The 72,089-nt window shown below is 39.8% G+C and overlaps 1 protein-coding gene across 1 annotated transcript; it reads right to left on the bottom strand.

Annotated features, from left to right (window-relative positions):
- Positions 1 to 20,027: 20,027 nt before the first annotated feature.
- Positions 20,028 to 59,408, bottom strand: LOC103022881 (collagen and calcium-binding EGF domain-containing protein 1). The gene is made up of 11 exons (XM_022679825.2): positions 59,091 to 59,408; positions 55,236 to 55,316; positions 28,129 to 28,181; positions 26,805 to 26,939; positions 26,535 to 26,672; positions 25,341 to 25,492; positions 24,798 to 24,918; positions 23,487 to 23,626; positions 23,277 to 23,312; positions 22,298 to 22,333; positions 20,028 to 20,479 (listed from the first exon to the last, which is right to left on the bottom strand). The coding sequence occupies exons 1-11, from the start codon at positions 59,180 to 59,182 to the stop codon at positions 20,297 to 20,299; spliced, it is 1,167 nt and encodes a 388-aa protein (XP_022535546.2). The 5' UTR covers positions 59,183 to 59,408; the 3' UTR covers positions 20,028 to 20,296.
- Between the last annotated feature and the right edge of the window lie 12,681 nt (positions 59,409 to 72,089).

The raw sequence follows: 72,089 nt of genomic DNA, 5'->3' as shown, positions 1-72,089 counted from the left end.
ATTTCCTTTATTGTAGTTTAACATTTAATACATTAAAACAATTGAGACATATATGGAATTACATAGTAAACAGTAAAAAAGTGTTAGACCTCCACATTAATCCCCTGATCTAAACCTGATGAACTGAGATGTTGACTTGTGATGAGCTGGAGCTTCACAGCGTAAAGAAGGAAAATCAGCAGCTATTGTTCAGCACCTCCAGGAACTCCTTTCTTCAGGACGCTGAGAAAACTATTCCAGGTGACTCTCCCTCATGAAGACACTGAGATTAAAATACCAAGAGTGGGCAGATCTGTCCTCAAAGATAAATGTGATACTTAGAAGAGTCTAAAATATAAAATATATTCTGGTTTGTTTGACACTTTTTGTTTACAGAATATTTGTGCATGTGTTCTTGTTTAGCTTTAATATAGTCTTTAATATTAAAATGTACAATGTAAAAAATCATACAAAGAGAGAAAACTGATTGAATGGTACCCTATTATATTAAATAAGCTGATCCAGTGCCACTTGAGTCATACGTGAGTCATATGTTGTAGCTACACAGGTAAACTAAATGATAGTTATCCAATGTGTAGTGTCAGTGACAGTTGAGTATGTAACTACTACTAGAAGTATTAGGCCTACCGTAGGTGTGGTGTGTGTGTGTGTATGGTGTGTGTGTGAGAGAGAGAGAGAGAGAGAGAGAGAGAGAGAGAGGTGATGTGAGTTGTGGTTTCTTCTGCCTGAGGCCATGTAGCCCAGATTTAAGAATGAGTTAGCGTGTCAAGATAGCGTGTCTCGCTCTAGACCACGCCCGCACCTGTCAGGTGTTCCACGGCATGCCTGTGTTTCGTGCGGATGGCGGCTGGGGTGGGAGAGAGAGAGAAAAAGAGAGAGAGAGAAAGAGCACATATCTGGGTTGCATGTGTTCGCTGTGTTTGGTCCACACGCAGCTGCATACCTGACTGTGATAGACACCTGTGATTTAACTAATGCCTTCAGTGGCTTGAACGCCCTGGAGACAGCTAAATATTTACATGGTCACTCTTTCTTTCTTTCTCTCTCTCTCTCTCTCTCTCTCTCTCTCTCTTTCTGTCATGCTAGTTATGCTTAAAAACAAAAGAGTGCACTGCATTTCTGAGATGGTGTGAAATTTTCACTGTAATAACTGTGTTACAGCCTTCCATTAAATCCACACTTCACTGTTGTCATATAGGACTGCACCGAAACCTGCATATGTTGGTTTTATATATATATATATATATATATATATATATATATATATATATATATATATATATATATATATATATTATCAGCAATTATATAATAACACTGAATTTATTTAAGGTGTATACCCATGTCAATCTGCGAAGTTAATGTTTTAAAAGCAGAAAAAACGGCCCGCAACTATGATCGCTGGTTTGAATCCCGGTCATGCAGCTTGGCCTTGCTCTCTCTGGGTGGGTAGATGGTACTCTTTCCTCTCATCATTTCAAAGGGTGATGTCGATCAGCTCAAGGCTGCGTCTGTGAGCTGATGTATCAGAACCGAGTCGCTGCCTGATTTGTTTTATACTGAAATATGTACTTATGCATCAGCACCACAGGCATTAATTTTTAACATACGGTTTTAAACTTGCACTTGCACTAGCTCTAGCTCACCAACCAATCAGCTCAAAGCAGTAACACCTGCGTCTTTACTGACTAATCCCCTTTTGCTGCCGAAAAATAAAAGTTTACATGCACACTTTCTTTGCTTAAAAAAAAAAGCATTATTCTACTTTCTAAAATTAAAGGAATAGTATAAAGTAGTTAGTCACCATTTTTAATTAAAATTTCTTTAGACTTTAGCTTAATTCACCCCATTCATATATATACAAAGTAATTGGAGCACCATAAATCAATAGTCTGAATAAGTGAGTAAATACATTTGTCAATATAATGTAGCTTTTAATACAAGTACACTTTCCATTGTTAAGTATCTCGTAGTTGTCTGAGGCTTTTCTGTGGGTGTAGAGGAAACAGGCCAGGCTTAAAGAGAAATCACAATAGGGCCTCACTTACTGAGCACATTAGCATGTATGAAATTTCATAGCTTGTTCAAATGCCACGGGCACATCCGATAAGTGTGAATAAGGTTTAATGAGTCAGCTATTGACTAACAGTGTATGTGTGTGTGTGTGTTTGTGTGTGTGTGTGTGTGTGTGTGTGTGTTAATTGTTGTGTTACATGTTCTTTTTTGTGTCAGATTACACAATGAAAACTATCAGATTCTAGCAGATGTTGTTTGCACAATGTTAACAAAGCAATATCAGCTATAACATTAGTGTTAAACAAACCATAATATTCTTTAAGTGCTCTTATCTGGGGGCGCTGTTAACCTGCGGTTTCTGAGGCTGGTAATTCTGATGAACTTGTCCTGTGCAACAGAGGTAACTCTTGGTCTTCCTTTCCTGGTGCGGTCCTGATGAGAGCCAGTTTCATAATGTCATAATCATAATGTTTTTTTATGGTCTCTGTGAATGCACCTGAGGATACTTTTTACTACGTTCTTGATTTTCACATTAAAGTATTGTTTTAACTTTACATAGTTGAGTAGTTCTTAGAACATTAATAAAATAGAGCTATTACCTGTAAACCAACTCTACCTCTTCACAACTTTACAACTGATGCTCTCAAACACATTAAGAGACAATCTAAAATCTAGTCTGGATGGCTTTATAATTATTCTATAATGCAAAACATATCAGTCATTTTACATTTCTTTGTGTATTTTTCACAAATTTTTACAACCAATATTATTCACTGCTGGTTTACCCTATTCATTAGATTTGTGACACCATGTGGAGTAATGAAGCAGTAACTTTATTAAGTCAAATTGGGTGGTGAGTCTTAGGGAGCGCATATGTTTCAATACATATACAGATATTTGATGACACATATCGAAAATATATTACAATAGAAAAAGATACAGAATATTGCTATATCGATAAAGTAGTCCAAGACCAGTGGAAGGTTGATAAAGGCTTACGCCAAGCTCAGACTACACAACATTTTTGTCCCTCACGTTGTTCATTATGTCAGATTAAGCAGTTATTTTCGTTTTGTGACATTTGTGAGGAACTGGCAACACTACACGTTGGCAACACTACAAATCATCGTCCGCGTCCTCGCGTGAGTTCGTAGGTCATCGCGGGGGAGAAGCGTAGAATCTGACAATCACGGCTACAGAAGCCCTTTGCGTGATAATAGTGCTTTTGTGCTCAGAAAAACTAAAAAAGATGGACATTACATGCTTTTTGTACTCCAGAGAGAACTTAAGGTATGGTAAAGATGCAGCTACTTAGGTTTCAGTGCATGTGAACAGAATATCTGATGAATGAAGTAGATTATTAGATGATTATTAGATTATTCTTCTGTTTCTCTGGTCCAGGAGGTCCACAGGAGCACTGTGCCGCTTTCTTTTTCCTGTGTTTATATCCGTGCGCCACAGAACCCTCTGTCTTCCTATTGGTCAGCGTCAGTGAGCATGTTGTGGAGCATTTAAAAAGAGGCGATAAAATACAAAAAATTCTAACATGCTAGTCGCTCACATCAAATTACTGCTGTTTGACTGTGTCACACTACACGGACCTTCCACGGATGTCACTCGCGACACTAAAATTCGGATGTGACGCACACAATTTGTCGGTGCCAACAAAATCGGGCTAAAATCGTGTAGTCTGATCTGGACATAAGGCTCATTGTTGCGAACCATTGAGTTACCAAATCACAACTTACAGGACTTCTGTATCTGCTGCTAATGTGCCAGATACCACAGAAGACCTTCAGAGGTCTTGTGGAGTCCATATGCTGGATGTTCAGATCTGTTCTAGCAGCATGAGGAAGACTTCCTCAACTTTAGGCAGGTGGTGCTAATGTTATGGCTGATCAGTTTATGCATAAGTAAATGTATAAAATTACATGCCATACATAAGAAACCACATATTGACTATGGTCTAATATTAAGGCAAAGCTGGCTAGACAGGCCAGTCCAACACCAGTACTCATTCTTTTGGAGTAGGGCAAAATTAACTGCTCATATAATGCAGTAGTAAATGTTTATGAACAGATGAAGTGAAACATGAAATATCAAAGCAAATGTGAAAAACACTCCACAATTTTTTGTTCACACGTTTCTGTGGTCGGAACTTTAGTTGATTTGGGGATGTACAGTACATACATTCATTATTTTATCATTATAAGGAAGTTCACAATAGTTGTAGGATGCATTTAATGGTGCATTCTGGGTACTGTATTGAAATAATGATTTAAATTCTTTTAATGGGTCTGAGAACTGATGTGCTGCTGCACTGCAAATTATTAAATAACATTTAGTTGCATTAAAGAAGATTAAGTATTATCTTTGGCATCTAGTAATAAAACTAGATGGTTATCTAGATGACTCCAGTGTATAGCCAGTTCTACATGAATCATCTCACTGAATCTTAGTCTGTCCCAAAGTGGAAGTGCAGTGTACCACGTAGCGTCTAGCGAGGGTGAGCGTTTTGGTGGTATTTCCCGCTTCTCGCACTGATACTCTATATATAGGAGTTACATCACCACTGCTGCATGTTAAACTTGTAAGAAAGCGGCATGTGCCGCCAACCACCAGCAGAGGGCCTGGACACTGCGGTGGAAGAGCTGGTGGATCTGGGGCAAAAAACTCCAAGTCCCAGAATCCCCAGCAGTAATTAGTTCAGATCAGGCTCAGCTGTGAACACAGCTTAAAAACCCCAGCCAAACCTCAGTTCACCGTCACACCTTTGTAGAGGGGTGACCGGTAACAGTGGGTATTGAAGAAAAGAGATTAGAAAGAAAAGAACTCTTAAAAGAAGCCACAAAGAAAAGAAGAGATCCAAAAAGAAACAAAGGCTCACAAAAAAAAAGAGATTGTAAAAGAAGCCACAAAAAAAAAAAAAAAATCTTACAAGAAATAAAGGCTCACAAAAAAAAAAAAAAAAAGAGAGATCTCAAAAGAAACAAAGGCTCACAAAAAAGAGAGATCTTAAAAGAAGCCACAAAAAGAGAGAGAAAAGATCTCCAGTTTATTTTTGAACTTTTGGTTTTCAAGAAGTCTTTCCTAAGTTTCTTAAAGTTTGATTTCATTTCCTTTGTTTGAGCCATGCCATGTGGCAGCAGATCCTTTGTTTGATTTTCCCGCCCTTTTTCTTCACTGCCACATTTAAGGCCCTCATCCAAAGCCACTGCACACACCCTACGTAGTGCAGTGGTAGCACACCCGTCTGGAGTTCCAAAGGTTGGGAGTTCAAATCCCGGTTGAAGCACTTCATCACAGATACACCAAACCAACTGCACACACTATATATATCAAATATAATATTACCAATAAATAATAAATAAGCAAAAAAAAATAATTAAATTAACAAATAAAATAACTCTGCATTTGAGTCCACCTCCCCCCACTAAACCGTAATAGAAGGTGTGACCATTAAAATGGACCCAGCAGAGTTGGGATCTCTCAAAGAGGCTGTGCAGCACCAGGGGGCAGCCATTGGTCGCCATGAGCAGCTGCTGCTTGAGATCACACAGCAACTTGCCCTGTTGATTCAGAACCAGGCCAGTAACCCAGACGCTGCACAGCCTGCACAACCTACCCCGTCTCCTCCTATCCCCGAGGTGGCTGTAGCTGGACATGATGCCCAGGTGGCTACTCCAGAACGTTATTCAGGGGAATCAGATAAATGCAGAGGGTTCCTGCTACAGTGCAGTCTAGTGTTTGAGCAGCAACCCTCTCGGTTCCCCACTGAGCGCTCTAAAGTAGCCTTCATGGTGTCCTTGCTCACAGACAGGGCTCTGGCATGGGCCACAGCTCTATGGGAGCAAAACTCCCCCGAGTGTGCCACAGTCCAGGCTTTTACCAAGGCCTTACGCCAGACGTTCTACCAACCCTTGGGAGGAAAGGAAGCAGGGCCCAGGTTGCTAGACCTTACGCAGGGTGCACGCTCAGTGGCGGAATACACCATTGAGTTCCGCACCCTGGCAGCTGAAAGTGCGTGGGGTCAAGAAGCCTTGGCAGCTATCTTCCAGCGGGGCCTAAATAGTAGAATTAAAGACGAGCTGGCCACTCGAGATCTTCCCTCCACCTTAACCGAGCTGTATGATGTATGCATCCGCCTGGACAACCGCATGCGTCAGAGAGCTCGGGAAAGGGCTCGGAGTACTCGTGCCCCAGGTTTTGGGCACCACTGGTCGGGTGACTCCATCCAAGGTGTATCTCCGCAAGATGCACCCGAACCCATGCAGCTGGGAGGTGCCCGTTTACCTATTCAGACAGCAGGCGAAGGCTTTAAAACAGCTCCTCGCAGATTGGGAAACGGCAGGGTCTAACCCGGGCGGGGGAATCGGCCTTAGACCCTGTGGTATCCCCCATATCAGGACTGCATCTCTTTGTAAAATTAGCCTGGCCCCCTCAACAACATACCTCACTAACAGCCTTTATAGACTCTGGGGCTGCAGGAAGTTTCATTGACACCTCCCTTGCAGCTAGTTTGGGCCTCCCAGTCGAGCCTTTAGAGCGTCCGCTACCTGTCCTCGCTATAGACGGGAGGGTTGTAGGCTCCGGCCCTGTGACCCATCGCACCAAACCAATAATCCTTCAGGTGGGGGCCCACATGGAACAGGTGGAATTGTACCTGACTCAGGCTCCCCACCTGAAGCTGGTGCTTGGGTATCCCTGGTTAGAGCTTCACAACCCGCGTATAGACTGGTCAACCCACTCAGTCTATGCTTGGGGCCCATTTTGTCAGGGGAACTGTTTAAAGCTCAATAAAGCACTTCCTCGGGCAGTTCCACCAAAGGAGATGCCCATACCTCACCTAGACAGAGTTCCTAAGGAATATAGGGACCTCTGTGAGGTGTTCAGAAAAGAACAGTCCCAGGTCCTGCCCCCACACAGGCCATACGACTGTGCAATTGACCTTTTACCAGGCACAACTCCACCCAGGGGTCGATTGTTTGCACTCGCTCCTCCCGAGCGTGCTGCCATGGACACCTACATTCGTGAAGCCTTGGAGTCAGGCTTCATACGGCCTTCCTCATCACCAGCAGGGGCTGGATTCTTTTTTGTGGGGAAAAAAGATGGTGGACTTCGTCCCTGCATAGATTACAGAGGACTGAACGCCATTACTGTGAAGGACCGTTACCCCCTTCCCTTAATGCAGACAGCTTTTGAGGCACTGCAGCAGGCCTCAATTTTTACCAAATTGGACCTGCGCAGTGCCTACAACCTGGTTCGCATACGGCAGGGGGATGAATGGAAAACGGCCTTCATTACCCCAACAGGGCACTACGAGTACCGTGTAATGCCCTTTGGTCTCATGAACGCCCCCGCAGTGTTCCAACGCTTCATTAATGATGTACTGCGGGAGGCCTTGGACCAATATGCATATGTCTACCTTGACGACATATTGATTTACAGCCGGTCACTAGAGGAACACATAGGACATGTCCGACGGGTTCTCCAGTTGCTCTTGGAGAACCGTCTATTTATAAAACTCGAGAAGTCTGTGTTTCATTCAGAGACCGTATCGTTCTTGGGGTTCGTGGTATCCAAAGGCACCCTTCGCATGGATCCAGCCAAGATCAAGGCTGTCAAAGACTGGCCGCGCCCTTCCACTCTTAGGCAGGTCCAGTCTTTCCTGGGGTTCGCCAACTTTTTTCGGCGTTTCGTGCGTCAATTCAGCACGGTGGCAGCATCCCTTACTGCCTTAACCCGAAAAACCCCGGGGCCCTTTCGCTGGACAGTGGAGGCTCAGAAAGCCTTTGAAGAAATCAAGGCTAGGCTAACCTCACCACCAGTTTTACAACTGCCGGACCCCAATGAACCATTTATCGTTGAGGTCGACGCTTCAGATGTAGGTGTGGGAGCGGTACTCTCCCAACGCCAAGGGCCAACAAAGAAACTACACCCCTGTGCGTTTTACTCTCACAGGCTTACCCCAGCGGAGCGCAACTATTCTATTGGAGACAGGGAGCTCCTGGCAGTGAAGTTGGCCCTGGAAGAATGGAGGCACTGGCTCGAAGGGGCCAAACATCCATTTTTGGTGTGGACAGATCACAAAAACCTGGCCTATATACAGCAGGCCAAACGATTAAACCCACGTCAGGCCCGGTGGGCTCTATTCTTTGGTCGCTTCCATTTTGTTCTGTCCTATAGGCCAGGTTCCAAAAATACCAAGCCTGATGCCCTGTCTAGATGTTGGGTCCCTCCTGGACCTGAGCCAGCCCCTGAATCAGTTGTCCCTGCCTCCAAAATAGTTGCCCCCCTCCGCTGGGGTATTGAGGAGTCCATTGCACGAGCCCTCCAACAGGAGCCTGACCCAGGAGGTGGCCCCCCTGGTCGCCAGTATGTGCCATTGGCCGTCCGCCAGCAGCTCCTGCAATGGGGACATTCCTCCTCTTTTTCTGGCCATCCCGGGGCAGTCCGAACTACAGAGTTCCTCCGAAGGCGCTTCTGGTGGCCAGGGATGGACAAAGACACTCGTGCTTTCGTGGCTTCTTGTGAGGTATGCCAAAAGAACAAGGCACCCAGGTCCCGACCGCCCGGTCTCCTACACCCATTACCGATCCCATCCCGTCCATGGTCCCATGTATCACTGGACTTTGTGACAGGTCTTCCACCATCAAAGGGCAACACGGTTGTAATGGTGCTTGTGGACCGCTTTTCCAAGGCATGCAAGTTTGTGGCGCTGCCCAAACTCCCCTCTGCCAAGGAAACTGCAGATCTACTTCTACAACACGTGGTGAGATTACACGGCATGCCCCAGGATCTTGTGTCAGACCGGGGGCCCCAGTTCGCCAGCCGGTTTTGGAAGGCCTTTTGCAAGCTGATGGGAGCCACAGTGAGTCTCACTTCCGGTTTCCATCCGGAGTCGAATGGGCAAACCGAGCGGGTAAATCAAGACCTTGGCCAACTGCTGCGTTGCCTCACTGCAGGCAACCAGACTTCCTGGACCGACCAACTGCTCTGGGCAGAGTATGCCCACAACACCCTGTGGCATTCATCCTTGGGTATGTCACCCTTTGAATGCCAATTCGGGTTCTCCCCTCCGCTGTTTGTGGAACAGGAGAGGGAAGTGGGTGTATCCTCTGCTGAGCAGTATGTCCGTCGGTGTCGCAGGGCCTGGCAGAAGGCACGCGCCACCTTGCAGGCGACCTCAAAGGCCAGGAAACGGGTCGCAGATCGTAAAAGGAGCCGTGCCCCACAGTTTCGTGTGGGTCAACGTGTGTGGCTGTCCACCAGGGACCTTCCGCTGCGAGGAGTCTCGCATAAACTGGCACCCAAATTTGTGGGCCCCTTTAAGATCTTGCGGAGGGTAAATCCGGTCTCATATCTGTTGCAACTTCCGTCTACCATGAAAGTGCACCCGACATTCCACGTGTCCCACCTACGTCCATTTGTGTGTGGAGCCCCCTCACCTGGAACTCGACCCCCTCCCCCACGTCTTGTGGGCGGTTCTCCTGCGTTCACAGTTCGGCGTTTGCTGGACGTGCGTAAGGTCCGGGGCAGCACCCAGTATCTTGTTGACTGGGAGGGTTACGGGCCGGAGGAACGTTCGTGGGTCCCTCGGAACCGAATCCTTGACCCGGCTCTGATCCGGGATTTCCAGCGTGATCGTGCTGCTGGCTTGGGGTCGTCAGGTGCCGCCCCTAGAGGGGGGGGTACTGTAAGAAAGCGGCATGTGCCGCCAACCACCAGCAGAGGGCCTGGACACTGCGGTGGAAGAGCTGGTGGATCTGGGGCAAAAAACTCCAAGTCCCAGAATCCCCAGCAGTAATTAGTTCAGATCAGGCTCAGCTGTGAACACAGCTTAAAAACCCCAGCCAAACCTCAGTTCACCGTCACACCTTTGTAGAGGGGTGACCGGTAACAGTGGGTATTGAAGAAAAGAGATTAGAAAGAAAAGAACTCTTAAAAGAAGCCACAAAGAAAAGAAGAGATCCAAAAAGAAACAAAGGCTCACAAAAAAAAAAGAGATTGTAAAAGAAGCCACAAAAAAAAAAAAAAAAATCTTACAAGAAATAAAGGCTCACAAAAAAAAAAAAAAAAAGAGATCTCAAAAGAAACAAAGGCTCACAAAAAAGAGAGATCTTAAAAGAAGCCACAAAAAGAGAGAGAAAAGATCTCCAGTTTATTTTTGAACTTTTGGTTTTCAAGAAGTCTTTCCTAAGTTTCTTAAAGTTTGATTTCATTTCCTTTGTTTGAGCCATGCCATGTGGCAGCAGATCCTTTGTTTGATTTTCCCGCCCTTTTTCTTCACTGCCACATTTAAGGCCCTCATCCAAAGCCACTGCACACACCCTACGTAGTGCAGTGGTAGCACACCCGTCTGGAGTTCCAAAGGTTGGGAGTTCAAATCCCGGTTGAAGCACTTCATCACAGATACACCAAACCAACTGCACACACTATATATATCAAATATAATATTACCAATAAATAATAAATAAGCAAAAAAAAATAATTAAATTAACAAATAAAATAACTCTGCATTTGAGTCCACCTCCCCCCACTAAACCGTAATAAAACTGCACGTAAGATGCGGGCTACTCAGGACACGCTGACCTGACAATAACCCTGCAGTTATATATACACTGATCTAGGACCAGGGTTTAGGACTGAGATGGTCCTATGTATGGGCAGAATGTGATCTTAGATTACCATTCTTCTCTTGGATTCCTTCAGTATCAGAACAGATCAGGATTCCCTGCATTGCTTCACTTATGCTGGCATTCACCGAGACAGGACACAGACGAGACACAACTGGATATTACGTGATGCAACAATGCGTGGGCCAAGCTGCACGCTGCACTCTTCACCTAAAAATTAACAACAATATTCATTTCAATGTTATTTTTTTTTTATTGAGAACCAGCAAACAAACAAACAAAATAATCAATATTTTTGAGCATACTACAGAGTCAGAAGTTGATCATTGCAACTTTGGCAGAAATAAAAGCTTGAAGGCTCTTTGTATTGTACGTAAAATTAGCTAATCAGGCCTGAGAAACTAATTGAGAGTTACTAATTGAGTCCTTGCAACAAATAACATATACTGATCCTTTGAGAAAAACAAATCTGTTATTTTCTTCACTATTGTAAGTTGTTCATGATTGAAGAAATATAAATCTAAATTAAGCACATTTTAGTATTTTATGTAAAATTTATCCAAATTGATTTTAAAAAGAAAATAAAACTGATTTCTCTAGTGAATATACGGTTATTTAAAGAAATTGCTCTGATCCTTAAATTTTGGACTAAGACACAGTTCTTCACTGGTTCTTCTAAGCAACTGTCTAAAGACCTAAAGATGATGAAGATTTTCATCCACAAGCCAAGAAAATGCTAGAGTAGGGAACTAAGTTCAGGGGAGCTGTGGAGGTCAAGACAAAATCTGGAAGACTGCATAGAAGTGCATTGCAATATTACACAAATATTGTCTTCATAGAGAGTCATAAGAGTCATAAGAAAAAAACACTTACTGTCGTCTGTGACCCCACAAAACTATTCCACAGTCCTAAACTATTTCCACACTCAGGGTTACCAGATATAGAAAACAGCACACAAACAGTGTGCCAAATCCATGGACATGGGTAAGCTGGTTGATTTTCTGCAGAACAGGTCATCACTGAGCTTCAGTAAGGTTGCTGAACATAGCTGTGTAATTTACAACCACTACTAGGGTAGTTGAGACGGGCATTTTGGAAAAGACTGGATGGGGCAGAAAACAGATGACAGTTGAGTTTTGTACACAGATGCTGATGAAGACAAAATAACACTTTTTTTTATCCACAATCAGCAAACGTAAGCTTTTTAAATTTAATAATTTATTTTATTCTATTATTTGTAGTAAGTACATACAGGGGTTGGACAATGAAACTAAAACCACAATAATTTATTGCCCTGACAGACAGTTTTGGTGGAAACAGGAGAGTTGAGGTGCACATTGAATTCTGCCGTGATTTGGGCAGTCGTAGTTTTATGTTTTTTGGATACAATCTGGGTTAGCACTCGAACATCCCTTTCAGACAGCTTCCTCTTACAGCGTCCACAGTTAATCCTGTTGGATGTGGTTGGTTCATCTTGGTGGTATGCTGACATTACCCTGGATACTGTTTCTCTTGATGCATCACAAAGACTTGCTGTCTTGGTCACAGATGCGCCAGCAAGACGTGCACCAACAATTTGTCCTCTTTTGAACTCTGGTATGTCACCCATAATGTTGTGTGCATTGCAATATTTTGAGCAAAACTGTGCTCTTACCCTGCTAATTAAACCTTCACACTCTGCTCTTACTGGTGCAATGTGCAATTAATGAAGACTGGCCACCAGGCTGCTCCAATTTACATTGGTATACATAGGATCTCCGGTGGATTTTGCATTTCACAGAGACTCTAAGACTAGGTCAGTGACTGAACTGCACTTAGCAGGGCATTACACAAGCAAGAATATTCATGAGCAAGAGCCGAAATCCTATTGTTTCTCCCCTTCACTCCTCCACTGGACTAAAGCAACGTTATACCGGATCACTGGAGCACATTTTTCACAAAAACAGCTCACATGGTATTCATTCATACTAGAGACCATAAATAGACATTCTAAAATAAATGAAAAAACAATGTAATGACATCCTTAATGCCAGCCAGACATAGGCCAGAGGATGAGGTGGGGTGAAGATCATCCAATATCCTGACCTCAGTAATGCTCTTGTTACAGAACACAATCAAATCCCCAAGTAGAAACAGATACCAGCAAAAGCAGTATAAACCCTTGATTTTAAAGAATCAATGAATGAGCAGGTATCCTGTAACTTTTGTCCATATTGTGTAAGCTGGGTGCATGAGCTGATGAACTGATGTGACCTTGGTATCAGTATACACTGCGTGTGAGGCAGATGGAGTGTTTTGATTAGGGAACGCACGCGCTCGCGCAGGAATGACTGACACACTAACATAACCTCAAGGGACTCTCCCACTTTTCCTGTAACCATAAACACTCGGCTCACGATTCCTAATCACGATATGTTCCTCCTGAGAACAGGTCGGATGTGTGCGAGCGCGCTCCGTGTGCATGCATGCCTGTGCGCTGTGTTTGCGCATGCGTCTGAGTCGTGCATGTGCTGTATCTTAAACGATCTTTCATATCGTCGGGGATGGAATGTGTTTCGGAGTCGGGGAGGAGGCTCACAGGCTCTTGGCTGAAGGCCACTTCTGGTTCAGCTTCTGGCGAGCTTATAGGGAACCAGCCTATCTCCACCTGAGCACCTGCAAGAACTGCTAATGGCCTCCACCACTGCTGCCTGTAAATCACACAGAGCATCATATCCACAGAGAAAAAAAAAAAAAAAAAAAAACATCTGCAGCTGTAATGAAAAAATTGCAGGCCCAAATTCTGGCCCATAGAATCCTTAAAGACTATTTCAATGGTCATGTTCATAACATACAATTCATACAATATGCATTCAACAACATACATACACTAATGCAAAAACATTTAACTGCTGTAATAAAAATGACGGTAATAAATACATTGATCAAGTCTGTTCTGGTACATTTTACGAATAAAATATTTTAAAGACTTCAATAATTAGAGATTTATGAGGCTGATATCAGGAATCAAGATAAGAGAATCCACAATAAAGTTACACCTAAAGCACATCCATGATTAACTAACAGAATTAGTACATCCATTTTGCGTGTATCAAGTCCAGAATTGTGTACTTTTCCCGTCGTTATGATAGCAAAGACACAATGACACCCTAAATCGAGCTAAATCAAGGCTCATCTATAAGATTGTCTAAAATAGGGCCCTCAGAGCTGCTTAGAAAGTGTTATGAAATGCTAGTGGGCTGCAGAATTGCATAGTATAAAGAGCACATGTTCTGTGTTTATTGAATTTTCCAATGTTTTTGTGTAGTCATATTCAGTTTTACATCAACATTTTACAACCTATCTATATTTCTTTGAGTTAAACAAACTATTTATATCACTTTCCCTATATAACAATTCCCCTATAATACTGGAAACTGAAGGTGAGATTTCCGTTCCAGAAACATATTTTCAATCACTGATAAAATGTATTAAAAACCTCATTGCAAGTTGTAATCTCTGTATAAGATCCCCATGCACTGTAATAGATGCAGTCAGATCAGCAGCCATCTTTCCTTGGAGCACATTTGGTTGGTTAGGCTTTGTCTCAGCCATCTAGCAAACTAGATAATCAGATAATCAATATTTTTCACTTTATCAATTCACTTTATTCCCATGAAACCCAGATTTTTGCTTGGTCTGACTTTTTTGGACTTGATAGAACACAGTGAATCAACACCAGCATATTCTGATTTATATAAGATTAGCTATAAATCATAATCATCAACAATAAAATACATTTTGAACTGAATTACTGAAATAAAGTAACTTTTCAATGATATTCAATTTTTTTTAGATGCACCTGTATAAAAAGTAAACTTTCTCCTATATAAAGTCATATTTTCTAAAACAAGATCCTCATATGGAGACAGATTATTATTTTAACATTTAAAAAAACAATCCTCATCATTTGGGATCAGGGGGAACCAATTACTACAAAAACAAAATTTTAGCTTTCTACACAAAGTAAATAAACTAGATTCAATCATAAATTGGATAAATTATTTTACCTGGCCCCTGTTTCTATTTGGATTGGCTGTAGAAACTTTTGACTGGGATTCCCAGCATCTTGTTTTTTAATCAATTGAATGTAACATTGTCATGTGACCACTACATTATCTGGGTTCTGTCTCTATATGAGGCCAAGAGGTCAATGTCAAAAAATAAAAAAAATATCATGGCGCATAGAAGCAGAAATGTAATGTCCCCGTATGAGGACACCGGGTCTCAAGAGGTTAAAAACTCAACACAGTGTTAAACTGTAGCATATGTGCTTTTTATTACTGTTGGCATTGGATTCTTAGCTTCAATGGAACACTAAAAAGCATCCTTATCTGTTTTTATCAGCTACATTGTGTAAAAGGAAAACTCTGTGGATTTTGGTGGTTTTGGTTCAAAGCATGACCTTAATTATGCTACGGTCAATTTAGACACGCAACACCTTCACATCATCCTGCAACCTGAGATTCAGAGCCACCCGTCATACAGGAAAACAGAGTAAAACAGTGCCACGGCCTCCTGCAGCTCACCTCAAGTTTCACAAACAGCTGAAACAATAGAGGAGGACATCAGCGGCGGCTCCGGGCTGATCTCCAAACTCTCTGAACTCCTCTGACCTCTGTGTGGAGAGAAGCCCTCTGTGGCTGAAGGTGGAACTGCAGCCTGGCCTGCTGCTAAAGACTGGGGGACAGAAGTGAACATGAGATCATTTCCTTTTCTCACATGCTTTGCACAAGTCTACAACCTGATGCACGCATGTTTTCTAGTACTTAGTTGCCTGGCAACATGACAACACTGTACAAATCTGCTCGGAAGAGGGTGTGACTGACAGGAGACGGACTTTTCAAAGACACGCATGTTGAAATTCCCTCTGTGTGTGTGTGAGAGAGAGTGTAGGAGTGTGTGTGTGTGTGTCTGTGCGTGACAGTGTGATGGTACATGCTTTAATAGACTGGTTATAGTACTGCATGAGAGAGACATTCATGGACTCGAGCCACATAATGAAATCATCAGGTCAAATTTCTATTTTCCTAGAAAGAGGTGTGCATGTTTGAAGCAGGTGTTTGAGAGCAGAAAATCATGTGTGTGTGTGTTTACGCCAGGGAATGAATAACACTGCCCGTGTTAAAAAAAGGCATAAGCACTGCGCCGTTAAAATAGCAATCCACCAAAGTCAGAGCACAACAGGCTCCTAAAGGGAGTGTGAGACAAGTGACACGCTGATTGGGTTATTTCATGTTACACCCAAAGCACACCCATGATTAATTTTAAGAATTAGAATGTGTACTTTTCCCGTCATTACGAAAGCAAAGACACACTGCCGCACCCTAAATCGAGCTAAATCATGGTTCACCTATAAGATTCTCTAAAATAGGGCCTTCAGAGCAGCACAGAAAGTGTTATGAAATGCTACCGGGCTGCAGAATTGCATAGTATAAACAGCACATGTTCTATTTTTATTGAAATTTCTATTTCCTATTTTCCAATGTTTTTGTGTAGTTATATTCAGTTTTACATCACCATTTCACAATCCATCTTTATTCCTTTGAGTTAAACAGACTATTCATATTCACTTCCCCTCCATAACGTATATATATATATATATATCTCTACATGCTGATTGTTTGTCCAGTATTGCACCTCAAATTTAGTATGAACATTTGCTACATCGATTCAGAAATGCAATAACTGGTAATAGAGTACCAGTCAAAAGTTTGGACACACCTTAAATTCAGTGGGGGTTTTTTTTCATTATTTTAAAATTGTCTGCATTGTAGATTAATACTAAAGTCATCCAAACTATAAAGATACAGAATAGTTTAGTAAACGAAAAAGTGTTAAACAAACCAGCATATATTTCTTTCTAAAGCATCAACTGTGCATAGCTGCAGACCTCCAGGTCTGGAATTTGATGAACAAGGTCCTCAGTAAAAGAACATAATTGCATTTTTGATGTCAGGCATCATTCCTACCATCCAAGCAACAGTGATATCTGACTTGCTATGATTCTTTTTTTAGTAGTCGTTGCAAATTTTAATAGAAAAGAGCATAAAACAATACTCATTACTTTTTACATTACTTTTACTGAAAATGATCTCACGTTGACTTCATTCAAATTCATTTAGAAAACATTTCTACTCCTCCATTTATTATAATATTTTGCCACAGTGTAAAGAGCAATGGCCAGATTATATTTTCTGTCCAACAAAGTATACATATAAACACTGTGTAGTACATGCTCTGGTGGAAAGCAGCTAATGTAATCCAGCTTAAATCTGGAGCAAATTCCAGCTGTAGTTTGGCTCCCTCTACTGGATACAGCATGGCAGTGTTACTCAGTCCTCACTAAGACACCATTCACTGGTCACTTTAGTTTTAAATTAGGGAAAAGTGTAAAATATGAAAACTACTCCACATAAATAATTCTTTACAGGTTTTGACAGAAGCAAATGTTTCTTTACTGAGATTCACTCTGTTCTACTTTTAAAGTCGTGTGAAAAGGTTTGGGTACCCCTGATCAATTTAATGATTTTTCTTTATAAATCATTAGTTGTTCAGATGAGCAATTTCAGTTAAATATATCATATAGCAGATGAACACAGTGATATTTAAGAAGTGAAATCAAGTTTATAGGATTTACAGAAAGTGTGCAACAATTATTTAAACTAAATTTTGGCACCCACTTGTCATTTTATTGATTTAAACACCTTTAGCACAAATTCGAACACACAAAAAAATTGACCCTTGACCTACATACACAGGTGAATCCATTTATGAGAAAGGGTTAAGGCATCAATTGCAAGTTTTTCTCCTCTTTGCATCTTCTCTGAAGAGTGGTGACATGAGAGCCTCAAAACAAAACTCTTAAATACCCTGAAAATAAAGATTGTTCAACATCATGGTTTAGAGAAAGGATACAAAAAACTCAAATCTCAGAGAGTTTTCAGCTGATCAGTTTCCACTGTGAGGAACAGAGTGAGGAAATGGAAGAACCACAGACACAGTTCTAGTTAACAGCTGAAGTGGCAATACCAAGAAAAATCTCAGATAATCAGAGGAAAAGGATGATGAGAACAATCATAGTGAACCCACAGATTTTGGAATAAAGTTCTGTGAACTGATAAAACAAAAAATTGAGTTATTTGGAGGGCGGTTATTTATGCATGTTGGAAAAAGAACACAGCATTCCAACACAAACACTTTACTGCTCCCCACAGTAAAATCTGGTGGTGGTTCATCTGCTGTTGGGGTTTGGTGTGATCAGTGCAGGTACTGGAGATCTTGTTAAAGTTGAGAGTCTCATGGGTTCCAGTCAATATCAGCAGATTCTTCAGAACAATGTTGAAGAATCAGTAAGAAAAGTAAAAGTTAAAGCGCGGGGGCAGGATACTTCAACAAGACAACGACCCTAAACACTAAACACTGCTCTCAATCTACTAAAGCATTCATGCAGAGAAACAAGTACAGCGTTCTGGAATGACCATCTCAGATCATCTCAGTCCCCAGACCTGAATATTACTGAAAATCTGTGGTGTGATTTAAAGCAGGCTGTTCATGTTCAGAAACCATCAAACCTGACTGAACTGGAGATGTTTTGTAAAGAAGAAGGATCCAAAATACCTTCAACCATTAGCCAGACTCTCATTGGAAGCTATAGGAAGAGTTTAGAGGCTGTTATTTCTGTAAAAGGAGGCTCTATTAAATATTGACGGAATTTTTCTGTTGATGTGCCCAAATTTATACATCTGCATAATTCTATTTAAATTATTTTTGGACACTTTCTGTAAATCCTATTAACTTCATTTCACTTCTCAAGTATCACTGTGTTCATCTGATATATGATATATTTAACTGAAATTGCTGATCTGAACAACCAATGATTAATAAAGGAAAAACATGAAAATTATCAGGGGCGCACAGATTTTTTTATACCTCTGTATTTATAAAGATCTGCATTATCCCATTTTGAAAAGTATCAATGTTTTATGGACATTTTCTTAATAAGCATTAAATAATTAATAAGCATTCAAAAATCGCTCGTAGGTTATCTCAGTAGCTAGCCGACAGCTAACTTTTCTGTTCCACCTTAAAATGGTGCAACAGACAACAGAGGCCACAGCATTTAAGATGGAACAGTAAAAAAATTAAAGCTAATTTCAGCTCCCCATCACAGAGGAATTAAGGAATGGACAATAATAATTAATTGCTGCACCTACCCCCTTTCAGAAGATATATAACAGTGCCCAGAGGTGGAAAGTAATGAATTACATTTACTCAAGTTACTGTAATTGAGTAGATTTTATGAGTAATTTGTCATTTTTAAAGTACATTTTAAAATAGGTAATTTTACTTTTACTCAAGTACATTTTGACACAAGTAATTTACTTAACCGTTACTGAGTAAAAATAAATTGCTGGGGAAAAACAAAAAATTGTCTGAATTGAAAAAAAAAATTGGCGCGGCTGCACCGGTGCACGGATGCTCGCGCGTGGAATAACAAGGCAATAACGTCCTCATGCAATGCAAAATGTGCCCCGCCGGACAGAGCTGTCAGCTTTCAACACTTCCACATCAAACCTGCGAAACATGTGGTGGTGAGTATTTTTATCATTAAACAATCTGCTTTAATGTTAAAAAAAAATTAAATATAAGTTAAAGCATAGCAATTGGAAGTTAAAATATAACAATTACCTGTAAAATGATAAAAATACTGTTTATAGTCACCTATATGACCATGACCACATTTTTAACCACATTTTTAACAGTAAAAAAAAAAAAAATGGATCATAGAAACCTATACCACTTCTTCTTGAAAATGTTTTTATGGGGTGGTCTGAACAAATACTGCCTCATAGGTCCAAATTATTATGTGGAATAATAGTTCATTAAAAACAATTTAATTTAATTTATGATTTGTTTTACTTTTTTACATCAAATAATTAAAAGTAACTATGTAACTTTTACTCAAAGTACATTTTAAATTGAGTACTTTTTTACTTTTACTCGAGTAGATTTTTAGATGGGTACTTTTACTTTTACTTGAGTAGAATTTTAGCAAAGTAAAGGTACTTTTACTTAATTACAATTTTTCAGTACTTTTCCCACCTCCCACCTCTGACAGTGCCATAAAGTTAACTAGTTAACCACCAGCAGCTAGGTTGCTAAACTTTAGCGCTCCACTGGTTGTCCCAATTCTTAGCGGGAGGATTTCACCTCAAGGAGTAGGGTACAAATTAGAAACAGGATTGGGCCTATATATATATCAGTATATAGCAAAAGCATTGACAACATGAATGTACATGGTCCATGCACACACGTATTACACACAAAAGCAGGTAAAGTTGGTAGTAGTTTAATATTAACAGTCTTTCTTTTGTGCTTTCTCAATTTATCTGGCCTCTCCAGCGCCCTCTACAGTCCATCCAGGCACTAGTGTTGTGTTGTTCCAGCTCTCACTACAGTGACAAAGAGGAAACTGCAGGCAACCCCTTGATTTTGGATCCAAAGTTGTCTTATAGCAGGGCTTGATTCAGTTCCTGGCCCTCCATAGATTTTGGGTCCTTTTGATAATTTCATTATTACTTTCAGATTTAGTCAGCAGATCGTCACGTATTAAGCAGTGACTCTCCTGAACCCCGGTCTTCAAGCTCCGCCTCCCCCACAGAATTTGGAGTCATGTCCAAATTTAAGTCCCGCCTCTTCCCAAACACTTGCTCCTGCAGCTCGATGATGTCGTGGCGGATGTCGGCCATCATGAGTAAGAGGAAGTCGAAGGAGCCTGGTGGTCCCTGGAGCAGAGACAGACACTTTATTAGCACAGAAGTGACTCCAATATTGCCACATGTGAGAAAGATCAAAGCACATTTATACCCTTTTTTAAAAATAAACCAGTGGACAAAAGTACTGGGTAGAGTATCATTTATATCTACAAGCTGCGCAGAGACAAACTGGGAGAACTGACAAAGCTATTTGGAATGTAGCATAGTCTATGTAGATATAACTGATCCTGTCTCATCTTACAAATATATCAATACTGTACCATACTGGCAATGCTTCTCTACAGGGACTATATAAGCCAGGGGTGCCCAAACTACGGCCCGCGGGCCATTTGTGGCCCATTTCCTTTTTTGGATCGGCCCCGCGAGGTATTTTAGAAATAGAATGAAAGTTGGCCCGTTGTTAAGCAGGTTTTTATAATGTGAGATTTAAAGTTTGAACACTAGGTGTCAGAAACTGGCCAAAGAGTCTAAAAGCGGAGAGGGTGCGCATTTCTAGCGCAGAAAAATGGGGCAAAGAGTCTAAAAGTTGCCGTAATTAAGGAGTTTAATATTAAAAGGCATCATGAAATTAAACATTAATTTGAAAAATCTTAGTTTACACAACACTGTCAAAGATAAAGATAGTAAGTCAAGTAAAATGGTGTGTAAATGAAGTAATCAGAAAAAAATATATATTTAAAGTGGTATATTTCATTATTTGTTTCATTACAGAGTGTGGCCCGTGACTTTTTTTTTTATATTTTTCCTTCTGGCCCAAAACAAAAAAATATTTGACACCTCTGATATAAGCTGTGTTTGTGCATTTGCACATATGTCTGAGCAATGGAATAAACTTTAACCCTCCTGTTATGTTCCGGGTCAATCTGACCCGTTTTAAAGTTTGAAGATCTAGGAAAAATAGTTAAAAGTATTTTTTTCAGTCTGAAACTTCTTCTGCTTGCCTTAATTAGTGTAATTAACATATAATATGAAAATGGTTAATCTCACACATTTGCAACCCCCCTGCAGAAACAAGAACTAAAACAAAATTGCAATGTTATGTTTCAATGTTATGTGAAACTACTGTTTTACATGTTGATCTTTCAAAACTAATAATGTAGTAAAACATAAAAAAAAATTGAACACGTATTTTTTAATGTAAAATGAGTGAATTATCCTAATTGAACAACTACCTGTTAGAGGTAAGGAACACCATTGCACTAAATATTGATAGAATAATTAGCAGTCGGTGGGTGGGTGGGTGGGTAGGTAGGTAGGTAAGTAGGTAGGTAGGTAAGTAGGTAGATACTTTATTTATCCCGAAGGAAATTTAGGCATCCAGCAGCAACAACACAATACAATAAGAAACAGATTCAAACATAAATTAAAACACAGAAGAATAGAAAAAAATATAAGGCTATAAAAAACATACTATACAAGGTAATATATATCTGTAAACAGAGCAGTGCAGTAGATGTTGCTAATGTTCATTAAATAATTAAATAATTAACAGAGCAATGTGCAATGTGCAATGACATTGATTATGAAAGTGGCTGATGTGACAGAGAAATATAATATAAATATGCATCTGTAACAAATATAGTTCTAAAAAGAGAATGTGAATATGTGAATACCCAATCATGAGTAAAGTGCACTTGAATGTAAGTGAGGTTGGGGAAGTGTTAGTGTAAATAATTAAGTGGTTGAATAGTAGGGTTAAGTAACTGCATTCATTAGAAACGAATCCCTACATATATCTTATGACAATAGTTGTTAAGCTTTTGTTTGCTTGTTTTTAAGTGGAACTTGATGCAGAATTTGACCATAAAAGGAAAAGTTAAAACTCACTGGTGGGCCCCGGGGTCCAGGAGCACCTCTGTCTCCCTGTAAAACCAAAAAAAAACAGCTCATGTCATTATTATTCACTTACAGAGGACCGGTAGGACTGCTAGTGTATTCATTTATTCATTTATTCATTATTCATTTATTCATCGGCAGAATGCAGGATAAACCCTGGAGAGTCTGCCTGTCCATCACAATATACATTATATTAAGTTTAGAAAATGTTTACTTTTACATTATACAGTCATATGAAAACGTTTGGGCACCCCTGTTAATCTTAATCATTTTTAGTTCTAAATATTTGGGTGTTTGCAACAGCCATTTCAGTTATATATCTAATAACTGATGGACACAGTAATATTTCAGGATTGAAATGAGGTTTATTGTACTAACAGAAAATGTGCAATGTGCATTAAACCAAAATTTGACCGGTGCAAAAGTATGGGCACCCTTATCATTTTATTGATTTGAACACTCCTAACTACTTTTTACTGACTTACTGAAGCACAAAATTGGTTTGGTAACCTCAATGAGTTTTGAACTTCATAGCCAGGTGTATCCAATCATGAGAAAAGGTATTTAAGGTGGTTAATTGCAAGTTGTTCTACTATTTGAATCTCCTCTGAAGAGTGGCATCATGGGCTCATCAAACCAACTCTCAAATGATCTAAAAACAAAGATTGTTCAACATAGTTGTTCAGGGGAAGGATACAAAAAGTTGTATTTAAACTTTGAGATTTAAGTTGAGATTTAAACTGTCAGTTTCCACTGTGAGGAACATAGTAAGGAAAAAAAACACAGGAACAGTTGCCTGTAGCTTTCTGAAAGTTTTACTGTATAAATATCAAATTTAACACAACTCACTAAACCAAGTAGATTAAATCTACTACATTTTTTATACTGATCTAAATGTTAATACATTAAATGTACATCATTAAAGGCCTTTATCCAATGAATACTCTTACGCAATAACCATAATACGCACCTTAAGTCCGTCAGTTCCAGGTGCTCCTGGAGGTCCCTGAGAAAACATAACAAGAAAAGTTCAGTTCAGTTAAGTTAAAACCCCTAGAAAGAGTTTTTATTCTACATACAGGCAGCTGAGATGATCAAGTTCAAAATTTAGTTACACCATGAATAAGTGCATATACATTATAAGAGATAAATATGGCATTAAATAACTACCACAGCCTACCACTGGTCCTCTGCGTCCTCGTTTGATGTGCTCCAGGTCAGGCTGGGGGCCCATTGGTCCCATATCCCCTCTGGGCCCCTGAGGGCCCGGCTGGCCCAGGGCTCCTGGCTCCCCCTTCTGCCCTGGAGGCCCTGGATGTCCTAATAGCACAGAACAGGAGTGCTGCATTTTACAAAACTATGAGAAACTTGTACAGAGTTTGTAGCAGTGCTGTGTGGCTGTTGCTTTTTTGTTTTTTTATTTTCTCATCTTATCACTAACTTTATTACTGCAATTTAATTCTTCTCTTTACTGCTGAAACTGAGACTCAGTCACATGTTAAGCTGAGCTAAAGGCGCTGTTGCCATGTGGGTCAGCCAGACATGACTCTTCCTGTACCAGTTTCTTTCCGTTTCCAGTCTTTTAAAGGTGGAGGAAACTCAATGATCTCTGGCTTCATCTGTAATTTCTCTAAAGAAAATACTTTTACTTTTAATAGTTACAGAGTTCTCTGTGTTTCTGTGTCTTTTTCTAGTTATTATGATGAAAGTGTGAATGTGTTGTGTGTAAGAGAGTGTTGTGCTGCAGTAGAGAGTGCAGTAACACCATCTGTTCCAGAACTGCTTTACTACAGACAAAGGCTTTTTAAATTGACATTTTTTAAAAATCCATTAAAATCCAAAGCTCAGTTTATTTCCATTGCTACTTACCAGCTGTAAGTTGTTAACAAATTAATTATGTGGTAAAAAAAATCACCTCATCATTTTTTTTTTAATATGATTTTTAGATTTAGTTTTTAGTTAATTTGTTTTGCACTGCCAGGTTACTGCATTTTTTAAACACTGGGCTTCGTAAAATTTCTGGTTATTATGAACTGTTTGCTAAAAATCGCCCACTTAAGCAATGTATATGATGTTTTTTTTTTTTTTACATTATACTAATATTTTCTACTAAAATACTAAAATTACTTTTTTCCAGTTTTTAGTTCATTTGCATAAAAGCACTGGCAACCAACTGTTAACCAACTAATTGTTTGCAAAAAAAAAAATCCTCCCCCCTTTTTTAAACAATATATGATTTTTAGACTTTTTTCAGTTTTTAGTTCATTTGTTTTCCATAAAGTTTCTGCAAAAATGGTACACTGGATTTTGTACAATTGTACAATTTCCGGTTATTGAGTGCACCCAAAGAGGTTAAAATAAAGGAAAAATGGCAGTGTTCATTTGACTGCCGTATATTAGGTCTGCTTTTCTTTTTACAGTATACATTACAGGTGTTCAGTGTGTTACTGTATAAATGATATGCAATGATATCGTTTGACCCTTACTATACCTGGCAGGCCTGGGGGTCCAGGTGCTCCTGGAGGTCCGGAGGGGGGGTGGCTATCAGAATTCTTCCCAACCCTAGCAGGAAGTGTTTTTTCACTGCCATTTGCTAAGCCAGTTGATGGCATCTGCACATAAAAAACCCCAATTTTTTTTTTTTTTCACTAAAATGAAAGAAATCCATTAGAATAAATACAAATACACAAACAAACATCTCATATGAGGGACACTGATATGAGAATAGGATGCTCTGTGCCTACTGTCTGTTACTATTGTCTGTGCCATGCTTGGGCTAAAGGGGTATATGGTCCCCCAGTATTGAGCTGTGGAGGAGTGGAACTGTGAATGCTGAATGCAATCAAATCGTCACAGTGATCTTGCTATGTTATACTAGAACGCCTATTGAAAGTAAAGAGATTACTGGATGTCTAAGAGCTGTATGTGCAGGTAAGTTACCTGTACCTGTAGATATACAGTATGTTAATGGCCCCTGTTCAGGTGGATGTTGTGTGTATGTGTGCTGGTAAAGGTGTGTGTGTGTGTGTGTTACCTGTCCAGGTGAGTGTGTGTGTCCGATGCGGAGTTTGAGCTGCTGCAGGCTGGTCCTCATGTTGATGATGTCCTGGCAGGTCAGGGAGCAGGAGCCAGCACTCATCTGATTATCAGACTTCCCAGCAGAGCCTGCTGAGTGAGAGAAAGAGACTGCACACACACAAACACACACACACACACACACACACACACACACACACACACACACACAGAGACACACACAATACATAATGCAAATAATTAATAATTAATTTCAAAAACAGGGAAATGTATTATTTTTATGGAATTATTCAATGCAATACAATGGTGTTAACACCTCTACAATTGTGAGGTGTTATCTTGTGAATGAGGTTAAACACTGACCAGCGTGCAAATGGCAGGGCACAGTAAATTATAGGAATTTGACTGAGGTCATCAAGGTATACGTCATTACCGGCATTATCACCCAGAGTGGACAGTGCAGTGGGTGGTAATGATCAGGAATTGTCAATTTGAACAGACAAGTGGCGGACTCTGGCAGAAATCACACCCACATTCAGTGGAGAAGACCCCACACTAGGGCTGGGAGGTTAACTGAATTCATTTACTGTTTTTATGTGATTTTTAAAATGGGACAATGGAGATTGTACTTCTTTACCTAGAAGAAGCTGCCAGAGGGAATCTCAGTAGATAGACATTGGCTTCTGTCAGAAACCTGTAAAGAACGCTCTTAAGTGGCAGTGATTTACATATTTTACACCTTTTCTAAACTGAAATACAAGGAGGTTATTTTTGCAATGTGTTTAATATAAAAGCTGCATGTAAGGTTGAAGGGGGCTGCGTACTACTCATAAACATATATTAAAAGTAAAGGAAAATATAGCTTGCACATCATTTTAAATGTTTACAAATAAAACAACTAAAGTTGTTATGTATGAAGTTAAATTCTAATTTGAAATTGAGAATTGCTCATATATTTGAAGAATATAGAGATTTTTTTTTTTAAACATTACCCAGCCCTACACCACACATTTATCCCACTGGCCAGTGCAGCGTTCTATAGCTCTATTTCATGGAATATGATACTACCTGTCTCATGACTTTTGGAATGTCAGTGTATTTCTAGGCACATCCAAGACTAAATACACAGACTCAAACATATACACACACACACACACACACACACATATAATAAACAGGTATTCACACTCACTGTTGTGTGCAGGTATGCAGGAGCGCTGATCTGCGGCCAGTGTGTAACCAACTCTGCATCGGCAGCGGAAACTCCCCGGTGTGTTTTCACACGTGTGTTCACACAATGTTCCATTAGACTCCTCACACTCATCCACATCTGAAAGAGAGATAGATAGACAGAGAGAGACAGAAGAGAGAGAGAGAGAGGGAGACAGAAAGATGCAGCTATTAATGTTGGCCCCTCAAAATTAAAAGTACTATATGAATATGCCAATGCACACCAGCGTACCCAGGCAGTATGGGTGGATATGCTGTCGATGTCTTTCCCGGTCGAAGCGGTATCCATTATAACAGGTACACACCACCCTCCCAAAGTTATCCGTGCACTGCTGCTCACACGGAGAACCTGCACACACATCTACACCTGCGCACACAAGCAACCAGAGCAACACAATCATTTATTATACATAATAAATATATGTAGGACAACAGCACCCTCTGGTGGACAGGACTTTTAATTTCACTAAAACTACAGAAAAATATAATATCATTCATGCCATTAATATTAATGACAAAAATAAGGTTTATTTTTTTATTTTATTTGGATCTCCATCAGCTCCTATAATGATAGCAGCTTTTGCAGGTCTTGAAAGCGTAAAAAGGAAGTTTCACCTCAAAGCCCGACTCATTTTTACAAATTATTAGTGTTTAAATTGGTTGTCTAGTAAGTTATCTGTTGTTATAATTGTACACTAAATAAAAAACAGACATGCCAAATGTAAAGGAATGTGGGACTATTATTGTGCCACTTCCCATGGAAGCTAAAGAAAACTCCACTGTCTGCAGTATATGTGTGTAGGGTCTCCTGCATTCAATATGGATGTGATTTCTGCAAGAGTCTCTTGTTTGTCCACATGGTCAATTCTGGACAGATACTGCCGGTCACGATTATTACCTCTCACTGCGCTGTCCAATGTGGAGGTTAATGCCTTCTATGACATATTTCTGGTATTTCTGGTATTCAAAAATGGAATGACCACTCCCTTTGCACCCACAATCAGGTCTTAGTGTTCAAATTCACGCACAAGATAACACCTTACAACTTATAGAGGTTTTGGTTTTCCCAAGTCATCCCCTGAGATAAGATGCCAGCATTCTGCCCACTCCTATAGGGCACCAAAAAATCTGGTTTGTGAAAAAATATATATATTTGATAATAGTGATCATAATAAAAATATGTAAAGCGTATTCATAGGTATAAACAGTACAAAGGTAAATTTTTTGCAAAAAAAAAAAAAAAGAATTTAAAGTGAGAGGGCCCATCTAAACCATGTTCTATAGTAGCCGCATGCACAGCGGAGCTGGGGGAGAGGCTGCTCGTGCAAAAAATTGGAAAAAATGAAAATACATGGAAAATAATCCATAAGTTTTACAGCTCAATAAACATAATTTAATCAGGTCTAATCAACAAATGTAGCATTTGTACTTAGAATACCCTAATGGCGAGCGCCGGCGCTGAGTAACACTTAAACATCTCATTAATTTTGACATGTCTGTTTCTGTGTGGAAAAAAAAGGAATTTGCTTGATTAAAATGTGCATCATTTTACCTACTTTCGGGTATACACTGTCCCATCACGAACCTGAACCCCTTACAGCACTTCCGCCTGAGAGAGAGAGAGAGAGAGAGAGAGAGAGTAAATATCCACTAAACTGCTCTTCTTCATTTTGAACAGGTGAAATATATGAACACATAATGAAACTGTGCCAAAGAATGATTAGACTTATTTAAGCCAATGTAAACCGAAAAACTATTTCTTTCTGTCACATGATGCAAACTAATTCTATTATTGTTCTCCTCATTACAACAAATCATCCCTCCTTCATTACACTTCCCTATTCATGTCTGTAAATATGACATTATAAACCTGATTAACAGAGACATAAACTCTCATCAAGACTAAATAAAAATACAGATTAAATGTTCGGCCCATGTTATTAATAGCATTAATAATCTGCCGCTGTTTATATCAGTTTTCAATTATAGGAAAAACATCACAAATGTGCTTTACATGTGAAGATCTTGAGTTATATATATATATATATATATATATATATATATATATATATATATATATATATATATATATATATATATATATAAAATCTATTACAGATGTTGATCAGCCAGGACAAACAGTATCAGTAAAAAATAGACACACCTTCTCATTTTTTTTTCTTATATATTTTTTTTCCTACAATGTAAATGAATACTTAAGTCATCCAGACTATGAAGGAACACATAAGGAATCATGAAGTAATGAATGTAGTAAATGTGAAGTTTTGTTAGCTTGCGGTTTCTGAGGCTGGTAACTCTGATGAACTTATCCTGTGCAAAAGAGGTAACTTTTTAACTGCCTTTCCTGGGGCAGTCCTGATGAGAGCCAGTTTCATCATGACATTTTTAATGGTAAGGAAACTTTCAAAGTTCTTAAAATGTTTCAGATTGAATTACCTTCATTTCTTAAAGTATTTTATTCTTTAGTAAGTTGAGTAGTTCATGCCATAACATGGATTAGAACATTATTTAAATAGGGCTATTCACTGTATACCTGTTACTCTACCTCTTCACTACTTTACAACTGATGCTCTCAAACACATTAAGATGCAAGAAATTAATCAAGTAATTAACTCTTTACAAGTTCATCACAGCTGTTAGCTGACTGAGAAAATGCTGCAAGATGAAAATGCTGCAAGATGTGCAAAGCTGTCATTTAAGTAAGAGGTGAAGAATCTAAAATACTGTGTTTAGCCTCGCTCACAAGGTACCGCCTCAACATTTGCACAGGTGTGGGCATTCCCGAGCCTTCCCATGAAGTAACACTTCATAACAGAGCTACATAATGCTGTCCCATTACTTTTGGTATGTTAGTGAACAGTGGTGCTTGAAAGCGAAACCTTTAAAAATTTCTAAATTTCTTGTTTTTCGTCCTAAAAGTAGATAAAGAGACCCCAGTTAAACAAATGAGACAAAAATATTATACTTCATTAAATAATTGAGGAAAATTATCCAATATTACAGATTTAGGAGTGGCAAAGATATGTGACCTTTTGGTTTCTGATGTTGTTCCTTTGGAGCAATAACCGATCTAAACGTTTCCAGTAACTGCTGATCAGCCCTGCAGACCAGTTTTGTCCTCCGTACAAAACAGCTTTAACAGTGGGATGCTGATGGATTTCCTCACATTAACTGCTTGCTTCAGGTCCTTCCACAACATTTCCATTGGATTAATTTCAGGATTTTGTTCTCCTTGAGACATTATTTGATAGAAAGACTTGTGTGCTTAAGGTCATTGTCTTGCTGCATTGCCCACCTGACATTTTCCTTTAGAATTCTCTGATATAATTCAGAATTCATTGTTCCATCGATGAGGGCAAGCCTTTCGGGCCCAGATGCAGCAAAACAGGCCCGGACAATGATACTGCCACCACCATGTTTCACAGATAGGATAAGGTTCAGCCCTGTATATGCAGCCTGCATTTTATGGCACAATGTTGAAGGGCTTTATATGAAGTCGTGAGGAAGATCACAGGCTGTATATCCTGTCTCAGGGAATAGAGCATGTTTCCTCTCGCAGCATTTTCTCAAGGATGACCACCTTCTTTCATTCTTCTCCAGCCTCCACGCCACACACTAAATCACAGTTTCTTCCGTCCGTCTGTCTGTCTGTCTCCTGCCCGTACGTGAAGGAGCAGATTCATCTGGCTGTGATCTCCACAGCTTTGATGTATTATCATTCACACAGAGAGAAGGAGCCGGTGTGGGGGTGTTGGTGTGTATGTGAATGCGTGTACATGTCTGTGGATGTAATCTAAACTGTTTGTTTGGGTTTTCCAGCAGTTTGGACAGCAGCCCTTCTGTCCATTCTGCACTCGTTCTCTGCCTGCACTACTTCCTTATGGCAGGAGGACAAATGAAGAACAGATGCCTGGCTCTCAGCTCTGCTCCTCCAGCTGCTCTCACCCCACTAGCAGGCAGGTATAAAATTAAATTCTAAATGATACTATTTAAACTATGGCCGTGTCCCAATATCTAATGAGCTGCTGTCTAAATAGACAGTAAATCAAGTGTGCTTCTAATATGAATGCTTTTATGAGTTCACAGATAACTCAAATATAAGGAATCTTATTCTGCTCATATAAACAGCCTGGACGGAAAAACAAAAGGTCTATAATCAGAATATTCAGGTAGTCAGCTGGGCACATAATGGGCACATAATGCTGTGGAACCTACACCTGACCAACTTCAGAAACCCCAGATCATAGCCCCGCCCCCACAGGCTTTTACAGTAGGCACTAGGCAGGATAGGTGTATCACTTTACTTCAGCTGCCTCGCTTCTTACCCTGATGCTCAATCACTCTGGAACAATGTAAATCTGGACTCATCAGACCACATGACCTTCTTCCATTCTTCCAATCTTTAAATCCAATCTTTATGCTTCCTAACAAATTAAAGCTGTTTTCTTAGGTTAGCTTCACTAATAAATGGTTTTCGTAAGGCTTCACAACTGTTTAGTCCCAATTCCTTGAGTTTCCTTTGCACTGTGCAATGTGGAAATGCTCTTACTTTCACTATTAAACATCATATCCCTGAGCTCTAGCGTTTTTCTACCATTTGATTTCACCAAACGTTTAAGTGATTGGCGTTTTTTTTCCGAAGACGTTCCTTCCTCGAAGATGGTTTACCACTTTCCTTCCACTGTTTAATTTTCTAATTTCTTTTGATTTTTAAAAAAAAAAACACATGTATTAGATCACTAACTTTATGTTGGATAAAGTTTTTTGCAAGAAATTGGTGTTCATTTTCTGTTTATTTATCTTATGATGTCACTTCCTGTTTGTGTCACTTCCGAGGGGATTTCGGGAGCTGTTGTTCTGCTTGTCAGGAAGCTAGTCAAGCTAACAGCAGCATTAGCAGCTATGGTAACTGCTATTTAGAGTGCAAGACAGCTTTGTGTGTGCTAATGTTTCCAACTATGTACAATGTAATGTATAATTAAGATAGAAAATGTCCATTTGTGTTGTTTGTTTAAAGTTTGCACCTCAATGTTAAAGTGAAAGAGTGACAGTAAATGTTTTCAACACACTGCACAAGAACATGACAAATGCGCTGGACAGTTCTTAACCCAATTTTAATAGCTTTAGTAATCTACTTAAATGTTTTCCTAACTTAATGTATGAAAATAAACAGATTTATCATATTTCTGTGACCACAGGATCACAGTGTCTTTCCATATGGTTGTTTAACAAATGAAAAGCTACTTACTTCCTAATTACTTCCTCATTTAGGGTTAAATAACCAGCTGAAACATAATCACCCATACAGTAATTATCCAATGGGAGATTCTAACCTATTGGCTTTTTTTTGTGGCCAGGCAGAGTATTTTATTAAGAACACTGTCACAAGCTTTTCTAAAATTAAACATTTTAAACTCATGTACAAACACAAATAATTATAACTTGTTTTAAGACAAGGAAACATCACGTTAATGTGGAATGCTTTTGCAGTAATATAGAAGATGCAAGAATGCATAGAAATTCAATAACACTAACATATTGTCCATTCATGTCCAGTTTGTATCTGTGTAATGTTGTAAAACAGTTGTAGGTGGGTTCCTGGTTAAGGGGAAACTCACTCTAGATCTCTAGATCGAACAGGAAGAAGGTAAGGTAGAAGTAACCCAAAGGCACAAAGCCCGAGGACAGGGTGGCTTACACTGTGCCCTCTGCCCTGTTAACAAGAACCTGCAGTGTCAGGATGAGCCTCATTAATGAGCTCAGATTAAAAGCTAAATCCAGTTCATTTGCAAAAAAGGCTCTGCTTCCAGGCACCATGCACACTCAAATACACCCCCTACCAACACACACAACAGTGTTACACTGTCCAGAAAGCCCCTATCAGTTTACATACTTACTAGACTTACAGAGAGAAAGAGAGAGAGAGAGAGAGAGAGATTGGATGATGTGAATAGTGTCCCATGCAGTGTTGATTTATTTGGTCATTAAGAACTGGAATGTGGAACAATATTCCTAATTGCCCCCCAATTCTTCATGAAAGTACAATGTATGGTCATGTGTGCACGTGTGTGTGTGTGTGTGTGTGTGTGTGTGTGTGTGTGTGTGTGTGTGTGTGTGTGTGTGTGTGTGTGTGTGTGTGTGTGTGTGTGAGTGTGTGTGTGTGTGAGGACAAACAAAGGTTATGTTCTCCATGTAAAATCTAACTGTCATAAAGCATGAGACACTCCATGTAAACACAAACTGAAAATGACCAGGACTCCCACTTGGGTTGCCAGACGATGCAAAAGAGTGAATAGGGCTTAATGATTTCAGCTAGTGTGTAACAGAAACACTGGCTTAAACCTCTGTGGACTGTATTATTAATTTGAATACATTATGTGTATGTTAACCATAAACCTTATATGACAAAATAAATGGTCCAGTTGTGTATTGGAAAAACCTAAATAAACAATATTCTCACAAGTGATAACTTGGTTGTAGCTAGCCCTTTTTAAAGCTACTCATATTTCCCCAAGTTAGGTCCTAGCACCCTAAAACTAGTGCTGGGCAGTGTACCGGTTAATACGGTATACCTGATGAGAATTTAGAACCGGTATGCATTTTTCACATACCACTAGAGGCGCTGCTGAGTGCTGTGTAGAACAGCACTGCCAAAAAAGCACTCTGGTACAGCATGCTTGCTAACGCTAGCCAGTTAGCATAACAAGCTAAAACACTGTAGTAATGGCAGCTCAGTCTCACGCTGTCCTGCCTGGAGAAACATAATAATAAAACTCCTGGAGCTTCTGCTGCTGATCCTTGCAATATGAGTAACTATAACCTTGTTTAAATATATTAATACTGTTGCTTATAATATTAATGCCCACTGAACGTAATGTATTTGTTAACTGGAGAACCAAGAAAATTGTGATAAACTGATAAACAGCTGATTTAATATTTTAATGCCTCTAATAGCCTTAATAAATATATATTGTAAATTGATAGTAAACTTGTGTCTAACTTGTGCAATAGAGCTTTTGAGAAATATCTCTTTTTAATACTTAAACACTCAGTATTTTAGGTCCCTCTGGACCCTCAGAATTCTGCCAATGAAGTGTGGAGCTACTTTGAGCTTGCTGTAAATGGCGTAAAAATAGTGATTTCTTTGCATGGGCAACATTATGCCCCTATCAGTAGCATTGTAAGCCTGTTGGAAGCATCAGCTAAAAGTGCTGTACTTGGAAATACTGGAGGTGAACAGAGGTGGACTATTTGATAAAGGTTTGTATTTGTTTTCATGTTTCACTACAACTTAAGTCCATTTTACACTGGATTTCTTCTTTAAAACTTTGTGGACTTTAATATTAACACTGATCATATGCCCATTACTTCCTCACACTTATAGTCTCAACTCATAACCTATTCCTACATAACCTATAGCACTCTATTATCTCTCTGTAGAGTTTCTGTTATTTGTTTGTGCTGTATGAGTCGACCAGAGGAGGATGGGTTCCTCATACTGAATCTTGGTTTCATCTAAGGTTTCTTCCTCTTAGTATGAGGGAGTTTTTTCCCACCACTGTTGCCACTATCACTGTGGGGTTTACTTATAAGAAATTTGGACCTGTATCTCTGTAAAGCTGCTTTGTGACAACATTTGTTGTAAAAAGCACTACATAAATAAAATAGAATTTAATTTAATTTAATTATTATTTTGAGAGAATTCTCCCAGGCCAACAAATTCAGTCTTGGTGGGCCTCATGAGAACACAGTTTAGTGCTGTCTCTGCTCTAACTCACTCAAATCAGTTTAAAAATGACTCTCTAATGGCCACATGAGCTGAGCAGAGAAACAGTACTTAAAGTCTGTAATAAAGCAAAAAATCTGTCACTACTAATTATGTTAAGAATCCACTAATCTAAGTTTTAACAGGATAATCAGGACAGTCCTGGTGTAATCCCGCAGGACTGGAGCTGCAGAGACCTGATCTAACCCCTGTCCGGAGTTGTAGGGCTCCCCTGGTGCAGGAGGTCGACCCCTGTGGTTGTTATGGTCACTGAGACGGAAGCAGAGGAAGGGGGTAATGGCCGAGCGAGATGTTGACATGCCACGAGAGAGAGAGAGAGAAACGGAGGGACAGAGACAGAACAGTGTATCTTTTAGCCTTTACAGCGGCAGGTCAACGACCTTCAAACTCACAGCAACAAAAGGCCTTAGCCTTGCTTTTCAAATAAAAAGACATTATAAAACAAAAAAAATAAAAATTAAACTCATGAATTTTCTTTAGCTGTGCTATTCTACTCATAAATTTACTTCAGCAGTGCTATTCTACTTATGAATTTACTTCACTGGTGCTATTCTACTCATGGATTTACTTCATCAGTGCTATTCTACTCTTAAATACACTCATTAATTTATTTTAGCAGTGCTATGCTTTTCTAAAATTTACCTCAGCAATAACATTCTACACATGAATTTACTTTAGTTGTGTAGTTCTACTCATGTATTTACATCAGTAATGACTATCTAATCATGAATTGGCTTTACCAGGGCTTTTCTAATCATGAATTTACTTCAGCAGTGCTGTTATACTCTTAAATCTACTTACGAATTTACTTTAGCAATACTATTCTTCTCATAAATGTACTTCAGCATTGATAAATTTATTTCAGCAATGCTATTCCAATTATGAACTTACTTTAGCAGTGCTATTCTAATCATTTATCTACTTCAGCAGTGCTATTCTACCCACCAACGTACTTCAGCAGTGTTATTCTAATCATGAATTTACTTAGCAGTGCTGTTATACTCATGCATTTACCTCAACAATGCTACTTTAATCACAAATTAACTTTAGCAGTGCTATTATACTCATGAATTAACTTCAGCATGGCTATTGTAAGCTTTAATTTTCTTCAACAGTGCTTTTCTAATCATGAATTTACTTCAGCAGTGCTATTCTACTCATAAATTTACTTCAGCAGTGCTATTCTATTAATGAATTTACTTTAGCAGTGATATTCTAAATCACGAACTTACTTCAAAAGTGCTATTATAATCATGAATTTACTTCAGCAGTGCTATTATCATCAAAACTGGGAGTCTGTGTCTGTGACAGTGCTTTCCTATTGTAAGTGTTGCAGTGTGAGACAAAATTACAACTAGTGACTGCAGCAAATGCAAGAAGGGAAGTATTTAAGTGTGTGTGTTTGAGAGAGAGAGTGACGTGTGTGAGAAAGTGTGAAGCTGCGTGTGTTTATTTGCTCTGTCAGCGCACTTCCAGGGGTCGACCCCAGGAGACCCATGAGAAAGAGGATCTACGGCCCAGAGAGAGAGGCCTTCACAGCAGGAGCCCCCCTGAAACACTTCCAAAACACAACCACCACTCCATCCATCCATCCATCCGTCCATCCCACCAGCCCGCATGTCAATCCATCCATTCAACCATCTGTCATTCCATTCATTCATCCATCTGTGTCATCCAAGCCCTTTAATCCTAAACCTCTGTTCCTCGTTCTTCACATCATGTCTTTAATTAACACGTACAAATCACGGCCTAGCCTAAAATAATCACTGAAGTGAATTTAGAGCTGAGTGATTACGAATGAATCATTGATTATACATACAATTTCTGCATTTCTGAGTTTTCCTTTTATGGTCTGGCTGGTAAAAGGCTACTCAGGGGTCTATAGGGAATAATGCTCACTGTGTAAGAATGGAATTTTGCAATATGAATTGCGTGGAAGGGGTTATTTCCAGCCAGGGATTTGATTTTGAAATCGTAAGCATTAAAACCTTTAAGACTTCCCAACTACAACTTCTTTCTGAGTCAGCGAGACAGAAGACACAGAAAAATCTAACATCTGCTGTCATGAGTCTTGGATTCTGTTCAATTTCTGATCTGACTAAGAGTAACTGGCCTTAGGCTTTAGCCTTACTAAACACCTACAATGGAAAAAGCATTAGTATGGCTATGGTCAGCTTATCATTTGCTATTTGCTATTCTTGAAAAGAGCCAGGTGAGCTCTGACTTGGTTGGCAGATTGGATTATAACAACGCAATGCTTCTGTGTTTCTCAGTAGAGGAAACAGACCTGCACGTTTGCGGTGTGAAGGTACAAGAGAAGGTCATTTATTGTTAATGTAAAAGTTGGGTTTGTGCACTGCGGTGTGTCCACATGTGTGTGTAATGAGAATGTGAGGATAGCAATGAACATCTTACGGCTGACTGTTATCAAGGCTTAAATCAGACAGCATTAAAATATAGACTGGTGATGGGGTGTAAGATAGCTATGAGCATCATGATGAGCCCTGCACAGGGTGTGAGACAGAGCATCATACTGTGCAGCAGTAATGATAATATGACAGCGTAATAATGCAATTGCACCCTTTGTAATACAAATTAACTTTTAATAACTAGGAATATACAGACTTTGGGACTGCAACTTAAAAATCTTTACATATTATGTCAATAAAATTGCACAGAAATGAAATTTAGTTTTAAACAAAGGCAACATACCAATCATTCACACTATTGGGCTTTCCTCACTAAGTAAGCATATGGATAAAATTAAGGTTTTACTTTTTACAATGTAAAAAAAATGGTCAAGTTGCTTCTTGGACCTCTTTGTCGCTGTTTATAGTTGTTTTTATATACACCTATTACAATTGATTATAGTATTTTATCTATATCTCTGTAGCTGTATTGTTTTTATTTATTTATTTATTTATTTATTTATTTATTTATTTTCGGATTGCGTAGGTCACCAAAAAATCAGCCTAGTAAAAAATCATTATAATACTAGTAGCCATAATCAGAGAAATCACCTGAACCGGGCTTTTTTTTATGAATCTTAAATATAAGGCAGCAAAGTTCTTTTCGGTTTATTTCATCGGCTTCTCACTCAGTGCACTTAATATATTAGCTTTTACAGACCCATCCCAAACCACTACCTACACCCTGCACTGCCCCTCAAAGTCTACTCTCTGGTAGTGATAACAACATGGAAAACTGCAGGGAAAGAGAACTACAGGGTTAAGTTTTTAGTAAAAGTCAAAGGCAGATGTTCCAGTACTTATGTCTGTTAAAAGAAAATGGTGTAGCTCAATATTATAATCAAATTAACTCCTGGACATTTATTTTTTCATTTATTTTGCATTTGTGATTAGGCTCCCAAATGTCTAGTTCCAGCCCTGTTATGAATCATTGCTGCTTTGAGGATTCGCCTGCGACAAGAGCATTAGTTAGAAAAGGATGGGTTAATGGGTGATCACCACTCCACTCCACCTCATCCCCAATTTATCACAACTCATCCCTGAATGGGAGATCCATCATTCTAGAGAACACAATTCTTCCATTGCACCACATCTCAATGCTGGGGGTCTTTTTAACCCTCTAACTCATGCCTTTCCATATTTATTATCTGCTCCAGACTAGACAGGTTGTTTCAGCTAAGGAGGAAACTTTAATTTGCATTAAAACATTTTAATACATAGTGCATTACTCAGGGGGTATAGTCACTTGCGATTTTATTTCTATGTAGCACAAACATGTCTGACAGTGAAATCATATTATGATTGATATAATCTAAAGTCATAATTTGTTGCTTATTTTACAAGTAAATTAAATTTTGTTCAAGTCTTAAAGTACTTGCATGTGACCCAAACCTGAAATAAGTGATAAATGCTCAAATTTTTGACCAAATCTTTTGATATACCATTTCGGATTTGTTCCCATCTGATGTTATAGCTCATATGGACCAAAGTAAATCTTCAGATATGGCCATCAATGGATTAATTGCCTTCTGTCTGAGACTCAGTATAAATCTCATTAGCTCTAATCCTGAAAGATGCGTCACGCTTGTAAGCAGAGACTATGACCCTGTTGATCCTGTGGTCACTGGAATGTGACCCCTATCAACACACACACACACACACACACACACACATACAGGATGGATGGAGAGAGATCTGGATGAAGAGATTGCGAGATCGAGTTCAAAGAACAGCAACAACCAACCAAATCCAGCGAGCAAAAAAGAGTGAATGGACCAGTATGAGTTCACTTAAAGGGGAACTCTCGATGGAGAAAAAGAGAGAGAGAGAAAGAGAGAGAGAGAAAGAGGGGGGGGGGGAGAAAGAGAGAGTCCAAACTAATGACAGATCACCACAGAGGAAATGTCCAAGATCCCTACTGACAGATCAGTGACACACACACAACCACTTGCATTTACTAGCATTTACTAGCTCAGCCCTTCCCAGGAAATATACATAATGAAGATGAATTTACAGCTTTTTTGTGAAGTCTGGTTGAAACAGATGAAGCAGATGCTGATGAGTAAGAGCGTCCAGCTGAAGCTGCTGAAAAATACATTTAACAGTTCCAACTTCATGGTGATAGTTGAATGGCAGTGCCTTTTGGCTTTAAAGAGCCCAAACATTTGTCTTGTATTTTATTTTTTCCCCTGTAGTCCATTCATGAGGTTTGGGATGGTTTATGTACCCATAGGGCCATAACTCATTAGTCAAGTCAAGTAGTTTTATTGTCAATACTGCATATGTACAGGACATACAGAGAATTGAAATTACGTTACTCTCCTTCCCAATTTTACAGCAAGTACAGATAATAATAAATAAGATATAATAAGGGAGAATGGGAAACACTATGTGTACAATACAGCAGGGACACAAATAGACATACATGAGACAAAAACAAGGTGCAGTGGTGTGGGGGAGGAATAGATATATAAATATAAGTAAATAAGTAAAAATAGATATATAATTATAATATAAAAGAGTGGGAGACACTATATGTTCAATACAGCAAGACACAATAAACATACGTAAGACAATAGTGCAATATTGATGGTGATTGAGATGGAATGACAGTAAAAATAGTAAATAACAGTAGTGCAAATACGGTATATGGTATATAGCTTAAGGCTGGTAAAGTGAATGGGTGCGTAAGTCCTTAAAGTTCACATTAATTAATTAAGTGGAATTAAAGTGCGTATTGACAGTGCAAGTATATCAGTAGTGCAGGTGTTGTGTAGTGCAAGTCCGTTTGGAAGGGACCAGTACTTTGTGCATTGTAGTGCAGAGTTTCAGTACTTTATTAGTGGGGGGGTCAGGATGCTGAGTGAGTGTGTGCTGGGGGCATTACTGCATTTTCCCATTATCCATTGATGCAAAATGTTCCAACCTCTCTTTATTTAAGCTTTAAACAAGCTTTATGGACTTTTATGCAGCATGTGAACTAAAGCCATATTAGAATGGGATCAGTTTTACAGGGGGTGGTGTAGTAAAGTATTTCTATAGGACTTTATATACTGTATATTACATTATATATTTTACTAAAATATAGGACCAATTCACATCAGCATACAGTGCTGTGAAAATTATACATACAAATTACTTTTGATACTTTTTAGTTTATCTATATTTATCAGATTGACAAATTTAATTAATTTTAATATAAGACAAAGAGTAAATATAAAAATCAGTTTTTAAATAATAATTGTATTTATTAAAGGAAAGAAAAATAGTTCAAAACAACCTGGCACTGTGGCAAAGTGTTTGCCCCCTAAACCTAATAACTTAGTTGCGCCACCCTTGGCAGCAACAACTGCAATGATGATTTGGTGAAAACTACCAATGAGTCTTTCACACCTCTGTGGAGACACGTGGTTCACTCTTCTTTACAGAATTGTTTTAATTGAGCCACATTGGAGGGTATTTGAGCATGAACCGCCTGTTTAAGATCTTTCCACAGCATCTCAATCAGATTTTGACTTTTATTTTGCTTTTTTGAGCCATTCTTTGGTGGACTTGCTGGTGTGTTTTGGATCATTGTCCTGCTGCAAAACCCAAGTATGTCTGAGCTTAAGGTTTCCTCAGTTACAGCACGTTGTTCAAGTCCTGAAGCAGCAAATCAGCCCCAGACCATCACACTACCACCACCATGTTTTACATTTAGTATGATGTTCTTTTTCTAAAATGATGTGTTAAATTTATGCCACGTGTAACGGGACACACACCTTATAAATTATTTTATTTTGTCTCATTCGTCCACAGAATATTTTCCCAATGTTCAAGATCAAGATCAAAATGTTTGTTGGTAAATGTGAGATGCGCCTTTTTGTTTTTTCCTTGGAACTCTCCCATAGATCTAATTTTTACCCAGTTTTTTTGGTAAATAATTAAAACTAACCTTAACTTAGGCAAGTGAGACCTGCAACTGTTTAGATGTTGTCCAGGTTCTTTTGGGACCTCCTGGATGAGTTGTCCATGCCCTTTTAGAGGAATTTCGGTTAGCCAGTCAAGTCCCAAAGCCTTAGAAATTACCTTTTTTTCAGATTTTTCCCCCATTTTCTCCCAATTTGGATATCCAATTGTCCCACCCCTTTGTGCTTCCTCATCACCGGTGACGCCTGTGACATTCGCCTCCTCCATGTGAAGTCAATCACCCCTTTTTTTGAGCTGCTGCTGCGCCACCTTAAGTGTGATGGGGAGAGGGGGTGCCGAGTGGTCCAGCGGTCTAAGGCGCTGCCACCATGAGCGGGAGGTCGCAGGTTCGAACCCCCGCTCATGCAGCTTTGCCATCAAGCTGCCGGTGTTAGAGGGAGCAAAATTGGCCCTGCTCCCTCTGGGTGGGTAGATGGCACTCTCTCCCCACATCACTCCTAGGGTGATGTCTGCAGCACAGGGCGTCTGTGAGCTGATGTACCGGAGCCGAGCCGCTGCGCTTTCCTCCAAGCGCACTGGCTGCTCGACAATGCTGCATCAGCAGCCGCTCGAAAAGAAGCAGTGGCTGACTTCACATGTATCGGAGGAAGCATGTGTTAGTCTTCACCCTCCTGGAGTGTTGGGGCATCACTAGTGATAGGGGGAGTCCTAATGAGTGGGTTGGGTAATTGGCCTAGTAAATTGGGGAGAAAATGGGAAAAATTAGAAATAAAATTATAAAAAAAAAAAAAAGTGTGATGGGGTGAGAGCGCCCCCAGGTGATTAATCTGTGTATCCTTAATATAGACTCACTTTATCTGCAAACCAATACATATTAGTCAGGCCCTGCTTTGTGTTTTAGCAACCAGCATGGTTTTCAGTTTAAGTATAAGTGGACACAAACCATAAATCTCCCGAGTGCTGGAACAGGAATGATGTTTGCTGTACTGGTTGGAACAAAAAAAAAACATTTTGGAAGAAACAACAAGTGCACCTCAGTGGAATTTCTAAGTTTCCTTTTAGCACTCAGATCAAAGCCAAGCTACACCATCCAAATATAGCATGACTGAAGAGCTGCTATCAGGGGGGTTTCCAACACTGCTGAAAACTTTGCTACTCTGAATCATCACACACTTTAATACACTTTACATGTTTTACACTGACATGCCAAAAGTCATGGGACAGCATACATTATGAGGTGTTATCTTGTAAATGAGTATTACATGGTATTCTCATGGAAAGGTGATGTTCCAATATTTTCCAATTGCTAAAACACAATTTAGTAAAATTTTGTAAAAAATAACTCACACTACCAGAGTTTTGTGTTTTTAGCAATTAAAAATTGCAAATGGAAATTTTAATTATCAGAGTTGAAGCGAGGTCTGATAGTGGGTGCCATATCAGTGTATGCCTATGCAGCAAACAGTTAATCATTTATACAATCCCAGCCAAAAGGGATTACTCACATGCACATCACTTATATCTAACCTTATTAATCTACAAAGAATGTCTGAATGTGTAGAAAAAACACTGCAAATCTATTAACAATCTGTCAAGTGTGAGACTGATTTTCACGAAGGTAAGGGTGAGAAGACGGACCAATAAGCAGAAAGAACATACTCACATGTTTTCCTCAAATCATGGGAAAAAGGGCTACACGTGCTAAATATTCAGATTGCCTCAACTGATTTTTAATAATGTCTGACCCAATCTTTATGGACTGCCAGTGTGCGTTTGTAGAAAAGAGATCTTTGCTGCCAGCAGAGATGCAAATCAACACACCATCCGATACAGGCACACACACACACAAACACTCACAGAGACACATCTGGTGTTCATTTTAACACTGTGGCTCATTCAGCTGATTCAAACAACCCCCTCTTCCACCTTAGTGACAGACTCAACAGTACGAGTGATGCAGGAAAAAATGAAAGACAGAAACAGGTCCAGATTGCGTTAGAAGTTCTTTTACTGCCTACAAATGTGTTAAAACTGACATAAAATCAGAGATTATAATCTGCAATCAGAATTCTAACTGTGCTGAAAGAAACAATGTCAGTTCGTGATCGTTTTTTTTTATTTTGGAGCATTGCCATGAGAATTTTTGAGAGAGATTGATTGCGTTAAGCGACAAGAGCCTTAGTGAGATCAGGATGTTGGAAGGTCACCAAACTAGGGGAGTGCGATATGACGATAACAGATCGTGAAGTATTATAAGGTGTCTACTATAAGCCATCACAAAAAAAAACGCTGGATCGTTAAGCACATTCTATCCACTACAGCAGTTTTCTGCTCAGTCAAAGCTCAATATTTGCTAGTGCCCTTTCACGCACCCTAGTGGCCCGCACATAACCAAACAGCTCACCGGAACACCTTTGCTTGCTTCCCCTCCCCTTTTCTCACAAGCGCGAAGCCATGAATGAAAACACAGCGGCAGAGTTAGTTCCTAAAAAAAATATGGACCTGGTTAGATTTTTACCAGTTACACAATCAACAGTGATATGTAAAATTTGCACAGAGGTCGTTCTCACGTCGGACGGAAGCACGACAAATCTTTTAACCACTTAAAGAGGCGACATCCCAAACAATACGCTGAAAGTCAGGTAACCGGCAGATTAACTACACCGCAGCTAGCAGAGGCTAATGCTACAGCCAGACCAAAACAAACAACGCTAACGTGGTCATTCAAGAAAGGCAATCCCTACAAAAAGAGAAGTTAACGATGGAGAGATGTAACAGAAGCTTTTTTAATCACTTTTTACCTGGCAAAGGACATGGTTGCTTTTAAAACAGTGGAAAACAAGCCAGAAATACAGGGTTTAAAAGAAATCATTTTTTGTTCTAAATTACATTGTCAGCTAAGCAGTCTTAAATCCTGTCAAAACATTCAATGCTAATAGTATTTTTTTTTTACAGCAATTTTTTTATTTAACTGCTTTTATTTAATTGTTACTGTCTTGGTCTTGCCTTGTTATTTTTGTGGTAGGCTAAGTTTGCTGTGTAAACAGCAAGATTGCACTTTCACTGAATGGTGTTTTTGTGTACCATTTTAAACCAGTGTTAACAGATTAAAATCTGTTCAAAACGTGGCTTGGCCAAAATGGTTTGGTTTTTAGTGCTGTATTTAAGAATGGTTAGATTGTTTGATTGTACTCAAGCAACATGAAAAGAATCGTGATAAAAATCGTGATTATGAAGAAAAAAAATCGTGATATGATAATTTTGCCATATCGCCCACCCCTACACCACCCCACCCCATCAACAGCACCTCACAAAAAACACTTTCACTGATGTTTGATCAATATTGTTCCAATTCCATTAGAAGCAGCATTACTACCCTTGGTAATAAACCAACAGATCCTTCATATAGGCCTATTTCATCTGCAAAACAACACAGATTAGTCGTGCCCTGATGTGTGTTATAGCAACCAGCATGTTTTCCGTTTAATGGAACAAAATGTAAATTTAAAAGCTTTGTTATCAGTTAATATTTTTTTCTAATACAGCCCACTTGCTTAATATTAAGGTCTTGTCTTCATGCTCAAATGGATTTGGATCAACATTATGCTTCACTTTCATTTAGCATAGAATTTTCACTCACTTTTTCTACATTTGGTTAAATACTCTGTCACCCTGTCACAATAATTATATTATCGAATTATCACACAATAAATGGACATGACCTTAATAATATTTAATAATTATGATATCATCTATTGTGTTTATTTGGATGTTTGTTCACACATACAACAGTGACCAGTAACTGTGACTCCATACACACAGTGTGCACAGACTGCAGTAGGTGAAGAAAAAAGTATATATATTTTAAATTATGATTAATTAAATTTCAGTTGTCTTTATATCAATGTCATTATGTCAATTAAATTTAAATTGTATATAAATTACAATAATATGTCATTCATGCAGTTGTCCATGCCCGAGTTCTTCAGGTAAGATGTTAGCCTAACAGCTAACTTAAGAGCATCACAATCACGCAATACATATGATTACCCAGAGATTATAATAATTATCTGGGTTAGTTTCTGGTTCTGGTGTTGTTTTCTCTCCACAAAATGGGGGAAATATAAAAAAATGTGATATATTGTCCATGCATATTACAGAGTGAGGAAGTGAAACATACTGAGGAGTTCATAAATAAAGTCTTAATGAACTCTGAGGTGCAGTTCAGGGACTGAGAGCCCCTCTTCCACTCAACACCTTTCTCCCTCACCTCCAGAAGTGTTTCAACAGCAATCACAGATTCCAGCCACCTTACACTGTGAGACACCCTATAAACCCACATAAAAGCCTGAAGTGCGACAGCTGGCAGATCCCTCCTGCTTCTCATTTCCTGTCCGAGCTCCTGCAGCTCTTTACAGCGGCAACTCCTGGTCTTACACACACACATATACACACACACACACACACACACACACACACACACACACACACACATGGCAGAAACAGCCAGCTACACTTTATCTAAATCAAATATGATGTAGTAGAGGTGAGAGGAGGAGGGGGAGCGTGTAGCTGACATGACTCTCCAAACCATCACTGATCATCAGTAAATTTTGCATTTAATTTGTAAATCAAGGGATCAGAGTCTGGAGGAAGAGTGGAGAGACACACAGTCCAAACTGCTAGGTCTAGTGTGAAGTTTCCACCAATCAGTGATGGTTTGGAGAGACATGTCATCTGCTGGTGTTGATCCACTGTGTTTTATTATCAAGTCTAAAGTCAGTGCAGTTTTGTTTTCCCACAAAATCTTACAGCACTTCATGCTTCTCTCTGCTGACAGCTAGAAATGCGGATTTCATTTTCCAGCAGGACTTGGCAAATTGCCCACTCTGCTCAAAGTACCAATTGGTCTTTTATAATATTCTGATGTTTGGGTTTTTATTGGCCGTAAGCCATAATCATCAACAATAAAATAAATAAACGCTTAAAATTGATCACTCTGTGTGTAATACATAGTATAGTAACTATAGTAACTATAGTAACTGTCTCTACTGTCCAGGGTAAGCTTTTAACTACATTGTGGAGCATTGCTGTGAACATTTGATTCAGCAACAAGAGCGTTAGTGAGGTCAGGATGATGATAACCAACCCCAACTCATACGGAATTTATCTCAAAGTTACTGGATGGAGCTTCATTATTCCAGAGCACACAGTTCCAATGCTGCACAGTTCAGTGCTGAGGGGATTAATATACCTCTAGGCCACACCAGGAACACACCAATAGACATTTTCTGATCACAACAATCTAACCTGTGTCAAAGTGTAATCTCCTTAAAGAACTGCTCACTTGCTGCCTAATATTTCCACCTCTTTACAGATGCCACTGTGGGTGACGATAGTGTTTTTTACTTTAAAACAGAAATTAAGATGAAATTAAGAAGTGTTATTCATAGGTCTATATCTAGGTTCTAGAAACTGAGCAAAAAGGGTCTATGACTACAGACATGTCTTTGTAAATAATATCAACCTGTCGCAACTGAGTGACCGTGCTAAATCATGTCTTTATGCTGAATTAGTGCTGGACGATATGGCCAAAATTTATATCACGATATATTGCTTAAATTTCGGTCAATACGATATAATTTCGATATCGATATAAATACTTTGAAGGCCTCTGAAAACTGCTAAGAATCCCTGCAATCCCTGCAGCACTGCGAATTTAAATTATTATATAACTGTGTATTTGCACTTTTTGTATGGCTGGCATCAGATACCCTCATTATATGCACATCTATCTATCTATCTATCTATCTATCTATCTATCTATCTATCTATCTATCTATCTGTCTATCTGTCTATCTAATAGAAATCTGTACCTACTACTGTCTGAATATTTAATTTAAGTCTTTGAAACCTCCTTTCACAAAAACTATAATACTTTAGAAATAAAAGTAGTCAAAATAAATCAATGCGCAATTTTATTTGCATATAGCAAAATAATAACATGACATCCCTGTCAAACACAAGCCTATATAACTATTACTGGATGAGCGAGCGGACCCGTGGCTGGCCGAGCGGACCCGCGGATGAGCGAGCGGACCCGTGGCTGGCCGAGCGGACCCGCGGATGAGCGAGCGGACCCGCGGCTGACCGAACCGAGTCTACCCTAGCCTTGGATCCGCTGGTCCCGCCTCCGTTTGGCTCCAGCGCAAGCCATTTTAGATGCTTAGCGGAGCGGACCTAAGCCTAGCCTAGCCTAGCCTAGTCCAGCCTATCTGGCTACATGCCTGTGTGATTACATCATCACGCACTGACGTAGCCCAGCTACGGGGCCGAATGTGTTCAGCTCTGCGGCGAGCTGACGGCAGTAAAAAACGCCTGTCCGTGACAGATTCTGTAAATAATACATATCGATATACCACAAAAGTGATATCACCGTTATTGACACATTTCTTATCGCGATAAATACCGATATCGAATTATTGTCCAGGCCTATGTTGAATACATTTAAGTACTGCAACAGGGGAAATGACTTTGGCAGACAATGTGCTAAACTCATGGGTAAAGCTCCTCAACTGGCTCTTGAACGGCGAATGCTTTCTCAAGCAGCTCCCATTGATTTGCTGTTAGTGTGACTGGTAGATCATGGTCAGCTGCATAAGCACACAGTCTTAGTCATGTTAGCACTAAATGTATACAATGTAATAAAAAAGTGAACCATGGTTCAGACTTCACTCATTATTGTATGTGTAAAAACAATGGAAATGTAATGGTTCTCTATTTTTAAATCTTTAGGATTTGATATAGAGCACCATTATTAAGACACAATTAATTAACACAATTAATCTAAATTGATCCTTAATTACTGTTCCCTAAGTATGAACTAACATCCACAACCACAAAGTTTTCTCATAGCTCTGCTACTGAAGTCACATTTTGTCCCATAAATTCACAAACTGACAAGCAAGTGAATCTTCAAACCAACCACATGACACAGTGCATTATTCTGTGGTATTCTGTGTCTGCTAGGGTACATCATTTCTACGCTACCTATAAAAGTGCATTATGGGATTGCAATGACAAAATTAAATGACAATTAAATTAAAAACTAAATGACTAAAAGTTCCCAACATAGGTCAGAGAGCAGATATGGTCAGGAAAACAATGAAAACAATGTGAACAGTAAGCTTCATGCAAAAGCCATTTCACACAAGTTCCTTCCCCAGCCACCAACCCCGCTCCTCTAACCTCAAACCCAGCGTGTCGAAAAAGAGATGGATGATAAATTTATGCTCAACAATACACAGACATGAGTCATGACAGAAATGAAAACTGCAGAGGCTCTGAAGGGTCTGCTATATGCTCCAAAAGCCCTACAAGAAGAAAAGTTGGGAAATACCACTTGCCACAAAACTTTGTTTCCTGTGTGTCCTCTCATGCTCTCTCTCTCTCTCTCGCTCCCTCACACACTTACACAGAACCACATCTGATCTGACAACAATCAACACCGTCAAACCAGTCAAAACAAGACTATAAGCATGTATATAAATTATATGCACAATTCTCTAACGTCCACAGTCTTTAAGTATTTCCACTATAAAAGAATAAAGGTTCCCTGTGGTGTTAGTGTCACATCTAGGTTGAGAGTGGTCCAAAATACCCCAAAAATGTACAGCTAGACCAGTCCAGGGATTTTCACTGAGCTTTGATGTAGTTTTCGATAACTCTAAGTTGAGTCTTAGGCCCAATCCCATTGAACCCCTTTGCCGTTCAATTTAGCCCTACTAATCTGTTTTACACATGCATGCCTAGGGGTATAGGTTTGAGCCTACGTAGAGTCTCGAGTTGAGTTCAAGCTGAGTCTCTTGGGTTTGAGCTTAAGTTGAGTCTCTGGGCTGTGATTCTGACTGGAGTCTCTTGGATTTAGGCTTAAACTGAGTCTCTGTGGTGTGATTCTGAGTAGAGTCTCTTGGATTTAGGCTTAAACTGAGTCTCTGGGGTGTGATTCTGAGTAGAGTCTCTTGGGTTTGAGCTTAAACTGAGTCTATGGGGTGTGATTCTGAGTAGAGTCACTTGAGTTTAAGTTTAAGCTAAGTCTCTTGGGTTTAAGCTTAAGCTGAGTCTCTGGGCTGTAATTCTAAGTAGAGTCTCTTGGGTTTGAGCTTAAGCTGAGCCTCTGAGTATGGGTGTATAGGTGTATAGGTCAGATTTAGGGTGCAAGCCTTAGGTGTGTTGTGGAGCAACTCTGAGTCCATGGGGTCCAAGTTGGGATGTAAGTTTAATCAAGTCCCTTTAGGAAGAGTCCGAGTTGAGTGACTGGAGTGAGAGTCTGACTTGAGTCTCTGGGAGTAAAGTCAAATTCAAGTCACTGGAGTGAAAGTCTGAGCTCAATGTTTGAAGTGAGAGTCTGAGTTGAGTCTCTGGAAGTTAAGTCAAATTCAAGTCTCTGCAGTGAGAGTCTGAGTTGAGTCTCTGGAGTGAGAGTCTGAGTTTAGTCTCTGGAGTGAGAGTCTGAGTTGAGACTCTGGAGTAAGAGTCTGAGTTGAGTCTCTGGAGTGAGAGTCTGAGTTGAGTCTCTGGAGTGAGAGTCTGAGTTGAGACTCTGGAGTGAGAGTTTGAGTTGAGACTCTGGAGTGAGAGTCTGAGTTGAGTCTCTGGAGTGAGAGTCTGAGTTGAGTCTCTGGAGTGAGAGTTTGAGTTGAGACTCTGGAGTGAGAGTCTGAGTTGAGTCTCTGGAGTGAGAGTCTGAGTTGAGTCTCTGGAGTGAGAGTTTGAGTTGAGACTCTGGAGTGAGAGTCTGAGTTGAGTCTCTGGAGTGAGAGTCCGAGTTGAGTCTCTGGAGTGAGAGTCTGAGTTGAGACTCTGGAGTGAGAGTTTAAGTTGAGACTCTGGAGTGAGAGTCTGAGTTGAGACTCTGGAGTAAGAGTCTGAGTTGAGACTCTGGAGTGAGAGTCTGAGTTGAGTATCTGGAGTGAGAGTATTAGTTGAGTTTCTGGGAGTTTAATCAAATTCAAGTCACTGGAGTGAGAGTTGGAGTTGAGTGTCTAGAGTGAGAGCCTGAGTTAAATCTCTGGAGTGAGGTCAAATGCAAGTTATTGAAAAGACAGTGTGAGTTGAGTCTCTGGGATGTGAGTCTAATTTGAGTCACTTAAATCTGAGTCTGATATGCCTTTGTGACTGAATTGTTTAAACCTGACATAAATGTCAACTCTAATTTGTCTTGCACATTAGTTTCAGTAATAACTGTTTCAATGTGGTTTATGAACATGTATTTTAATGATGTATAAATTAGACTCAGATTAAATAAAACCATCATTGTCTTATTAGACTGAATGACTCATTATACCTCAGATGCTTTAAGTGAATGAGCTCACATTAAAGACAAAGCTCCCATTAATCCTGAGCACGACTCCACTGCTGCACTTTATGGTGACTTTTACGTAAATGGACTCATGGCTTTACGAGTGTCTGGGGAGCCCTGATTAAAGTGAACAGACTGTGCAATCTGCAGAGCTTTAATTACTTAATGTAACACAGAACTGGATGGTAACCACTTTCCTCTGTTCACTCTCTTTCCTGCTGTGTTACAAACATGCATTATAATCTGTTTTTGGAGAAATTGATCGTTAACGTGATTTAAACTCCAAAGGAACTATGAATAGCTTTTGCAACCTTGTGTAATGAGTGACATTATGAACCACCTGAACTGCAGACTCATTATTCAGTTATTAAGTTTAAACGTTATACTAGGTAACTACTAGGGTATCTGTAAAAAAAAAGTTGATCCTTTTTTTGATGGAGTAACTGTCTCAATTGTCAAGAGACGATTTTATATTAATATATCTTAGAGGGTTGTTGTGAGAATTTGTTGGCATTCAGTGATAAGAAAATTAGTATCACAACCTCACCTCACCCTCAACTCAGTCTTATCCCAAACATGCTAGATGGACACTCATACTCCCTGCTCCACATCTCAATACTGAGGGGCTTTATACCCTCTAACCCCCAATTTGCATTAGGTATGGTACCAATAGGTTCATATTTGTCTATTATTATCTACTAGTCCTATTCTATTGCCAGGACTTCTCTACAGTGACTTGACAAGCTGTGTGTGTGTGTGCATTTTCACATGTCAGCAATGAGAGCAACCTAAAGAAGCTAAATGCATTCATTAGAAAGGGTGTTCATTCACATTGAGACAAATAGGGCCCCATGTAACACCATGGGTAAGGTATGTAGTGATGCTCATTGCTATCTTACACCCAACCAGCAATCTATTTTCACACCTTGTGTCTGCATTGTTTAAATAGCAAAGGCGCTTGTGAATATATCTACGTGATGGACATGGTCATCTGAAAATAAGGTGTGCTCAGGTAAATTTCAGGCGTATTGCTACCTTGGCAAAGGAAAACTCAGATGCGCCACTGACTAAAAACAACCTAGACAGGTGTCAACAGTCAGACATATAACAACAGAGACACATGACCAACACATGTAAACCCCTACTTGTTACACACACATTTACCATTTACATGCAGCAGTGCATAAACCCAGAGCAGTTGCGTGTTGCCAGCTATGCAAATTTTACAAACTTAAACAGAATAAACGAGTGTGAACAAGCAGGTCAGTTTTCTCTGCCGAGAAGTGTTAAACACAGTTAGCTGCGCTCCTGAAATAGCAATCCGCCAAAGTCAGAGTACAACTGGCTCTTAAAGAGAATGGCAAGTGACACACCGATTGGTTTAATGCAAATGTGTTTAATGCAAAACACAGCCGTGATTAATTAATGGAATTATTGCATGCCTTTTGCACGTCGTTACAGGAGCAACGACACACTGACACGCCCTAAATCAAGATGCATGGTGTATTAATCTATGGTGGGTTAATCTAGTGTTAATCTATAGATCACTAAAATAGCGCCCATAGTTTAGGTTGCATGTTCAAGGCTTCTGTCATGTGACTCAAATAGGACAGGCAAATATCACCAAGCCAACTATTGTGCAATGTGATTTATTACCAGTTATTATTTTCTAATTGTTGCAGCTTTAGTAATGTCTATGTAACTAATATGTAATATGTTCTGTACTATGCATGCGTGGGCCAACAGACAATTATAGTTTAACAGAATAAAGGCATCCATAGAGTCGAACTGTCGTTCACTCTCTCTCTCCTTCTCTCCCTTTTTCTGTGTGCACATATCAATACAAAACCTCAGCTGAACTCACACACAGAGTAAAGAAACATATGTAGTGGGTGTGTTTGGTTTGGCGACATTTTCCTCGACCTCCTGCACAGACTGAACAAAACAATGCTTGTGTCCCTTCTGGCTCACAAAGATACACTTAAAGAAAAAATAAAATGAATTGAAAATTTGTAATGGATGTAGTCATGCCCATTTAAGGTCTTAAGATTTGTTTCATTCTGTTAAAAACTGTTCTTTTAGTTCTGTATGAAAGTAAAAATGCCAAAACCGCCAATTAAAGATAACCAACTACATTACATACAGTACTACAATTTCACTAGCCAGAACCAGGCCTGATTACTGCCAGACCTGTAGAATAAAGAAGTCACTTATGAAGCAGCTAAAAGATCTCAAGATATTCAAGAACAGATGAAAAAAAGAGGTAATTGACATTTCTCATCCTTGGAGAGATTTGCACCCATGGGAGAGGTCCAAGGCAAAAACCACTGCTGATAAAATACTTTTTCACACACGTCCCGTTTGGTTTGGATAGATTTTTTCCTTATATAAATGAAATTATCATTTAAAAGCTGCTTTTTATATTTACTCAGGTTATCTTTATCTGATATTAAAATGTGACCTGATATGAAATGTTAATCTGAAAAATTTATGATAAAAAGCAAAGACTAAAAAGAAAAATTGTAGTTTACAACACTCTAGTACTAAAGTAATAAAGAAACTAGAAAGTAACATAGCTACTAACACTTTTACCACTTTAACTAAGCCTATCACGATAATTACATTACTGACTTAATTTTTAATGTAGGAAATGACGTTAACAATTCTTACTAAGCCTGATATTGTTCATTGTGTGTTCTTTCCAGTATTTGCTTACATGGGAATGAACTAAACCAATATTACATTTTGGCCACACAAGAACCAATGCACTTCCATACACACTGAATAGAGTGCAGTAGGCAAATAAAAAATATATATAAATGTATTAATTAATAGTTTACGGTCCTTTAAGTAGGTGGGTTTGCATTACCGTGCTATTATTTTAACAATAAATTTGTGGCTTTAAACCGCTTTATAATATTATAATAATATTGTTTATCGCAGTTATCTCTGGGTCACCTTCTTTGGTTGACCCTGGGAAGGAGTTGAACCCGTCCTGGAAAACTGCTGTATGACCTTGGCCTTCATGCTGTATCTCTCTATTTCATGCTGTTTTAGAGTGTTTAGAGGAATCTTCTTATAGCCTCGGCCATCTTGGTGAAGAGCAACATTTCTTTCTCAAATATTCATATATTCATATATATCAATAGTTCTTTGCCATGAAGCGCCATGTAGGATATCAAGTGGCCAGTATGAAATAATTGTGCCCAAAACATCTGACACAAGCTGTACACTGACTACTTTACACTGTATCAAAGTGTCATATCTTCAGTGTTGTCCCATGAAAAGATATAATAAAATATTTATAAAAATGTGAGGGGTGTACGCACTCTTTTGTGAGGTACTGTATCATGCATTTTTTTTTTTTGCAATTTTCGTTACAGGCTTTTAACAGGGTTTGAATACTACATGGTAGTCTGCTTTACTGCTATAGGGCTCTTTAATATAAAACCACACAATTCTCTATTTAGACAAAGAGTTTTAATGGCTTTGAGCTGGGTTGTGGTGCTGCTGGTGGGTTTGAGGTTGCGAACCCTGCCGGGCAGTTTGAAGCAATCGGGTCATGCTGTTTCTCATGCAAACGTAATTGGAATCAGAATCAAGAGGCTTGAAGGAAAAGCATGCATGTCTTTAGCTTGTGAAATGGAGAGAAGTCAGAAAATGGAAAACACTCCCAGCCGCAGTCTCACTTCCACTGAATCCAGCCACACTGAACGAGTTGGGAACAGTGTTGTGGAGTTAAGCTGGACAGTAAGCAGATGCTTCCCCCGTCTGACTCCAAGCACTCGTCTAATGTAGCACTTGGACTGGAGCAGAGACGGAGGTCTGATAGCGCTGCTGAAGGAACCACTGCTCTGCTTTTCCTCTAACTCTGGGAATGACCTTCAAATAGGACATGACACAGAACGGGCTGGACACTCCAGATACAGGTTAGAGGAATCAAAGACTGAGTGTGTTCCAGCAGAACTTCAGAGCAGCACACAGGCTCTTCTTAGTAGTCTTAAGAAGAGATATGATGTGATTAGAGCAGTAATACAGGAGCTGAGATAAAGATGAATGAGGATGAAAAGCACTTTCTTATTCACACACTGTTTTAACTCTTTAAAGCAATACTATGTAACATTTGGTAATGCTCCATTGGCTGTAATTAGGATGATGGCATCTTTATCACTGTTATGCCGGGGCAGCATGCTTCACACTGCACTGCACACTATAACTTTTTTCATAATATTTGTGCAAAATCTTGTAACATTAATCGACCACTTCAATCTGCATGCTTTTATTAAAAAATCAGTATCACTCAGCTTGTCCAGAAATGTTTGCCCTGTAAAGGGCTAATTTACCTAATGCTGTGTCTCCATAAGCCTAATAACTTTAGATGATACAGAACTGTTTCTCTTGGTCTGTCCAGTGAATGTAAAATGTGTCCTGTTTGAGTAGTAACTGAATGTGTAAATTAAACTTCCTGAGTGTAGAGGGAGGTTCATGCTAAAATATCTGGTATTTTTCTTTGCACTTTTTGCATTTTTGTCATACTTACATTTTTCACATTAACAAACACATTTTAATATCAGACAAATATAACTAAATGTATATGTGATGTAATTACTTCAAAAGGGCATGGAATACTCATCCAGGAGGTCCCAAAAGAACCCTGAACAACATCAAAAAAACTGCAGACCACACCCAAACTTAGGTAAGACCAGTGTTAATGATTCGATAATGAGAAAGAGACTGAGCGGTATCTGTGTCAAAAACCCCTGCTGACCAAAAAGAACACAAAGTCCTGTGTGTCCTGTTACATCTGGCATAAAATTAACACAGCATTTCAGAAAAAGAACATCATACTGAACATAAAACATGGTGGTGGTAATGTGATTGTCTGGGGCTGCTTTGCTGCTTTAGGATCAGAACAACTTGCTGCAATTGATGGAGCCATGAATTCTGCTGTTTATCAGACAATCCTGAAGGAGAATGTCTGGCCATCAGTTTGTGACCTTAAGCTCATGTGTACTTGGGTTCTGCAGCAGGACAATGATCCAAAGCACACCAGCAAGTGCACCTCAGAATGGCAGAATGTATGACACGTGTATGTATGTATGACATGATAGATCTTACCTAAGACATGTGCTGGCCTGGCCTTCAGCTCTAACGCACGGATACTCCACAGTTATGATGTTATTGTCTGGACACTCTTCTCTGTCATGAACATAAAGAAGACAAAATTTATCATCAGTATATTTGATTTTTCTCTACATTCTAGTGCTGGACGATATGGCCAAAATTCATATCACGATATATTCCTTAATTTCGGTCGATACAATATAATTTCGATATCGATATAACTACTTAGAAGGCCACAGAAAACTGCGAAGAATCCCTGCAATGGAAATATGTACCTACTACTGTCTGAAAATTTAATTTAAGTCTTTGAAACCTCCTTTCACGAAAACATTATAATACTTAAGAAATAAAAAATAGTCAAGATAAATCAATGCTCAATTTTATTTGCATATAGCAAATAAAAACATGACATCCCTGTCAAACATAAGCCTATATAACTATTACCAATAAAAATAACTTTAAATTAGGACAGAAGCAGAGCTTCTTATTCTTTTGTAAACAAATTTAACAGATCAAAACAAAAGTGTTTCAACTAGGATAAAGAATAAAAGAAGCCTTTATATACATAAAAGCAACAAGATTTTCCCGTCAAATAAACAAACCTATAGGCTTTATCAACTATAAATAACTTAGTTACAATATAAGCTACAAAAGTGCTTCAGCCAAAATACAACTCTTTATAAACATAAAAGGAACATGATATCCCCGTCAAATAAACAAACCTAAAGGATTCATAAACTTTAAATAACGTAAATAACTTACAACATAAGCTATAAAAGTGCTTCAGCCAGTATAAGGAAAATATTGTATGTAGTGGAACTGATTGAGGTGGTGGAACAGATTAGATGTTTTAACGTTACCTACCTACCTAACCTGCTCCACTCTCCGGCACAATTTGCAGCAAACTGAAGTTTAGCAGAGTTTAACCAAATCCTCACCACTGAATTAGACCTCCCTCCTTCAATTGATCACTTGTGGAAGCGGCAGGGGCATTCATTTTGCATCAAAAATGTCCCGTGCTGGGAGCCAAGAGGACCCGCGGCTGACCGAGAGGACCCGCGACTGACCGCTGACCGAGCGGACCCGTGGGTGGACCGAGCGGACCAGAGGCTGACCGAGCGGACCCGTGGGCGGACCGAGCGGACCCGTGGGCGGACCGAGCGGACCCGTGGGCGGACCGAGCGGACCAGAGGCTAGGCTAGGCTCGGCTTGGTTCCGCTCCGTTCCACTCCAGCGCGGAGCATTTCAGATGCGAACCGAGCCTACCTTAGCCTTGGATCCGCTCGTCCCGGCTCCGTTTGGCTCCAGCGCGAGGCATTTTAGATGCGTAGCGGACCCGAGCCTAGCCTAGCCTAGCCAAATCTAGCCTAGCCTAGCCTATCTGGCTACGTGCCTATGTGATTACATCATCACGCACAGAGATAGTCCAGCTACGGAGGCTGATTGTGTTCAGCTGTGCGGCGAGCTGACGCCAGTAAAACGCCTGTCCGTGACAGATTCTGTAAATAATACATATCGATATACCACAAAAATGATATCACCGTTATTGAAACATTTCTTATCGCGATAAATACCGATATCGAATTATTGTCCAGGCCTACTACATTCCTTATTGGATATTGTCTAGCATTATATTCACAGCTCTATCTGCACTGGTCTGAGTTTGAGCTGCAGAGATTAGCGGCTGTTGAGAGACTGAAATGGTCAGGAGAGGAAGAAACTTCAACTCTAATTACTGAAAAGGTCAAAGAGCACAGATCTAATGATGAGCTCCATTGTCAAAGTTCTAAATGCCATAAAACATCACTTCATCACACACAGCTTTCATATTTGTAATTCAAAACCATCTGATTATTCACCTGTTTTTTTTTTTAAGTCGCATGATTTAACCCATTTACACAGATACACACGCTCCATGTTTCTACATCAGCCATGTTTAGGTTTATGCAGGAACTGATATAAAGTATCTTGCCCCCGGGCTCCTCCTAAATGAGGAAAGTGTAAATTACCCCACTGCAGTAAATACAAATCATGCTTTGAGTAATTAATTTTACACACATATAAATCAGGTTACACAATGTTTCTTTCAGGAAACAGTAAGTGTAGTCTAAGGTCTAATAAATATAATGAATAGTCAAAAAATATTTATAAAAATATTTTTGGAAGAATTCAAGGGCCAGGTATGGCAGGAGATGAAAGAGGGGTTAATAAGGGCTTAAAAGCGTGAGTAAAATCCACACATGCGACATTTAGGGTCAATAACTTTCAGAGCTTTAAGCTTCTAACGTCAAAGTGTATCTGCTCATTTACTCAAGCAGAACTGAGAAGAGACTGTTCACATGACTCGAGCAGGAGATTAACACAAGAAAATCAGGAGTCATCCCTCAGATAGACTAAAACACCCTCACACTTAACTATATTACTACATTATACTATGGGCAATTTGTGTTTGTTCAAATAAATAGTGTGTAAAGGAGCTACAAAAACAGACCTGAGTAAACTATAATAAGAAAGAACATTAAAACAACCATTATTCAACATTGCCTAATAGGTGTAAATTTATGTTAAAATTATATAATTTGATTGAGGTTGAGACTCTTATACACTTACAATGCTTATAGGTGTAAGTTGCTGCACTCAGATAAGAATTATTATTATCATATTAATAATTAATAACTATTCTTAATGAATTGTACATTTTTACAAGGCAATACCACAGTATTAGAATATAACAGAATAAAAACTGAATAAATACAGCACCAATCTAAAGTTTGGACACATTCAAGTTAATTCAATGTGTTTTTTATGATTTTTGACACCATAAATTTAATTTTGAAGACATTAAAGCTATTCAGGACCACATGCAGAATTATTTGATATAAAGTTTTATACAAAGCAGAATATGTTTTACACTTTAGATCCTTCTAAGTAGCACATTTGGCTTTAAGGACTGATCTGCACACTCTTGGCATTTTCTCAGTGTCTTCATGAGGTACACACTAAGAAAAATAAAGTACTTAAAAAAGTACAAAGCTTGTCGCTGGAGCTGTACCTTATATTGGGGTACAACAAAGTACCTTTCAGTTTAAGTCTTTTTTTAATATAATACAAGTACTAATATTATAGAAACATTATGATCAACTGAATATGTGTCAAGAACGTATAATTAAAATATATGTTGTTTATTAATAGAGTGATACAGAATACTGAAAGTACCTTTTAACTGGTTAAATTGTAAAAATCCGTAATTCCTTCTGTTTGTACTTCAAAGGGAACACATCTGACTCTGTAAAGACCAATATTAGTTTCCATATCTTTAATATTAATATACAATGTAAAATATATATATATATATATATATATATATATATATATATATATATATATATATATATATATATATATATAAAGAAATAAAGAAAAACATTGAATGAGAAGCTTTGGGCTGCTACTGTACTTTTGGTGTTTTGGTGGGTATCTATACTTTCATTCAAGTTTGTTAACGCTACATTATTTAAGTAGGGGTACTTCGTCCACGATTGTAAAATTTACTGACGTAAACGTGTTAATTTAGACAAAATAAAGAAAAAATACCTTCTAAAATGAACCTAAATGAAAAGTATGAGAAAGAGAAACAACTTATGTCATCCAGCTTCTATCAGCATAGAAAATAAAGTGTTTTAGTATCTTTTTATAGTTTATTTTGGTCTAAAATAAAATGCTAAAGCTATTAACCTTTACTACCTTTACAGTAAAGCACTTCAGCGCATCTAAGGTAAAACAGGTCTCCTCTCTATCTCACACACATACGCACACACACACACACACACCTCCACGCGCAGCTCTTACCTGTCGGCGGTGTCGGGAGAGCACGTGCGAAGTGAGAGCACGCTGAACAGCAGCAGGACGGTCGCGAGAGCCGCGCGGGGAACCCGGGACATGACGCTCCTCACTTTCTCCGCAGCGCGAGGATAAACCCGGCTCCAATCAGCGTCCGCGAGCTGATACCGGCTAAATAAGGCTAAATCCGGGTTAATTGGGCATTAATTACAGCCCCATTAGATTAATTTCAGCCTCATTAGATGAATTACAGGTGGAGCTGCTCTCAGGGTCGCGCGCGCTGATCCTGCTCGCGCTGCTGAAACTCTGCTGCTGAAACTCCAGCTGATCAGCACTACATTAGTGATGAAGTGATGAAGAGCTACAGGAGGAGCCACAGGGGGCGCCACTAAGCGACCGATTCCCCCTGTAGTTATACATCCCATAATTTCTTTGATCTGTGTTGCATTTGCATCTGAATTGAAACACATTTGTAAATAATTTTTACATCTATTATTTATTATAATTGTTTAATATATTGTATTATAGTAGGGGAAAAAAGACCTCTTGTACCTCAACTCTGGGAAATTGCAGTACCAGTTAAAAGTTTGGAAACACCTTAAATTCAGTGTTTCTTTTTTTCATTATTTTATTATGCTTAATATTGAAGTCATCCAAACTATGAAGAAAAACATTTGGAATTATTTTATATCTTGATTAGATGGCAGTTTCGGCTGGATTGTTTCAATCAGCTTTATGAGGTAGCACCCCCATGAATGGCGTTCAGTTAACAGCTGTGCTGAATTCATCAAGAGTTAATTACTTGAATTTCTTGTCTCTTAATGTGTTTGAGAGCATCAGTTGTAAAGTTGTGAAGAGATAGAGTTGGTATACAGTGAAAAGACCTATTTGAGTAATTTTCTAATCCGTATTATGGCAAGAACTACTTAACTAAATAAAGAAAAAATACTTATATAAGAAATATATATATAAATAATTATACTTTAGAAACCACAAATTAACAGCACCTTAGATAAGACTTCAGCATTTATTTACAATGTAGGGAAAAATATAGAAGAATATAGAGAATAGGGGTTCCAAACTTTTGTCTGGTACTCTATGATTTCAAGATCATTTTATCTGAATTCTCTAAGCATTATTGTAAGAAAACTGTTATTTGAGCACCACATAAAATGTGATTGAAAACATGAGACATAACAAATCTTAGGATAACTTTATTAACTTTATTTATTAAATACTACGCAGATATTTTTACGTGCCAATAAAATCATGATAATTTTTTCTGACGAAAATAAATGTTCTAAAATCTTATAATGAGAAAACCTCCCTGAGATACTTATCTTTAGAAAATTGTGACAATTGAATAATTATGAGAAAATTATCCTTAGAACATTATATTAAGGTTCTTAATTGATATCAATAATATTGTATAATTATCCCTGGGTATCTGTTGCACTTTAAAATCTATTTCAAACTAAAAAAAAGTCTATTTTAGACCAGCCAAGGCACAGTTTCCCAGAAGCGTCTTAGCATTAAGAACATCTTAATATGCTCAGTGTGAAGCTCGCTAGACAATCTAAGTAAGAATCATCTTAGTGTTAAGAACCTTTTGGGAAACCCACATCTGTTCTGTTTATAATCTGTAAGCTGTCCAGAGCCAAACCCAACCCTTAAAACTCTGTACCCAATAACCAACACACACACACACACACCCCTCCCACCCCCACCACCACCACTTACATACCAACCTACTCCTCCACACCAAACACTTTCATATAAAAAAACTATTATTTCATTCCTGCTTAAATAAATACAAAAGGAAATATTATTAAAGGACCACAGCTGTAGAATTGGAGGGTCTTTGGTTCATAATTGCTGACCACACTAACCAGCCTGCCTTCAGTTCCCACGGTTCCACACTGTGCAGTTTGTCCAGTTTTGGTTTCTGGGTTTTTTTATTTCTTTTTTGGTCAATTTTAACTTTAGCCCTGATAAATGTGTTTCCCATAGACGACAGTTGGGCAAAGCCAGCTGAGAATGCAGTAAATGCTCTCTCTCTCACACACACCCACCCACACACACATCATTTATACACATATAAAAGTATTGTGATGCCTGCTCATTCATTGTACCTTCCCAAATCAAACGTATTAAAGGAGAACTCTGGTGCAAAATTGGTTGTAGTAAAACATGATAAAGAATACAAACTTTTGTTGAATAGCCCTCCTCCACTCACCCCCAGCATTCTGAATTACAGTGCTTTTAGACGATGCTCCCAACAGGCTTACAATGCAAGTGATAGGGGCATAGTGTTGCTATTTTACACCATTAACAAACTCAAAGTAGCTCTGCACTTCACTGGTAGAATTCTGACGTTTCTGACATTTAAAACAAGGCACTGAGAACTTTGAAAATGCACAGGAATGTATTAAAATAAAAAACACTGTTCTTATATACAGAGCACCTACAATAGATGTATTTCTTGAAATTAAGTCACAAAAATTCACCTGACGAAGTGAGGCATGAGGCATAAGCCATTTGTCGTATGGTGCTCTACATTCGCATGTAGGAAAAATAAAAAATAAATAAAAGAAGTACTAATTTTAAATCAACGTTTAATATATATGAATAAAATATATAGGTAAAACAGAAAATTCTAAAATAGCATAAAAACTTATTGGCACATAAAAAGTAAAGGATTTATAAAAAAAAAAATGAGAATGAAAATATAAAACATTAAAATAAAAATTAAAAATTAATAATACATAAAAATAAATCAAAAATTCAAATTAAAAAAAGATAAACTAATAATTTGATGGTGGTTAGAAACGAAAAGTTTAAAATGATTCAGTGATCCCAGCAAGCCGAGCTTCAACGTTTCCTGTAGTGAATTCCAGATCGCTGGTGCTGCTCTGTAGCTAAAAGCAGATTTTCCCAGTTTACTAAAAACTCTTGATACCTGGCCACTGGAGCGAGTCTGATATATATTTTTATTAATTGAAATCAGTAAAGAGATATAAGCTGGCAAATGGCCAGAGAGTGATTTATAGATAAACATTAGCCAATGTGATTCTCTTCGTGCAGCTAGTGAGGACCAACCAACTCTATGGTATAGTGTGCAGTGGTGAATACTGTAAGGGTCGCTAGTAATAAATGTCAAAGCAGGATGGTAAATTGAATTTAAAGGTTTGAGAGCACTGGCGGACGCTTTTTTATAAATTACATCACCATAGTCCAGGACTGCTAGATAATATATTCCACAAATAATATAATATATTCAACAAAAGTTCATACTTGTTATCATGTTTCACTACAACCCAGGTCCATTTCACACTAGATTTCTCCTTTTGATTAAGGTTCAAAATCTATTGTTCAGAAAACTCTTTCTGTTAGATTTTAGAACACTGCTGTATGGATTTAACTGCAATTCAGTCAAATCGTTACAGTGACAAGAACAATATTGGATTAACACCATTCCACTATTCTATCCCCAACTCACTCAAAGGTATTGGATGGAGCACCATCATCCCAGGGAACAGAGATCCACTGCTTCACAGCTCAATGTTAAGACGCCTGTCCATGGCATATTATCTGCATCTTTAAAATAAGCTCTTGAGATATCAGCAGAATATGGACAAACATTGTTTTGTGGGAATAGAGCACCGGAGTGTGCTTTTAGAAGAAGTAGAGCCACTAGTTGCACGACCTCATTAATGTTGGTCTGTAGTCAAAGTGCTTGAAATGAAGACCAAAAGTGATCTGGCATCACATGAAACTTGCTATTGTAAGTGCTTGGATTGTACTATAGAGAACTGAAGTAATTAATATGAATAAAGCTTTCTACCACAACCACCAATACTGAACAGTGTGTGTCAAAACTGGGATATTACAGGCTGGATTTAAAGTGTTTGGCTGATGCTTTCTGCTATTCCACTAATTCCTGTGGGTTTTAACTTTATAAGATTGTTTTATTTCAGGGCAGGAGATGAAAACATTTATGATCTATTTATTAACTCCAATAAGCTGGCTGTAATTTTTTTTACAGCAGTGTTTAGGCGTGAGCTTCATGATAGAACATGGGAGAGGTTTTCCAAATGTTGCACAACACAACCCCTTCCGATAAAGGCCAAGATGTTGATGAATTTGCATTTCTGAGATTGACAAAAGTGCTTACAGCCACTTCCCGGCCTGGATAGATATCAATTTCCCTAACGTCTCTGGAGTGACCTCTTCATCCAGATCTGTCAGAGAAAGACGTACAGCTGGCGAATGCAGTGAGGCAAGTCTGGCGCGTGTGTTCCCCTCTATTTCTGACATTTATTGCAGAATTCTGGCCTCAGTACTTGATGGGTCACATCGCTCAGCAAAGGCTGAACGTCCAGCGATCTCATCCAAGCATGTACTCATAAACAAAATGACATGAAATTATTTATTAGCAAAAGCAGAAACAAAAAGGAATGTGACTTGCAAGGGTTGGAGAAAGTGTTGCAATTGCAGACTCTGAAAGCGGGATGCATTGAACTTGGTTTTGAAATTGATTATATGCCTTTTTTATAGTAGATAGTAAATATCCTGAAGGAAACGCTGGATAAAGGGGTTACTACTGGTTGCTGTGGTATCCCAGGTAGTTGCTCTGCTTTTGGTAAATGCTTCTATGGTTTGACTAGGTGGTTGCTAGGGTGTTACCAGGTGAATGCTAGACAGTTGCTACAATGTAGCAGTGTGTTGGTAGCTGGTTGCTATGGTGTCGTATGGTGCTTTTACACCTGCCTTTTTTTTCTGGACCTTCCAACTTTTCAAAAGGACCAACATTTGTACCAAACATAAGATCAGTCTCAGTCCAGATCATCTGTCCAGTTTGTTGGCAGTGTGAAAGCACTTTTTTTGAGGGTTGGACTTTCAGACCAATTACAGAAGATTAAGACAGGTTATCGTGGCTCATTTGTTTCACTCACCAGTATAAGCACAATCACTTACGCTTATAACTTCTGGATCTACTGTAACTGTAGATAACCCAGAAATAAAAGGAATCTGAGAGAAATCTGTTATGCTCTTTGTGTTGCACAATGTATGTGCATGTGAACCAATCAACGGCAAGTACAGGGAGATCTCGAGGACTGGGTCAGAAGAAAGACATCAGGCAGGGACAACCTACCCAAGTGTTCCAAGATCTGACAACATTTAGAGGCCTTGTGGAGTCCATGGTGAATGGACAAATATGTTATGTTGGCACAAGGCGTGCATACTTAAAATTAGGTAAGTAGAAGTAGTTCTATGGCTGATTGGTGTATGTGTGTATAACATGTTTTGTTATGAGACTAAAAATGTCTATTTACTCAAAAATCCACTGATTTTAAGTCCTAAAAGTGCCTATATTTACAGAAACTCTCAGTTTGAAAGGTACACATTTGTTGTGAATCATATACAGGTCAAACGGGACACAGATCTTTATTTTTCTGAGCTGATGTTTCTCCAAGCACATATTCACTGGCTTAGAGAGTGTTGAGTGTGACTTGGATTTGGACTATAAGGCCTTCAAGGCCCTGCATTGACAGATACTGCATGCAGATCTTTCCAAACTGTTGTCATTAAAACCTCATTTTTGCTAGGGTTCAGCTCAGCACATAAAGCAACAACAGTTGTGTTTTCATTTTAGGATCATTGGCAATCAACTGATTTGCTTTTTCTCGCTTACCGTCCAAAGACAAGGTTCCAGTCAGGCTTATGTAATGTTCCCCTCCTCTACACCCCCACCCCAGTGGAAGGAAAGTAAATCTATGTGCTAAACACTTGAACCGAAACATGCAAGGCTTCTCCTTACTCTTAGTGCATCTTGCACTAATCCAGGCCATGCTTTTAGAGTAACACACTACCTTCCATATGCCGCAGGTGCTCAGATCAGAGAGGGCGAGCGGAACAGCCCTGCCGACATCCGAAAAACATAGCGTTTAGAGTTTAAAAAGTTTCAGGCTGCAACCGAAAGTCTCAACAGCTGTGGAGGAGAAAGGGCAAGGAGCTGAACTGGGCTAGTAAGAGTTCTGCTAGGAAATACCAGCACTAAAATAATATACTGCACTGTAAGAAAAAGGGTTTTTTTTGCAGAAATACTCTATTTTTTCTTATGTCAAAAAACTACTCTTTAGCACTTGCCTAAGAGTTTTCTGTTCTTTTACTGAGTACAAAGAAATGTGTTGAAATGATTGTGTGGTATTTGATCACATGAAACAGGTGTGGCAGATAGAGATTAGGTGGTGAAAAGTGCTGGAGTAATCCTTTAATCCATTCAACTCTGTACATAGGCTCACAGGTCCTCACAAAGATGTCCACAAGTAGCCTCATGCAAGTTCCAATCATGTTTTGAGGCTCCGGGGTGGGAACCAGACTTAAGCCCTAAGTCTTTTGTAAAGAGAAGTCCGAAGCAGGTCTTGAGTCTCTACAGTGAAAGTCTGAGTCAAGTACTAATTATCTCTTATAAGTAAAGGTCCAAGTCAAGTCTTAATTCTCTGTATGTATGTACAAAATCCAAGTTGAATCTTGGGTTGAAGTTTAATCTTCAAGTTTTTGGAGATGAGTCAGAGGCAAGTTTTAATTCTTTGGGGTAAAAAAAGTCCAAGTTGAGTCTTAAGTATCGGGGTACAAATCCAACTCAAGTCTTAAATCTTTTAGATGGGAGCCAGAGTCATGCCTTTAAATCTTTGGAGTTGGAGTTAGAGTCAATAAACAGTTCTCTGTGGTTCTGGCATAAGTCAATTATCAAGTGTTTGGAGTAGGAACCAGAGTTATGTTTTAAGTCTAAGGACGTCCAATCAGATCTTGGGTCTCAGCAATGAAGGTCTAAGACAAGTCTCAAATCTAAATGGGAAACGAAATCAAGTTTCTTTTCTCTTTGTTATCTCAAATCTTGGGTCCTTGAGTCTTAGTTGAGTAATAGTTCTCTGGGTTACATGTTATAGTTGAGTCTTGAGTAGCTGGAGTATAATTTAGAATTGAGTCTCAAGTCTTTGGAGTGCATGTCATAGTCAAGTCTCAAGTCTTTGGGTTGGGAGTTAGTATAAGTCAAGTCTTAAGTTTCGGGGTGAAAGTTTGAGTCAAGTTTTAAGTCTTTAAAGTGGTAGTCTGAGTTGAGTCTTTGCAGTTCTCTGCAGTACTGGTCCAAGTCAAATGAGTGAAATGTGTCAGGTCTTAGCCCTGTCTCGTGTCTCTGTGTGTCTTCCCCACGTGACCTGTGCTCCCCTGTGTCTCCCGTCTTAGTAGATTTCCACCTGTGTCTCATTTGTAGCTCCGCCCCTTCCCCAGGTGTTTCCAATTCTAGAGTGTTTCTTGTTTCTTTAAATAGCCCTCGTCTACCACTTTGTCTCGGTCGGTCTTTGCACCTTCCCATGTCGTTTTGTCTTTCTCTCCGTTTAATAGTCTCTCAGTGTTTTCTTGTCTCCTAAGCCTTAGTCCCGTGTTTCTCGTTTATATCTTGTTTAATGTTTCTAGTTTCTTGTTTACTTACGTGTTCCCTAGTTCCTTGTATATACCCCTGCTTGAAGTTTATTAGTTTATTCCATTGTATATATTTCCCTTGCCCAGTTTAGTTAATCCTGTCTTGTTTTAGTTCCTTGTTTGTTAGTATTTTGGTTTATTATCTTTGTTACATGTTTACTTGTTTCTTTGTCTTTCTTTGTTATTTATTTAATAAATTTATTTATATCGCCCTTACCTGCACCTGTGTCCGCCTCCTCGTCTCCCTGCCTGGGTCATTCGTGACAGAAAGACCGACCGAACATGGACACAGCAGGTTCTGCCTGGACTGGCACCAGAATGGCGATTCGTCGTGCTCCTTGCGGGACCCCGGCGCAGGACACCTCGAGGCCTCAAGGACGCCGCAGGCCTCGGGGTAGGCGTTCTAAGGGGCCCCGGCAGCCGGAAGAAGACCCCTTTTCCGGGGAGGATTTTCTTGGGGGGGCGATACGGGTTGGTGTTATGAGCCTCGGTGCCTCCGTGTACCCGATGCTCAAGGAGCGGGATCCGTGGGACTTTCTCGGGTGCGCTCCCAGCAGCTCCGAGGACGAAGAGGAGCTCTACCCTGCACCAGCCCGCACTCCGTTGCCGTTCCCCCCAGGGGCGGTGCTCTACCCGGCTCTCGGCCGCACAGCTCCAGAGGCCGTCCCGACTCCCGTCCGTTCCCCTGCGGCCAAGGCTCTCTTCTCACCGGCGGTTCCAGTGCTAGCTTCCCCGGTGGCTAAGGCGTTAGCTTCCCCAGCGCCTCCAAAGCTTGCTCCTCCCGCGGCCAAGACACTCTCCTCTCCAGCTGCAAAGGCGCACTCTGGGACTTCCGCGGCGGCTGTGAAACTGCGCTCCGAGACTTCCGCGATGGCAGTCGAACCGCGCTCAGTGTTCCCCGCGGTTGCTGCCGAACCGCGCTACAGGACCTCCAACCCGGCGAGCCAGCCGCGAGCAGAGACTTTCCCCGCGCTTGACTCAGCCGGAGAGAGTAAAAATCCGGTCCGGGAATTTGCGGCAACCGCACTCTCAAGCCCTGCAGCTGCAGCGCTAGCTCCTCAGGTTGAGGAGCTGGCTTTCATGGCAGCTGCAGATCTGAATTCCGCCGCTGCAATCCAGCCTCTCTTTGGGACTATCTCCGCGGCCACTCAGCCGCGCTCTGGAACTCTCTCCGCGCCGGACTTTACCGGCGGCCCCGCGCTTTCTGCCTCTACAGTCTCTGCCGGCGAAGCTGCAGCTCCGGTCCGGGTGTTTGTTCCACCCGCAGTCTCCGCTGGATCTGCACACACCCAGCTCCGAAATTCTCTCGGCGGCCACGCCCATCTCCGAGGTGTCTTCGGCTGCTGAGCCACGCCCCCGGACTCCTGCCGTGTCTGCAGAAGCTGCTCCAGCCTCCGTGTCTGCAGAAGCTGCTCCAGCCTCCGTCTCTGCTGAAGCTGCTGAAGCCTCCGTCTCTGCTGAAGCTGTTCAAGCCTCTGTGTCTGCAGAAGCTGCTCCAGCCTCCGTCTCTGCAGAAGCTGTTCAAGTCTCCGTCTCTGCTGAAGCTGTTCAAGCCTCTGTGTCTGCAGAAGCTGCTCCAGCCTCCGTCTCTGCAGAAGCTGTTCAAGTCTCCGTCTCTGCTGAAGCTGTTCAAGCCTCCGTGTCTGCTCCAGCTGTTCAAGCCTCCGTGTCTGCTCCAGCTGTTCAAGCCTCCGTGTCTGCTCCAGCTGTTCAAGCCTCTGTGTCTGCTCCAGCTGTTCAAGCGCCAGCACCAGCTCCCGCTGCCAGAGTCGCCGCGCCGCCAGCACCAGCTCCCACTGCCAGAGTCGCCGCGCCGCCAGCACCAGCTCCCGCTGCCAGAGTCGCCGCGCCGCCAGCACCAGCTCCCGCTGCCAGAGTCGCCGCGCCGCCAGCACCAGCTCCCGCTGCCAGAGTCGCCGCGCCGCCAGCACCAGCTCCCGCTGCCAGAGTCGCCGCACCGCCAGCACCTGCTCCCGGAACTGTGTTTCGTCCCAGGTCCCATGTACCCAGGCAGGCACCGAGGTCCCCTGACTTTGTCCCCAGTACTGTGCCCAGGCTGGCTCCTTGGACTTCCCCTCAGACATTTGCCAGTCCTGGGCACCCACCTGTGTTTCTGGTCCCCATGTCTCTCCCTGTCTTGGTCCCTGTCTCTGTCTATGTCCCTGTACCTGTTTCTGTCTCTGTTCCTGTTCCAGTCACAGTGTTCATGTCGGTCCCTGTTAATGTCCTCGTCCCTGTTCCCATGTCTAGTCCTGTCCAGTCTCCTGTCCAGTCTCACGTCCAGTCTCCGTCTCCTGTCCAGTCTCACGTCCAGTCTCCGTCTCATGTCCAGTTCCCCGTCCAGTCTCTGTCCACCGTCCAGTTCCCTGTCCAGTCTCCGTTCCCCATCCAGTCTCCGTCTCCTGTCCAGTTCCCCGTCCAGTCTCCGTCTCCTGTTCAGTTCCCCGTTCAGTCTCCCGTCCAGTCTCTGTCCTCTGTCCTGTCTCCGTTTCAGTCCCCGGTTTCGTCTCTTGTTTTCCCCGGCCTCTCCCCGCCGCCAGCCCCCGGGGTTCGTTTTTACGCGCCTCGGGAGCTGCGCGTTTAGGGGGAGGCTTCTGTCAGATCTTAGCCCTGTCTCGTGTCTCTGTGTGTCTTCCCCACGTGACCTGTGCTCCCCTGTGTCTCCCGTCTTAGTAGATTTCCACCTGTGTCTCATTTGTAGCTCCGCCCCTTCCCCAGGTGTTTCCAATTCTAGAGTGTTTCTTGTTTCTTTAAATAGCCCTCGTCTACCACTTTGTCTCGGGCGGTCTTTGCACCTTCCCATGTCGTTTTGTCTTTCTCTCCGTTTAATAGTCTCTCAGTGTTTTCTTGTCTCCTAAGCCTTAGTCCCGTGTTTCTTGTTTATATCTTGTTTAATGTTTCTAGTTTCTTGTTTACTTACGTGTTCCCTAGTTCCTTGTATATACCCCTGCTTGAAGTTTATTAGTTTATTCCATTGTATATATTTCCCTTGCCCAGTTTAGTTAATCCTGTCTTGTTTTAGTTCCTTGTTTGTTAGTATTTTGGTTTATTATCTTTGTTACATGTTTACTTGTTTCTTTGTCTTTCTTTGTTATTTATTTAATAAATTTATTTATATTGCCCTTACCTGCACCTGTGTCCGCCTCCTCGTCTCCCTGCCTGGGTCATTCGTGACAAAATGAGTGAGTCAAATCTTCAGCATTTAAGGGGTCCTAATTTAGACCCAGTGGAGCATTCTGAGGATCCTGTGAGTTTCTGGAGAAAAATGTATGCAGGAAACAGTGCATCAGTTTAGGAACATCATTGTTTACCACAGGGCTTTGTGGAAACTGCTTATCTGATGAAAAAGTTGCATACAAGAACATCAGAACAAATAACATTTGTGTCCATATTTTAGGAACTGCAAGTTACACTGCAAAAAATCTACCAAAAGTAATGACAACAACAAGCATACAAATAAAAAAAAAAGTAATGAATTGGGTGTCCTGCTTCCTGTTTATTATTTATCGATAAATTAAGAAGAAAAACAGTCAAAAGTTGATTCCAAGTATTGAATTAGTTGTTCATGCAAACTCTTAATATGTAATCCAAAGTGGTTGATGATTACTTGTGAATTTCAAATATGACTGTTACAATTATGGACGTGATTTTATCTGTTCTGAACTGACCTGTATTTGATCTAAAATCTGAATCTGAAACTCTGCTTGACTACATAACGTCACAGGTCTGACCGGTGCTTTCTGTACAATAATGAGACTGGAAATCATTCCACTTCCCATAATGTATACAAAATATCATATATTTGACCCACGGTTCTCCAGACAGATCACATAAATGAAGACCTCACTTTCCATAATGTTTTAGTAAGCCTGTATCGTCTTACATATGATTGATGGAGCATATTTCAGTAATATTATGGTGTGCAGTCTCCAGTTTATCCCACAGTAGCCTGAGAGGTCTCTATAGTCATATCAATGCATTGTGTGTGGAGTGAGCTGATTGAATGTAGCATAGGCAACATCTGGATTTTGTCTTTAAGATGCAGTTGCGGTGTTAAATGCAAAACATACTGGTAGAAGCACAGCTGCACCAAAATTTCTACTGGAAACAGACGTCCAACATGACCCTTACACTTTACCTTACATGGATAAACACTGATCAAGCATAATATTATGACCACCTCCTTGTTTCTTCACCTATTATCCATTTTTTCGGCTCAATTCAGCATATAGAACACATCGTGATTCTACGATTACAGACTGTAGTATTTCTGCTTCTCTGTCACATGGGCAGCATCCTGTGGACAGGACTAGAGTAGGGGTCAGAAATAAGCAGCCCACAGGCCAGATGTGGCCCGCAAGCATGAAACATCTGGCCCCCTGAGGTTGTTGAAACTATAATGAATGATAATGAAAAAAAATAATAATTAAATGCTTCTCTGGAGAGCTTTTGTTTACATACCTCCCCTGTCTCTCTGTCGTGCTTAGCGTGACATTAGTTTCCGCCTGTTCTGGTTTTTTTCAACTGCTTCCTATCTCCTTATAGGGTGTTTTTTCCCCAGCCCTGTCACAATTCACTAGCCAGGGCAACGGTAATGTATTGGACCGCGACTCTGACGATACAGGTTTGATCCCATGTGGAAAGCGATGTGTAAATTTGTTTATTTTATCCTTTCCTTTTGAGTTTACCTGCTTTGAGATCAACTGTTCTTCAATTGGGTTCAACAACCCTCTGGGCTGGAGAGCTACTTGTTAGGGCTCAGCCAGTTCCCGCAGCGGCCACCAGAGGCCGCCATAAACCCACCAAGGTGGTAAGAAGGGAACCGGCTGAGAGTTCATTAGAACAGGGATCATTAAGGCCACCTGAAGCCAATAAAGCGTCATCAGCCTCAGCTGTGGCACCGTCTTTAAAAAGGCGAGCCTCCAGCAGACTGATGTCGCACACTTCATGCCCTGTGACCGGTAAACGGTAGCTCCACGGAGCAAAGCTGAAAAGAAAAAATAAAAGAAAGCCTGCAAGGAAAAGAAAAGAAATAAAAGAGAGCTTGCAAAGCTGAGAGAAAAAAGAAAAAAAAGAAGAAAAAAAAAATAATAAAATAAAATGCAAGGCTGAAAAGAACGAAAGAAAAAATAAAAGAAAGCCTGCAAGGCTGAAAAGAAAATAAATAAAAGAAAGCTTGCAAAGCTGAAAAGAAAAAATAAAAGAAAGCCTGCAAGGAAAAGAAAAGAAATAAAAGAGAGCTTGCAAAGCTGAGAGAAAAAAGAAAAAAAAGAAGAAAAAAAAAATAATAAAATAAAATGCAAGGCTGAAAAGAACGAAAGAAAAAATAAAAGAAAGCCTGCAAGGCTGAAAAGAAATAAAAGAAAGCTTGCAAAGCTGAAAAGAAGCAATAAATAAATTAATTAATAAAAGAAAGCTTGCAAGGCTAAAAATGGAAAAAGAAAAGGAAAAAAGAAAACAAAATAAGAGAACAGAAAATAAAAGAAAGCTTGCAAGGCAAGAAAGAAAAGATAAGGGAAA

This window comes from Astyanax mexicanus, chromosome 9 (assembly GCF_023375975.1).
Source record: "Astyanax mexicanus isolate ESR-SI-001 chromosome 9, AstMex3_surface, whole genome shotgun sequence".
Classification (NCBI taxonomy): Eukaryota; Metazoa; Chordata; class Actinopteri; order Characiformes; family Acestrorhamphidae; genus Astyanax; species Astyanax mexicanus.
This window is presented reverse-complemented; position numbering and strand designations above follow the sequence as displayed.

What these genes read in the sequence shown, in the direction of transcription:
- LOC103022881 (XM_022679825.2), bottom strand. Translation starts at nt 59,182, where the DNA reads ATGTCCCGGGTTCCCCGCGCGGCTCTCGCGACCGTCCTGCTGCTGTTC. An exon ending in GGGACAGTGTATACCCGAAA is followed by an intron (nt 26,940 to 28,128) that starts GTAGGTAAAATG and finishes TTGTGTGCGCAG; the next exon opens with GTGTAGATGTGTGTGCAGGT. An exon ending in ACACACACTCACCTGGACAG is followed by an intron (nt 24,919 to 25,340) that starts GTAACACACACA and finishes TTTTATGTGCAG; the next exon opens with ATGCCATCAACTGGCTTAGC.